Source organism: Vicia villosa, linkage group LG6 (genome assembly GCF_029867415.1).
Source record: "Vicia villosa cultivar HV-30 ecotype Madison, WI linkage group LG6, Vvil1.0, whole genome shotgun sequence".
Lineage (NCBI taxonomy): Eukaryota > Viridiplantae > Streptophyta > Magnoliopsida > Fabales > Fabaceae > Vicia > Vicia villosa.
In genome coordinates this window covers 95,738,669-95,810,757 of record NC_081185.1, presented here as the reverse complement: position 1 = coordinate 95,810,757, position 72,089 = coordinate 95,738,669, and the positions used below count along the sequence as shown (strand labels likewise).

Here is a 72,089-nt window from a genome sequence, read left to right as displayed (position 1 = left end):
TTATGTTCATTGATACTTCACTCATTTGTCTTAAGCAACTAAAAAAGGAGAATGATGAAAAATCAAAAACACATGAACTACTAACTGTATGCTTTTGGAACAAGATCCTGCTGAGGATGTACAGGCATTGTTTCAATTCCTAAACACCGGAGTTATAAGGGAGTGAAACCTTCGTAAACCCCTTTGAGCCTATGGAGTAGTAGTTTCTTTTCAAAAAATGCAAAACCCTCAATATTTACCAGGGGCAGGGTAGTATTCAGTTAGTGCGACCGAGCGCTCAACTTTCAGGTATTCCATCAGAGGATCAATTACATCTCATCTCTCGCAACAAAAAAGGAAGAATACAATCCACAATGGATGTCTCCCATTCACAAAGAAGAAGGCAGTCACAACCTTTTCTTCAATTCAATCACAAAAATCATACAACTTGTTCCCAAACGAGGCAAAAAAAAAAAAGAGTGAAAAGAAAGTATTGAATCATGATCAAAAAAAAAAAGAAAGAGACAATAGCCCGCTAAGTCAAAAAGAAAGGAAAAGCTTTGAAGCAAATGACTTAGGCAAAAATTAGGGCATATCCCGCTGGACAACGAAAACCAAATTCAAAAGAAACTTTTTGTCCAGGCAAAAGTTAGGGATAGCAAAAGGCAAATGCAAAAGAAAAATCCTCCGAGGGACAAGTTGTTGTGACCATCAACGAAAGCACCAAAGGGTGACTGCCACCTCCATCGAAGTCATAAAAGATCCTCATCCATCACAATCCTTCCTGAAAGGTGAATACTCGTGTCAAACTAACTAAACGTAGGATTGGAGAACATCACGAAGAAGGGGTGGGTTAAGTAGAATTTGAGCCTTTATCCTTTGTTTCTTAAACCATGAACCCGGCCACGTTACAACCCTCAAAAGTCCTAATTGAAGCAGGGTTCGTTCCGAAAGCATACAAACTGTAAAATCATGTCAAACTGACTCCTAATGTTGCTGTGTCACTTGTGTTAGTATCAGTATAACATTTTGACAAATAAAACTTTTCTCTTGAGATTAACATGTGCATTGCATTCTCATTATCTTTTTCAAAACAGAATTGTCTCTAATATGAAATTAAGTACTTGATACCAAGGAAAGTTCAACATTGAAATTCCATCGAGTAATCTTACAAAGGCAAAGGTTGGTCATCCACTAAGCAAATATCTGAAACATCCATTAGGTGGAATAGTTCCTTTCAATCTGGGGCATCCATTCCTTGATCAACACTGGGGCAGACCATTGCAATCTCCATGAGTCGAGCTTTATCAAAGTTCTATTTCAAAAGATCATACAAGCTGGGGCAGGCCAATAACAGTTCATTTCCTCACCTTCAATCAAGTGTCAGATATCGAGACAAGTGTCGAGGAGTCAAGCCAAACACCTCACCTTCACAAATTCTATCCTTCAAGCAACAACCTTTCTGCAAGGAACCCTCCATTCACTCCTAGTATCATGGAGACAATCATTCCATTCATAATCATACATACATCATACATATCATTGCATTTTCATTATCATTTCTCCCGTATGATCCAATCATCAACAAATCAGGGGCATCCACCCCACCTTGATTCTCAAGAAGAGTTTCTGAACTCCATCCAATTTATTCCATACAAAGCAGAAACCCTGACAGATCAATCAGTACACTGCATATAGAGTTCATTGCATCGCATCTCCAGAAGTGCATAGAATAAATAAAACATTGCATATGAAGCATAAGCCAAGTTATTCATCAAATGAGGTCTCTACAAACATTCAATCCAAATTCCACTGGATCACTCAGAGTTACCATTGTGGTGTCATCTCCCAGAGTCAATCATGTATATCTTTCTTCAACCCAGAGTTGATGTTTTGTGTTCAACCCAGAGTTGATCTTCCTTTCATCTTTTAACTCCGAGTTAATTATCTTTTTCCCACTCAACCCAGAGTTGACGGTTATCCTTTGTTCAACCCAGAATTGATTTTCCTTTTCCCACTCAACCCAGAGTTGACGGTCATCATTTTTCTTCTCCCTCTCACCCAGAGTTGACGGACATCTTTTATTCAATCCAGAATTGATTTCTTCTTTTCCCACTCAACCCAGAGTTGACGGTTATCTTTTGTCTTTCCCACTCAACCCAGAGTTGACGGTTATCTTTTGTCTTTTCCCAATCAACCCAGAGTTGACGGTTACTTCTTTCTCAACCCAGAGTTGACGGTTATCTTTTATTCAACCCAGAGTTGATCTCTTTCCCACTCAACCCAGAGTTGACGGTTATCTTTTGTCTTTTCCCACTCAACCCAGAGTTGACGGTTATCTTTTATTCAACCCAGAGTTGATCTCTTTCCCACTCAACCCAGAGTTGACGGTTATCCCTTGTCTTTCCCACTCAACCCAGAGTTGACGGTTATCATTTACCTTTTCCCTCTCAACCCAGAGTTGACGGTTATCTTCTTTCTTTCCCACTCAACCCAGAGTTGACGGTTATTCCTAATCGTTCATCTTTCCTCTTTCAACCCAGAGTTGAATTACCTTCTCTCAACCTAGAGTTGATGTCCATCTCTTGTTTTTCAACCCAGAGTTGATGTTCTTACTTTCCGTTCTCGACCCAGAGTTGATATTTATCTCTTATCCAACCCCGAGTGACTTCCCTTTATTCCTCAACCCAGAGTTGACCCACTTTTCTTTTAACCCAGAGTTGATGTTCATTTCATTTCTAACCCAGAGTTAATATGATCAATCCAGAGTTGATACAATCTTCCCTAATGGAATTGACACCATTTCTTCCCTAGTGAATCCTTTCTCATCAGGCAAATTTTCAGGCTCTCTTAATATTTAATCTTCTTATACCTTGAATGATCGAAAGGCTAGCGCCAATCTCACCTTCAGATCTAAGATGATTAAATAGGGGCAGCTGTTGCACCCCAAAATTTGCCCACATAATTTTACATCCATCTGGCTTAGGCCTCTCGCTCATTTGCAATTTCATTCATTAGGTCATCTAGCACTTCATGCATCATTAATCAATAACTTGAAATTGGGATCAAGGATCTTAAAAGGATAAGGTTAATATATACTTTGAAGCATGCAATTGGCCCTTATTTCAAAAAAACTTGGGTAGAGATGCGATGAGTATTCTAAGATTCATTGTCATTGAGATTTCTCAGGATTAATCAAAATGAGCGCGGACGTAAGAGAATCAATTGGGAAGAGAAGATTAATTTGGATCCCAGCAACAATAATGTGACAGTGATTCATTTAGAGTTCAAGTTTCGACTATATTTAATATTTAAGAAGAAACCATTTGTAAAGTTCATTCAAGTGAGCATCATGACTCATTACAAGCTTCATTCAGGGTTTTCCACAACAAATTTACAAGCTTAAAGTCCAATTTCACTATGAAGGATCATTACAAAAGGTTCAAATTTACATGTTTACAATTACAATCATTCTTATTTATCCAAGTCTCAAATTACAATTTCCATTACAAGAACTCAAAAAAATCAGTTACACATCCTAACTACCTATAACCAACCTTCTAACAGTCTGCAACAGAAGAATGAGAAACTAACAGAATTATTTAACTGAGATTTAACAGAAAAGTGAGAGGGGAATTCAAACCTGAAATTCTATATATAGAGCTTCATCACTGATTCAGTGCTCTCTGGATTCATTCTTCAAATCCCTTCGATTCTTCACTTTTTCGCCCATTCTCCACCATTTTTCCCATCTTCCTTCACTCTTCTTCATTCACCATTTTCAGTCTCAACCGCAATCCACACACTTCTCACAATTCAACGTCATTCCCTCCATTCTCTCATCTTACCCAGAATCAACTTCATCTTCATCATTTTCTCCTCCGCTCTGCGACTTCTTCATCACCTTCCAATTACCCTTTGAACCATCCACACCATCTTCAATCATTCAGTTTCTTCTTCATCTTCTCCTCTGCAAGTCCATCATCACGCTCATCATCATCATCGTGACAAAACACGCAAGAAGCGAAACAAGAAGAAGAATTCAAAGCGGAAGATACAAGCTTACCTGAACCAAAGTCTCGGATCCCGCTCCACGCTTTATTTCGCAGCTACGATGTATTGAAACGTTTGAAGCTCTCATCGAACCACGACTCTCTTCACCATCAACAAACATTCCACGCGCCTATCTTTACGGTTCACACTTCAAATCAAAGGAATCCACCGTGATTGGCAAAGTTAATCGGAGGAGAGAGCGTTTGAGAACGATCGAAGAAAAGATAGGTGAAAGAGTGAGTCGTTGGAAGTGATCCAGTCTACGGTGGCGCTCCAAGAGTCGAGTATACCAGAAGCTCCGCCGCGCCGTCGTTGAAGAAGAAAGAGTCTGAAAACGAAAGGGGAATTTGAGGAAGCTGATTCGTCACGATAACAAGTAACCCTAAATCCCTTTCTCTTCTGAATCAATTTTATTTCATTTTAATTCCTTTTTTATTTTCAATTCATTTTTGGATTAATCAGAATATGGATCCGTAACAATATCACTTGGGCCAGTATTGCTATCACATCCCCTATTTGGCCCGTTCACCACTTTTTTGGTGTGCGGAAGAAGATAACAAAAACCTGTTGGACCTGATTCAGATGGGCCACACGCCCTCACCACTATCTGCACCATAAAATTAACACTGCACCCCCCTGTTCTATTGTTTTCAATTTAATTTTAGTTAAGTTTTTGCTATTTTCTTTTTAGTAATTAAACTAATTCTTTTTTCTAATTGTTAGACTTTAATCCATGATTTTTGACATATAAAAATGTATATAAAAAATAATAGTTTTAGGCTTTTATTTCATTTCTTTTTGCTTGATTAAAATCACGTACTTTGTCATAAAAAATTTAACAAGATAATAGTCCTTTAAAATTCGATTTTTGGTACTATTTTGCATCGTTCACTTTCATGTCTTGTACCATATTTTCAAGTGTTTATGTTAGCCATTTTACACTAATTTTTGTATCGTTATTTACTTGTATTTTTACTTGTAATTTCGATCTCCGCTTATGCTCATATTTTCATGCCGCTTTTTTCTCCTAACCTTTAGGTAGAAACCATGACAAGTTTAGGAATTAGAGGTTCCCATCACATTAGGCTAGTTTTTCATTCTAGGATAGTTTTCCATTCCTTTTTCTTTTCAACTTTAAAACATTAATAAAGGACGACGCGAATCATGCTAATGCCTTTTTTTTTAGTGTGAAAGAAATGATTGGGGTGTAGGCCCCGATGTATGTTCTTTCCCACTTAGCGGAAGAGAAATGATTGAGGCGTAGGCCTCGGTGTATTTCTTAACCGTTATTTAGAGAAACGATTGTGGCGTAGGCCTCGATGTGCATTCTCTAAATATCCAAAACTTTGTATTTCTTAACCATTTAGAGAAACGATTGTGGCGTAGGCCTCGATGTGCATTCTCTAAATACTAAAAAAAAAACTTTTTAAGGCATGATTCAAGTCACAAATTAATTTCCCTTAAAAGACACTTAACCAAAAACATTTCAAAATATCTAATAAAGGCTCAGAGCTAAGCAAAGTAAGGAAGTGATGCGAAGCCTTGTAGTGGGTTTTCGTCCATCATGGAATTACACCTAAAAGACACAAACCAATTTTCTCTCTTCTCCCTCTTGCCTCCGAGGCATTCTTTCTCTTGCCTTCAGGGCATTCTTTCTCCTAATCGGACACGTTATTTCCGCTCCATTCCCAGCTTAAGACTCCAGAGGTCGAGCAGCGGAGTGCGAATGTAACTGTTCAACTAAAAAACACAAAAACAAACAAAAACTAAAGAGCCGAACTACGGCGCTCTGATTCCTGAAAAGGATACGTAGGCATTAGGTCGCGGGGCCTAAGCGAGCACAACTATTTATAAACCTTATTTTCCCCGTGTTTCTTTTCTTTCATTTGCATGCATTCCCTTAGTAATTAAGCTTTAGATTTATACACCCTTTAGATAGAAACAAACATAGGTGGATACCATCGAGTACGATGGGCGTGAGGGGTGCTAGTACCTTCCCCTTGCGTAACCGACTCCCGTACCTTGATTCTCTGGTCGCAAGACCCTGTTCCTTCACCTTAGGTTTCCTGATATTCCTTTCCCTCTTTGGGATAAATATATTGGTGGCGACTCTGTTCATTTTCGCGAGCGTGCGACACCTTGCAATCTAGCTCACATAATGATGTTGATGTCGTTGTTGTATTTTTACTCATTTGATAGATTGCAAGTGCATAAAATCAATCTTGCTTCAAAAATTTGTTGTACATTTACAACCAAATAAATAGTATGACATTTCTTCTGTACTCCTCTCTCTTCAAACAAACAAAATGCTAAAAAATGGTGAATTTGAATCTAAAGTTTTGACATTCAAGCATCTTTCTTTTAGAAGGGAGCTTCAACTGACACAAAGAAGTGAGCTTAACCTTGGAAAAGATTTGTTGCAAACAATTTATCTCAATATTATATGTAAACAATATAATATTAAAAAAACGAATTATTCACCTCGGTTTTAATCCAAAACTGAGGTGATAGTTTAAAGGAGATGATAATTTGCCTCAATATTTTTTTATTAAGGGGGATAATAATCATATTTTACTATAAAAACACTCGTTAAATAGATTTTACTCTAATGCTTAATAATATGAAGCCGCCCCAAAAAGAGGAAATATTTACCACCTTTACAACATATCTCTGGGATGGATTGCAAGTGCAGAAAATAAAAATTCTCATTGGCCCTGGAAACAGATATCTAGCATCTTGCATGAGACCTTTAGTATATAAATTTTAATATCATCGAAGATTTGTTGCATATAATATATTTTTAATATTCTGTGAAAACATTGTAATTAAAAAAATGTGCATTCACCTCGGTGTTTTTTCATGACCGAGGTGATAGTTAATTATTTTTTTATACTATATACACCGGCCTTAAGACTTAAATGGTCAAATAAGGAGAAGAACAAGAAGAGTTAGAAGACTCAAATTCTTGGCAAAGTACTGAAAATATATCAAAGTTTGGCCAAAGAAATGGAGAAAATCACCCTAAAAGATGACGATGCTTATGATAATGATTGATTTCATTTATGTGTTAAATCTTTTCTTATTTTTATTTTTCGCACTATTTCAATTCTTCAAATTTTCTCTTTTGTACTTTCAATTCCTAGAAATTTAAATTAATAATATGGCTTTTATTTTTACAAAATGCTTAGTTGACTATGTTTGCATATTTAAATGATTGCAATGCATTTTTTATCCGCTTTTTTGTTTTCCACAGAGGGGGAGAATCGTACTCTCAGGGAGAGTAAAGTATACTCTCTACTTAATTGAGGAGAGTTTGATTACTCCAAATACTTTTATCTGTTTCTTTTACAATCTCCATGAGAGATGCGTTGTCATTATAAAAAAAAGGAGAGAATATGGAACCTTGTTTTGTAGGTTACTTGTAGGTGACGAGTCCTCAATAAGGATAACAAATTTTGATGATGACAACTGTCTAATGACGACAACTAGTTCTTAATGACAATAGTTAAAGTCAATCATAAATCAATTAAAGATGTAAATCAAATTATAAGGGTTTGATGGACGTAACTCTATGATGATGGCAACCAAGTGTAACCAACTCAAGCCTCTTCTCAAATTAACTCAGGAAAGTGTCAACAATACAGAAACATCTGACAAGACTAGAAGTGTGTGAAAGCATGCCTCAACATGTTTGAGTGAACATATTTTAAAAGCATAAGAGCTTTCTCGTAAAAGTGCATGGCTAATCACACACACATAAACAAGTTTTCAAACTTAACTTTCTCAAGAATTTTTTTTTTCCAAAAATGCCTTGAAGTCGTGCCACATGAGTTGGGAGCTGTCATAAAAGATATGAGTAAATTTTTGCTCTTGCCAAATTGATTGACATTGACACTTCTTTCAATCAATTGGAACAATTAAAAAATGCACCCTAAGCTATTAGGACAGAACCTTAATGATGGGAAATGACTAAATATTTTTCCTTTCCTTTTTGAGCTTATTAATCAATTAATTTAGGCCTACCAATTGATTGATGCATATTGCAAATAGATTGGCCAATCATAAATGGCGCCAAACGTTTCTCCTTTTTTGTGCCAACCTCTAGCCTATAAATAGACGTCCTGTCCCACATATTTTCACATCCATAAAATATTATTTCATTTCTAACCCCTCTCTCTCTCTCTCTCTCTCTCTCTCTTTCTCTAAAATTCTCTTTGTTTACTTTCTATCACTAAAAATTTAGCTATAGTACTTTTTTGAGAAAGTCATTTTGCGGAAGTTGTAATTCTGGAAGAGTATATTTGTAAAGTTTACCAAGAAATTTTATATATTATCTTAGTTAAACAGCTTACCCATTTAGGAATTGTTTGTTTTGGTTTGAAGTTAAACACGTAAAAAAGCTTTGGTTTGGGGATTATGTGATCATGTCTCTGTTTAGGTTCGAAAGTTCAGCCCGTTCAAAAACTTTAAAATGTTCGAGATTAGGTTGTGCTAAAATCTCATAGTTTCTTGGTTATCTATTAATAAAACCAAGATTCGATTAAATCTAAGCCCATGATAAACGATTGTTTTGGTTCCTGATTAGCCCGTGATAAAATCTCTCAAGTTCTTGGTTAGCCCGATATAAAACCAAGGTTAAGTTTGTGAGCACATTCTAGTTTTAAAAGCTCTACAACATTCAAGATCAGCATGTGGTAAAATCTTAATTTGGAATCTTGAAGACTAATCACTATAAGATTCTTGTGTAAAGGAGATTAACCGCTTCAATCAATCATTTGGAAGGAAGACTCATTGCTTCACTCCTCATTTTGTTGTTTGGTTGAAAGTTAGTCCTAAATTTTATTTTCCTTGTATAAGATGGTATGAAATTTCATCCTACCAAAAGCTCTTAAGTTTCTTGGATACTCTCAAGATCAAATCTTGAGGACATGACTAAGTCATTTTTTACTAAACCAGTATAATTCCTTGGTGTCTTTTCTCTTCCCTCAACTCAATTTTCCGCACTTAATCTTCTGCAACTTTATTTTTCCGTTGATTTATTATAAAAATTTTCTAAAAATATTTTCAAACTCTAATTTTGAAGTGAAAAGTTTTAAAACTCAAATTTTTCTAAAACATACAATTCAACCCCCTCTTTTGTGTGAAGTTACATGTCCAAGATTCTCAAGAATACCTTATTTTTCATCCATTGAATCTCTTTTTCTTTCACCTTAAATAGGGATTAACCGTTTATTTTTCTTCTTTTTCTTTTAACTTAAAATGCATAAATAGGGATTAACCGTTTATTTTTATTCTTTTCCCCTTCTTGCCCATACTTACTCCTACTATTTGTCTTCGTCTTTCTCTTAAAGGGAACCTTTGTTGTTTCTTTGGTTTTCATCGAAACTCATTCTTTCTCAGCATCCATAACCAATATCTTTTACTTTTGGTATGTTCTTCCTGCTTTATATATTATTTTCTTCTATTATTCTACTTCTTCCATGTCCCGACTAGAAATGGAAAACCACCATCACTTCATTAATGGTGCTTGGGTGTTGTTGTAGCACTTAGCTCCCTGAGTTGTCTTACTTTAACCCCCATTTTTGTTATATGTCGATTATAGGGAGTATGAATTAGATACCTTGTAAAATGCTTTAGAGGATCAACAATGTTGGAAAATTCTAGTGTTCATTCCTTTCATGCAAAGTGGAAGGTAAGGTTCCCATTCTCTAACTCACGTTTTCTCTTTATGTGATTAGGTGTAATGGGTAGAATGACCAAATATCCTACTTCAAGGTCACTGATCGACCATGCTACAGTTGAAAATTTTATGTGGGATTACATTTAGTATATTTTGATCCAAATGAGTTAGGATTATATTAAATGATTGTGCTTATTGGGGCACCTCAGGGTTACTAGATTGTCAAAGCCTCGTCTCCTTTCGAATGTATGATGCACTCTTTCAAGAAACAAGATTTTAAACGACATATATTGTGATACATCAGGGTAGAGTTGTTGTAGTTAAACCCTAACTATTAGGTGTTCCTTTGAGCTTTCCCTATTGTGTGCCGCTATTTGGATATTCAAGAGTTAACCAAAACCTTAATTCTCTTATTTCATATTGCCGGGTTCCTCCTCATTACCCAAGAGCTACTTTCATTCAAAGAGCCCCCCATTAACTTTGAAGTGTTTATTGAATCTCTAAATAATTTCAAATTATGATTCCTAATTGTGTAGACCTAAAATGATGATGTTAATCAGATCATATGTAAAGCAAATCAAGGAATAGTTTCTAGTGTTGATGTGTGTATTTTATGAGACATTGTATCCTTACTGTTGGGGCCAATCCTACTTTGAGACACCTACGGATGAGTTACTACCTAATTATGTTGAATTCAATGAACTTGAGAGAACTTGTTTATTATGGGATTCGAAAATCCGTCAGTGGTTTTGATAAAACCGCATTAGTTGAAAGGAAAACAAAAGAGGTTAAAACAAAGGTTTGGTACATATACACCTGATATCTACTGACAATTCAAAGTCAAGAGAAAATAATTGAAATCTTTTGTTTGTTTTGTACTTAGGAAAGAAATTTATTTCTAATCTTTTTTTTGCTAATTGTTTTGTTTTTTTCCGTGCAGATACCATGACTAAGAATAGTTAGTACAAAGCTTACGATAAAAATAAAGTTGTTCCTGAGAATGAGGATGAAGACATTGAAGTTCATGCTAAACAAAAATTTTGTTTGTTGCAATCGAAGTTAGAAAATGAGCTAGGATACCATGTCTCCCAAGTTTTTTTTCAAGGCCAAAGGAACACATTTATTAATCATAAGGCATAAGGCATAAGGGGAGCCACATAACCAATTACATCAGAATCTAAATTAAAAAACACCATACAATTGCCTACAAAGCAGTAAAGAAAACTCACTCCTATAAGCTTGCAACAACAATCCAAACCACAGCCAAAACAACAACTATAGCCAGGAAGAAAAAAAACTAAAAAGTGCTTGCCATACACCAATACAAATAACTCACTACATAAATACATGAAACAAACTTGCTAAAGTAGAACTGCATTATGCAAACAGTAGCCTAGATAGGCAAAATCACGCCAAATCAATGAATCAGAAGTCACAAAATCTCGGCCTTACAAAAGACCCACCTATGCAGAGACAAGAGAGAAACATAATCTCAGAACATGAAATAAAAATTGGATTATATTAATCCATCCAACAGCAGTACTCTGAATACTTCCCTCCACCCTAACTTCTGTCCAGCCTGAAACCCGCATCCAGAGCATTTGAGATTCCTTCTGATGTGGAGATTGTGTTTACTTCAGTTAGCCATGCTTGAGACAGCCTAGTACCCAACAACACAAAATTAATAAGTGTACAAACATCAACCTAAAGCTTCCAAACACTAGCAGAAAAAATGATGCCCAGAAGAATGGAAACAAATTTACAAAACAAACACATAGCAACCAACACACCCAATACTAAATTCTGCAGAAGCAACCAAAAAACACCAGAACCACATTGCGCTAATTACTAGACTCCGAGCCAAGAAACAAATACAAATGGAGGAATCACAGCTACCCCGCAGACCACTCAGACGCGTTTACTCTGCACCTATACTTCAATTCTGGACCTCTTTAATGGAGACATGATAAGACCTCCACAGATAGGAATATACCACAAACCAGATTAAAAGTATCACGCTCCTGGCCACCAATTCTGGCACAAGCAGTCTTTCCAATGAAATCAAGAACCGACAGTAGAAACTGTTGAATCATAACCCACGACACCGCCCTTACTCAAAACCAAAATTCAATTCACTCTTGAGAAATCCAACATATGCACTCCTTTGGATTTTAAATCCATTGGTTAAGTGCATAGTTAAATCCTACCACCTTCACCCTTAGCCACTTCCAAGACAACACCTGTATTTCTTCGATACATATGCTTCGACATAGCTCTTTGGTTCTGAAAAACCTCATCGTTTATTCTTTGCAAATCATCCATACACACGCGAATCAGATGACAAAAAATATTTCTCTAAGTACCCTACCTTCATTGCTTAGTCCAGCAAAATGAGAAAAATTCTACACAACAGAGTTATGAGAAACAAATGTGAAACCTATCTATCTTAGGACTTCTCTCCATGCAACCAAGGCTGACGGACATTTGAAGAAAATGTGTTTGACATTTTCCTCACTCCTACAGCCATAAGGGCATGAATTTTGAGATTCAACTAAGATTTCTCTCTTAACTAGATTATCTCTACTTGGAATTTTATTTTTCCATAATCTCCACACCAACACCGATACTTTTACCAGAATAATTTTGTTCCATACAGCTGCTAGCTTCTTATTTTCTCCAATATGATTCAACCGCCCCTCCATGATCACATGATACGCTTATTTAACTGAATACACACTCTTATACCAACCCCACTTGTATTTGACGTTGTTCCTTAGAGAAATTCTACGGACCATATATTTGATATCCTCCCCATTCTTAGCATTTTCCCGTTTGGATTACTTTTCCAATCACCATTCCATTTCGTTCTCCCGATCTCGCTCCTAATTGCCTCTCTTGCTAAAATTTCCTTTTCTTTACTCAACATAAACAGATGTGGAAATTTATTCTTTAAGCTCCCACCTTCCAACCAATGGTCCTCTCAAAATGAATTTTTTTGCTCTATCACCAAGAACCTTATATAAATTATTTTCATATCAACGTTTCCTAAATCCTCCTCCTCTTTAACTAACAGTTGAAGATATCTCCACCACAAGGAGCAAAATTTATCAGTATTAGCTCCCCCTCCCATTCCCCCCATATTTTGGCTCCAATATTCTAACCCACAACTGTAACACCCGAGGTCAAAGAAGGCGAGGAGTGGTTGCACCGCATCTAACACCTGAGGCCAATGAGGGCTATGGTGGTCGCCACATTGGAATGAGAGGGATCCTGAGGCCGTGCAGGTATGAGACTGCATGGTTGAAGGAAAGCTTATAAGGATTGATAGATACTACCTATACCAACAAGATGCATCTTCTTTTCGGTAGCCCGTTTCATAAGAACTCCACAGTTAAGCGTGCTTGACTTGGAGCAATTCTGGGATGGGTGACCTTCTGGGAAGTTTACCAGAAATCATACGAGTGAGGTCAAAGCATGCTGAAAAGACTCGTGTTGGTTTGTGGGGTCAGTCGATCATTCTGAAAGCATTCTGGGGCGTTACAACAACAAATTCTTCTCTGTAAGTAACCTCCACTTTCCTACTAAAGCTAATTTGAAGGCCTTTAGGTTTTTTATTCCCAGACCTCCTTCTTTATTATCCCAGTAAATCTTATCCCATTGGACCTAGTTCACTTTCCTCCGCTTTAGACCCCTACCCCACCGAAAGTTCTTAAATAGTGATTCCAATTTTAGAATAATACCTGATGGAGCCTTAAAGATAGAGAGATAATATACGCCCACCAATCGGTAGATGTTTATCATTCCATGATGCAAATCTACTTCTCAGAATGTTTAGTACTAGTTTCCACACAGCTTCCCTTCGATGGTTGCCTCCCGCGGAGATCCCTAAGTATTTGAAAGGCGTTCCTCCTATCTTACAATTGAGAACCGACGCTGCTTCCTCCAGCCACACTGATGAAGTGTTAATACCAATTAATAATCTCTTGTGGAAATTAGCTTTTAAACCTGACACCAATTCAAACATTTGTAAGGTTGCTTTGATTGCCTAAACATTCTTCCAACTCCTTTTGCCTACTATGATGGTATCGTCTGCATATTGAATGTCTGATACTTTCAGGTCTCCATTTCTGAATTCATACCCCTCAAATAAGTTCCTGTGCACACTTTTAACCATCATAAGATTGAGACCTTCTGCCGCAATAAGGAATAAAAAATGGGACAGAGGATCCCTTTGTGTCAATCCTCTCCCCCAATTATCCTTGTCTTCATAGTAGACACTCACACTGATGCTGTTATTTTTGTGTTTCCCTAACTTATTGAAGCTAAGTCTCTATGTGAAAAAACTCTCCCTCAAGATATTTAACATTGTTGTGTGTTTATGGTTGCATTCGAACCTTGGACTTCTCGTTAAATTGAAAGAGACCCCGTCATCTTATCTAAGTGCTCTTTGTAACACCCCAAATTCTACCCAAAAATATCATGCGAGAAATCAGAGTATTTTAAAAACTATCAATAATGCATTTGGGATATCACATTTACTTCCTATAAACAACTCATAAACAGATACATAGCACTTTAATCTCAGAGAAGCACAAAATAACCTATAACAGCTCTTAGACAAACCAACTTCATTTTAACATGCAGCGGAATCATAACATTCGAATTTATAAACAAATCATCTTATTTAATCGGAAACAACTTCAAACATCATAGTACTTCTCATTATCCAATTTGGAACTCAACAACTAAAACATGAACAACATAGAAACAACAATATAGACAACCCCCGAGTGCTACGTATCAGAGCGACACACCAACCAGACACGGTGAATCTACAAACTTCCACAGCTATACTTGAGTACCTGCCCATTTCCCATGGTAGGGGAAACATCAGCAGAAGGGGTGAGATATCAAACATTATAAAGGAAAGTATGATAATACATATAGCAAAGATAAAATCATACACAATTCACCACTTCTCAATATAAGCAATTTGCATCACAACAATAATGTTAACTATCAACTATAACAATGTATTCAAGTTTACAAGTATGTCATTCAAGCACATAATAACATATACTTCATAATCACAACGTAAATTAATACAACTATCAACAATGGCAAAACATGGTTCATATATTCCACATATATACATATATCATTAATACATATATATATTTGCATTCTCATCATATACGTTTCATTTACATATATCACCAAAATCATGTATCAAACATCACCAAATTTAATTATCACATCTCATGCACACATAACAATCACCTAATCACATAATTACATATATTCAAACATCACATAACTCCAATGTAACTCAATGCAAGACATGTGACTCTATGCATGTGGTACCCAATATGGACCCAAAGTTCCACCGCTTCCGATTCATATAGAATCTAGCCACGCTTCAGATCCGGACAAGACCAAAGCCACCAAATGTAAACATATAGTTTACCGCTTTCCGATTCATTCTAGAATCCAAGCCACGCTTGTGTTTCAAAGCAATTCCACCTATGTTTCAAGGCACACTATGATATGAATGTATGTACAATCTCACAAATATATGCAATTAAGATCATCTCTACCATCTTAACTTTCCACATATCACAACAATTCAACTCTATGAATTATCCACCAATTGTGCACAACATTCACAACACACACACATCATTCACATATGAGAGGCCAATTAATCAATTACAATTCACACAATCCAATTAACACTAGTAATCATACTATCTCATGTTAATTCTCATTTTTGTCAATTATACATGAACACACATTTTCAACATCAAGCAATTAGTCATTAGAATTAATGCTAACCAACTAACCATAAAGAATCAATATCAAAACAACATCATTGGCATGACAATATATATTTCTCAACATACATATTCAAGCCAAAACACAATTACAAACAATTTCTCAAAATACCGTAATTTACCGATAAACCGAATAATTGGTCCAAGTTCAAGTATATTCCAATCACATAGACTTATTGGAATCAATTCAACTAATAATTTAACTATCCAATTAATAATTAAACTATATTAATTTCAATTCAACTATTATATTTCTATTCCATTATTTTCCAATTCTATAACAAAACCCATTATTTCACTATCAATGGTTTACTCACAACAAACATAACAATCTAATACACATAGATTATCAATTGCACACAATTTATCACATTTATATCATCACATTCCAACAATCATCAAATACCCAAAATTGCAACATAGAAGAACATGGATATCAAAGTATAGAATTAAACCCACTATAACATACTATCATACAACCCTTTAGCATGAAATAACCCCTCCCTTACCTTGGCAAATATGAAATCTTTCACCATAGCTCTAAGCTTTTCTCCAAAATAAATCTTTCAAACATAATTTGGAGACACACCTAAAAATCAGTTCGGAAATCAGCTTATCCGACGAACTTAAAATCCTCAAAATCAAAATCGCTCCGGTCAGAACTTACCTCTATGAGTCAGGAACGTTGTGTCAAAACCACGCGACGATCCAACGGTTGGATTGAGAGATACATCCGTTTTGCTAAGGTGGCTCAATGCTGAAACTTGCTGTGAAAATGAGGTTTCTTCTAGCTTTTCTCTTCCACCATTGTTCTCTTCCCTTTTGCCTCTTTTCTCTTCTTCCTATCTTTTCCCCCAAATGAAAATAGTAACCTCTAAAACCCTAACCTTCTCTTACTATCTCACTTATGTCAATTGGGCTTAACCCACCAATCCATCCATTATGTTTCTATCACTTAGGCCCATTTAGTTATATCTCTCTAATAACTCAATTAAGTCAAACAACACAAACACTCACATAATTAAATACTTAAATAATTATTATATCACATAATAACTAAATAAGTAAGTTATTATTAAAAACACCAAACAATATAATTACTAATATAATTAATAAAAATATTAATAAAAATCGGGATGTTACACTCTTAGGTTACTAAATTCTATTTTTATTCTATTCAATCTTTCTTTTTTAAATATTATACATTAATATAATAAAATAAATATTCAATTATTTTGTGTTTTACTTTATAATTTCTGCATATTCTATTAGTTTCTCTTAGGTTAAAAATTTAATTGTTATTATATACAATTTAAACATGTATTGTAATTAAAAATATATTATAATATTCATAAAAAAATACTTTATGAATATTATAATATATTTTTTAAGGGTGCGATTCCTTTTGCTTTTATTTTTGGACTATATGCTTGTTGTTGGAGGCTTTTTTGAATTTCATTTGTCTTTTTGCACCAATCCCCCTTCCCCTCCAAAAGCCAAACACATTTCTAAATGATTAATAGTTTAATAATATTTAATGTTTATTTTATAATAAAAGAGTTGCTGTCTATAAATTTATACCCTCGATGGTCATGTACCTGAGAGAGAAAAAATGAATTTAGTACATTTATCATGTTAAAATATCTTTTGACACCGAATTATATTCAAGTAAATCGAAGCGTTTGAGATCAAAAGCGGAAGGAAAAATTTATTGAGAAAAACTTACATGGATACGAACATAAATCATGAGTGTTAGGAACAACCAATAAGAAAAGAAAAAAATTTAAATTTATTTAAAATTTAATTTCTTTTTTAATTGGATTCATGGGGTGGTTGTGATTGAGTAGGAAAGAGAAAAAAATATTTTTATTTTTTAATTAATAAAAAATTATGATTGGTTGTTTGTATAGTCATCTATTATGTTTGTGTTCATGCAAGTATTTTTCAAACTTACTATAGTCTTTGTTTAATTTGTTCCTGAGAATATTTTTGCAAATAAATTATTAACTTGAACATAGTCAAATAGAAATATATAAAGTGATTTTACAACTTTCCACTCATTTTCTTCACGTGAAAGTGACTTAAAGACTTGATTTTAATATTTGAAACATTTTCATTAATGTCACTTTACAAAATAACATCATTCAAGACGGTCTTAAAAGGATTAGAGACCATAATGCACTACTTTACATCGTGAAATTAACAAGGACATTGTGACCTATTAGAGTGAAAATATATTTTTCACTAGAGTTATATATACTTATTTATAGTGAATTTTCATCACTTAACAATTATTCTCTTCGGCCTTATTTATAAGCAAACGTCTTCTAAAATTTCCGGCCTTAAATATAAGTAAATGTCAACAATTGTACTTAAAGAACTACTTCTCGACTAAATGTCTTAACATTTAAACTTTGAATACCTCTACCATCATAAAATCCATCATGACGAGACTCGGGAACTCCTATAAAATTCGCATTTAACAAATAGTTTATGTAAAACTCAATAGCTTCTTCTGTGATGCACCTTTCTACGATCGAAACTTCTGGGAGATTCTTTGTATACCCTTTAAAAATCTTCATGTAACGATCTACCTGATACATCCACCGCTAATAAATTGGACCATAAATTCTAATTTCCCTTACTAGATGAACAACTAAGTGAACCATAATTTCAAAGAATGATGGAGAGAAAACATCTTTAATTGACACAAGAAATGTGATTCTTCTACGATTTCGAACTTCAATCAGTGTGAATTTGAGGAACGAAATTGATGACACATCTCGTACACTCGTATTTTCTTAAACCAGAATCGGAGCTCTAGATACCAATTTCTTGGAGTTCACAGTCACACACACATTTCATTGATGCACAAGAGGAAGAAGATGAAGATAAATGAAGAGAGAGAGAGAGAGAGAGAGAGAGAGAGAGAGAGAGAGAGTGTGTGTGTAACAAACTTTGTAACTGAATTTCAGTCTCTAACAAACTCTCAAAAGTGTATTGAATGCTCAACAATCGAATCACGTTCAGTTTATATACAAAAGCAAGTTTCAAATGCAACTTAAATGAAAACTAAACGAAACTTAAATGCAACTAACTACTTAAATTTGAATTACTACTAAAACTACTGATGAAGCTTCTCCCACTCTAGAAAATCTATTTTTACATTAAAAGGGGTTGTTGTCTCACCTCAATGTCCTCCAGCTACTTCACGTTCAGTTGCTAGTCTTCCTTCTTTGGAGAAAAAACTCGCATCCCTATCAAACTTCTTCAATTTCTATGTCACGACCTTCCTATCCTCATATCTCTCCTTTTTAGAATCGTTAAGGGAAATAATATGGACAATAAATAATTCTTGAAAAGATTTTAAATGTCGTTGCAAGTGGTTTTTCTTGAACCAAAATCTCTCCTCCCCAAGTAACAATTCTCTATTTGGAGTAAACATCGATCTGGTCAAAGTCACAAACTTTTCCATACAATTTGTGCACTAAATAAGGTCCTACACAAACACATTGTCCCCATATAAATTATTTAGTTAATTCCATCTTTAAAGACGAAGGCATAATGTTCCCTAGGAGAGATTGGGAAACAGTTTGTTACAACCATCAATAATTTGGATTTTTATGAAGATTTATGTCGAAGCTTGAAATAAGATATTTCCTCTAGTTAGGAGTAACCCACCCCAGAGACTTAACTTCAATAAGTGGGGGTAACATACAAGTCCTTTCAAGGTCATTAAATTTATCCTCATCACGAAGCAATTCCACTTTATGTCTCTCTAAGTAAGACTGACCCCAACAGTAAGGAAACAATGCCTCATAAAATAGACATATCAACACGGGGAGGTATTCCTTGAATCTCTATGCATATGATCGTGTGAGTGTCATTAGTTTAGGACTACATAAGTAAGAATCATAATTTGAAATTATTTATTGATTAAATAAACACTTCAAAGGTCTTCGGGGACTTTTTGAATGAAATTAACTCTTAAGATTTTGGTTGACTATTAAATATTCAAATAGCGGTACACAATGTGGAATGTGCAAATGAACGCACAATAGTTAGGTTGTAAGCGCAACGATGCTACCTCGACGTATCAAAAAATATGTTGCTCAAACTCCCATTTCCCGAAAGAGCGCATCATACATTCCAAAGGAGATGAAGCTTCGATAATCTAGTCAGATCAGAGTCTCCCAATATGCATAGTCATTTCATATGATTCTAACTCTTTTGAATTAAATTCCAATATTATAACTTTTAATTAATTTCAATATTTTCCTTTTAATAAAATATTAATTTAAAATGTCATTTATATAAAAAAAAATAGACTTAAAAAAATGATTTTTAAATCTGTGAAACAAGCGAGATGAATCTAACGAGATGAACCTAACGAGTTGAATCGATTTGTTTGTGAACTTAAAGTGAGTCGAGTTTGAACTTAAAAAAAAAGTTTGGGTTGAACTCGAGTTACGTTTCAAGTTGAACCATTTTTTATCGAGCTGAGTTGAGGTAAGTTCGACTCAACTCATTTCCAGCCCCAAGCATAGCATGGTCCATCAGCTATCTTAAAGTATAGGTTATTTGATCATTCTACACATAACACTAATCACACAAAGAGAAAATGAGAGTTCGAGGAAGGGAACCCCTCTTACCCTTCCTTCCACTTTGCGTGAAAGGGATGAACACTAGAATTTTCCAACAATATAGATCCCCTAAAGGCAATTTACCATGGATCTAATGCAAACTCCCTACAATAGACCAATAACAGAAGAGGGGGTGAAGTAAGGAAACTCGTGGAGCTAACTTCTACAAAAACTCCCAAGCCCTACGGGGAGCTAACTTCTTTTTGGCACTAAGGACATTTTAGCAAAGAATGAGAAAATAAAGAATAAGAGAGTAAAAAAAGGAGATAATATGGTTTTAATTTAAAAAACATGAATCTAATAGAATCACGAAAAATTAGGTAAAAAATGAAAATGATTCATGGGCATTTTTAAATGTTCTAATGGATTAACTCTAGAAGTTAATCGATTAGACAAGTCAGATAGAAAAGGTTTTTAAATTACATGACTAACATAAATCGATTAAAGGCTTCCTTAATCAATATGGAGGCGTTACAGATGAGTTAATTGATTAATTCTAATATGCTAAACGATCAACCAGTGTTAAAAACTCTTCATTGATTAATCACGTCACTAATCAATTAAGGATGTGTGTGAAAATGTTTTTAGGTGTTTTATAAAATAAGAGAGACTTTAAAATACTTGTGTGTGTGTGAAAAAGAATAGGAAAAAAATAAAGATACTAAAAGTTAAGGCAAACTTAAATGTAAAGTCTTCCCTCCAAAAAGATTTAAATTTAAGAATGTGAAATTTATTCAGATATGCATCTCCGGATACTAAAGACATTTGTGAAATTTTATGTTTGTGTGAAAAAACACATAAGAATGGAATGGATATTCCCCCTTTTTTTTTTTAAATATTATAATTTTAACCAATTGATTAGGTTCAATAGTTATTGAGCTGCACTTAAACACCAAATAGAACTCTGATTTAAATTTTAAATATAATTTTCAATCAAACTTTACTTACTTTTTCGATTTAATTTTAGATTATCAAAACCCTCCTTTTTAAAGAGTGAAAAGATTAATGCCAAAAAAAATGCAATTCAGTTTTAATAAAGAAAGTATTAATTCTAATATAATTTATAAAAAAATTACAGAAACACCAAGAGAACAAAGAAAACATCATTGCAGATAAAAAGAAATTAATTTTACATTTAAAATTAAATTAAAATGCAAATTACATGTAAATAAATTAATTTAATAGTTTAATTTTGAATAAATTATTTTGCAAAAGAAATAGTGTATGTTTTAAATCCATAATAAAATATAGGGTGTTAACTCAATAAAATAACTGAAAAAATAAAAAGTAAAATAAAAAAAATAAAAAACACACTAATTAAATTGAATATCATATACAATATAAACAAAATCACATCATTAAAGTTGTTGCGAAAGACATGGATACTTGTCAATGACATTGCGTTTCTCCATAATTTTCTTCCTCAAAGACATGTTTCTCATATGATGATGAATCTTGTTCATGATTCTTTCCTTAAGTGCCCACTCTCTCTTCAGTGATCTCCATTTGTACTCAAAAGTACGACTAAAATTCCTTGCAATTCTATAAACACGATCTCTTGAAGAGTGCAACTTTATTGCATTAGAAAATACCAATCTCATGTCATTAGCAAATTCATCAGGGCTTGAATACAATCTCAACTTAGCTTCAATATCTTTCAAACCAATTGAATTAGTCATCTTTTTATCATTCAAATCACATCCATCTCTTCCTTCTATCATCTTCTTTAAAATCGCCCAACATTGCTTTCTCTTGTAATCTTCCATTGGCTTCTGTTTCTTCTCTTCCTTCACGAGAATGGAATAACAAAGAATGAAAATTTCAATATGGTGTTTGGTCAAGGTTTATGAGAGTGTGGTTGTCTTTTTATAGATGAAAAAATCAAATCAAATTTTCACAGCTAAATCTTTTTAAATCTTCATTTAATAATAACGATATTTTTTAAGTTAAATCGTATTGCTATAATATAGGATATTATTACGGGACCGTATCTATAAGTTAGTTTTACGGGTGTATGAGTATATGAGTATATCTAAGGGAGTTTTAAGATCATACTTTAAAAACTAAGTCTTTTTTAATCATCCATTTATAACACCTATTTAAATTAAGGGAGCTTCTAGGGTGAAATCTCACAGTTAACTTCTTTAGTGATGTCGCTTTAATTAAATTGTATATCAATTCTTCATTAATTTAATAATAATTTACAAATTAAAAATAATTTTTATTTGAATTTAAATAAGATAATAATTTATAATGATTTTTACTTGACAAAATTAATTTTACAATTTAAATAATAATTTTATTTAACTAATTTATTTTTAATCATAACTAAATAAATTTAATAATTTTATCAACCGAAAAACAAAGTATATGAATATGATTTTGATTTATATGTGAGAGTTTATTTTGTATTTTGATCAAACACACATGTTTTAATTCATAGGAGAGAAAAATTCTCATTTAAATTCATGATGATGATGTTTTTTTAATAGAAAGATGACGTTGTTTTAATAGATTTTTACAATAATAATTAAAATTAAAATATAATATAAAATTTGAGATAATTTTTTCACTTTTAATTTGTTAGAGACTTAATTGTAATATTATTAGATATGAAGATACATAATAAGTGTTATAATAAGTGTTATGTATCATATAATCCTAATAAATGTTATGTATCATTTAATATTAATAAATATTATGTATCATATAATCCTATATGGCACTCAACATTATTTTTTAATTGATCAGAATATTGACTTCACCAAAAAAAATTAATTGTGTGAAGTAGCATTTTCCTTAAACTAAAGCTGTATAACTATAATGTAGGATGTATTTTTATGCATTTTTTTTAATTAGCAACTCTTATATAAATAAGAGGAGTACTAGGGGTACTCCAACCCAAACAAGAAAACAAACATTAACCTCACACTACAATTGATCAAAAACAAAAGAAAGGATATTTAAACCACTCATAGAAGTTACAGTTAATTTTCTCCTTAGCAACAATTGCTAGCCACCACCAAGAATGTCAAAGGATCGTGTAGAATAGTTCATCGATATCTAGTATTGCGGCATTAAAGATTATGTCGTTCCTCTGCTTCCAAATGCACCAACATGTAGTCAGCCAAATTGCTCCTATCCTGTTAACTTCCATCTTCCCCTTCAAAGATTCTACCAAATTCAATAAGTGGCTGCCACAATCTTCAGCAATAGGTAGTTGAACATTCAGCCACAGGCTTATTTTGCTTCATAAATCCGTTCAGCTTGGAGCAATGGAGAAACAAATGATTAGTGTCCTCCACTTGTAAATTACAGCAAACACACAAAGCCTCGTGATCTTGATTGAGTATGTTTTGCCATAATAGTTGCTTTCGTGACGGTGAGCTATCAAGCAAGAGCCTCAACCCAAATATCTTCAATTTCGACGGGACAACAGCTCCCCAAATGATGCTCAATCCTTCTTTCCTTCCAGCCTCCAACACTCTTGTAGCATGAGTCTGTCTAAAATTCATGACCTAACCGTAAAATTCTTGGATTTATCAAAGGGCCATATCACCATCTCTGCAGAATTAGCACAAGGGTTGCAACCATACAGCAGCTCCATCAATTCTCCATACTTCGCAGACGCCTCCAGCCCCAAGACTTCTTCACCTATTATGAGTTTCCACCTCCAAATGTTTTCGCACCAAAATCCCATTGTGTTAATTACAACTTCTTTATATACAACTTCCAGATAGAGATGAGGAAAATGGCCGTCCATACTGCCCCACCCCAACCAACTAGATTTCCATAAAAAAGATGATTTTGAAGGATAGAAAAACACTTAGAAAGGGGGGGGGTTTGAATAAGTGTAGCTTTAAAAACTTGACAGATAAAAATAAATTGCACAGTTATTTTTATCCTGGTTCGTTGTTAACTAAACTACTCCAGTCCACCCCCGCAGAGATGATTTATCTCAACTGAGGATTTAATCCACTAATCGCACGGATTACAATGGTTCTCCACTTAGTCAGCAACTAAGTCTTCTAGAGTCTTCTGATCACACACTGATCACTCCAGGAACAACTGCTTAGATACCCTCTAAGACTTTCTAGAGTATTCTGATCCACACGATCACTCTAGTTACAACCTGCTTAGATAACCTCTAAGACTTCCTAGAGTATTCTGATCCACACGATCACTCTAGTTCCTTACAACTTAATGTAATCAATTCTAAGAGTATTACAATTGCTTCTTAAAAGCTATAATCACAAACTGTGATATTTCTCTTAACGTTTAAGCTTAATCTCACTAATATTTTACAACAGCAATGTAGTGAGCTTTGATGAAGATGAAGATTCTGAGCTTTGAGTAGAACAGAGTTTCAGCAAGTTAATATGAGTTGTTTTTGTTCAGAATCGTTAACCTTGCTTCTCATCAGAACTTCATATTTATAGGCGTTGGAGAAGATGACCGTTGAGTGCATTTAATGCTTTGCGTGTTCCGTACAGCATCGCATTTAATGTTATACGCTTTTGTCAACTACCTCGAGCCTTGTTCACGCTGTGTCTACTGACGTTGCCTTTAGTAGCTTTTAACGTTCCTTTTGTCAGTCAGCGTAGCTTGCCACTTGTACTTCCTTCTGATCTGATGTTTGTGAATACAACGTTTGAATATCATCAGAGTCAAACAGCTTGGTGCAAAGCATCTTCTGATCTTCTGACCTTGAAGTGCTTCTGAGCGTGATACCATCAGAACTTCAGTGCTTCTGATCTCATGTTCTTCTGATGCTTCCATAGACCCATGTTCTGATTCTGCTTCGACCATCTTCTGATGTCTTGCCAGACCATGTTCTGATGTTGCATGCTGAACCCTTTGAGACAAAGCTTCTGAGCGCTGAATTATGCGTACTCTTTATATATTTCCTGAAAAGGAAATTGCATTGGATTAGAGTACCATATTATCTTAAGCAAAATTCATATTATTGTTATCATCAAAACTAAGATAATTGATCAGAACAAATCTTGTTCTAACAATCTCCCCCTTTTTGATGATGACAAAAACATATATAAATGATATGAATTTGCGATCAGAAAGAGCAGACGGCAAAAGACAAATTACACAGCTATAGCATAAGCATATGAATATGTCTCCCCCTGAGATTAACAATCTCCCCCTGAGATAAATAATCTCCCCCTGAAATAAATACTCGAAGAACTTTAATAAAAGACTTCCCTGATTATTTCGGTAGAGACGATCACATAAGCTTCTGTCTTCAGAGAATTCATAGCTTCTGACTTCTGCTTCCATTGGACAGCTTCAGAACTAGAATTTTTCTAGATCCCTAGAACACTCACAGCTTCTGATTCCTGCTTCCATCTAGGACAGCTTCAGAACTTGAATTTCTTTGATCTTCAGAACATTCACAGCTTCTGATTTCTGCTTCCATTTAGGACAGCTTCAGAACTTGAATTTCTTTGATCTTCAGAACATTCACAGCTTCTGATTTCTGCTTCCATTTAGGACAGCTTCAGAACTTGAGTTTTCTGGATCTTTAGAACATTCACAGCTTCTGATTTCTGCTTCCCTCGGATAGCTTCAGAGCTTTGATTTTCTACCAACATCACTTCATGCTAGATTTGTATCAGAACATTGTTGAATGTACCAGAGCATCATCAGAGCATCTCTACATCCTGAAATGTTACAGAACAAAAACTAAACGACAAAAGTCAGCATGAACGAGTCAGAACATAAAATGTATATTAGAACACATTATATGTATCAGAGCCATATAGGCTGAAATAATGTATCAGAGCAAATAGAATTTTGTCAGAGCAAATAGACAAATATGGATCAAATTCTATTATCAGTGCTTCTGATTCATTCTTCTTTCTTGCTTCTAATTTCTGAAGCTTGACAGCACTCAGCTTGCTTCAGTTTCCATGAGCTTATTCTTTTTACAGAATAACACTTCTTATGGTTTTGCTTCTTGTGTTTGCTTTGAAGATTCTCTTCACTTCTTTATACCTGCAAAACACTTAAACCATATAGAACTTGCAGTTCTTGTTAGTAAAAGCAACTGATTAAATCAAATCATTTATCACATATTTCTCCCCCTTTTTGTCATATCATCAAAAAACAAAAAAGATTCAGAGACAAACAAAACGAAACACACGGAGGAAGAAGATGATTTCATTGAAGTTCAAACAGCAGGTACAGAAGTACATGAAGATAAGTAGGATCAGATGCACAAAAACAGATGCAACGAAAAAGAAACAACACAGACTCAATCTAAGATGGCCCTAGCCTTGACAAGATCTTGGCCAGCATCTCTTGAACCTCATTGTTGTGTCCATCTTGCCTCACCATGAAAGCTCTATACTCAGCATTGAGTGAGCTTTGCTCATCCTGTCTCTTTTGAATTTCTTCCAGAGTCCTTGCAAGACGAGAAGATTCATCAGAAAAAGCTTCACCGCTTTCAACCACAGGAATAGCAACTTGATCTGTAGCTTCCATGGATAGATCATTTGCAGGGATTTCCTCAACAGGATCTGATTCAGCAACATGATCTTCAGCATCTGCTTCTTGCATAGAAGCATCTCCATATTCTGCAGCAGGAATTTCCGAGTCTCCATTCTCAAGTGCCTGAAGAATGGCAGCTAGATTCCTGGGAGCAGAAGGACCTTCAACTTCTGGTGGGTCAACAACTTCTGGAATGACCAAGCTTGGGTCTTTCTCAGAAGGGTTTTCCCTCAGATAGTCAAAGAGAGTTTTGAAATCTCCGAGCAGAATAGGATAATCAGGAATAAAGATAATGATATCCCTGCATGGATTTGCTTCCATTTCAGCAGCCAGTCTTAATTGTTCCATCTCATCCAAGAAGGGCTTCTCTTCCAACAGATGTCTTCCTTTGAGACTAGCAAACCAGAAGTCTTCATAATTCCTCAGAATTCCACGAGGCCGTGGGGCAGCAGCTACACAGGCTTCCTGAAGTTCTAAAAACAGAGCATCTGATTCTCTGCGAAAGATCCTCCAGTAGTTCCGCATAGCAACATCATTCAATCCAGAACTTTCAGCAATTCTGAGAGTATCAAAGATACTTCTGAGATTCCTCTTTATGTTTTCAAAAACTACACCAATAGGGTATACAGGGCGGAATTTTATTTGGGTTTTTGAAAAGACAGGGTTGGAAGTGAAGTACGGATGAGGTTCTCTATCCAACCTATAAGAAGATTCTGCTTCAGTATCAGAATCTAACACTACCACTTCAGCTTCAGGACGAGGCTTGGGAGTGTAGTTGCAATCACGGAGCAGCTGCTCATGTGATGCAGAGGTTGGAAGAGGAGAATCACAAAGATTGTTTTGAGAGGTGGAGGGAGTATGTTCAAAGGTGGCATTGAGAGAAGGTTGAGATGGAAAGAGAGTTTGAAGGGGTGGTATATCCAGAACAGGATTTATGGTAGGTGGAGAGGAAGGAAAGGTTATAGGAGAAGATGGAGGTGTAAGAACATGGACAAAGACAGGTGATTCTGATGTGGCTTTTTCTGGTTCAGGTGTAGGGACAACCTTTATTGGTGCAACTTCTGAACGAACAGCAGGAACAGAACCAGGTTCAGAAATGCATATACCTTTGGAACCTCTCAGAAAAGCTTTGGCCACATCCTCAGTCTTCTTCTGCTTCTTACTCTTCGGCTCTTCAATAATCTTTGCTTTGCCGCTAGAGATTTCTTTCCTTCTGACATATGCCAGAACTTCTGGTTGATTCTCAGCCTCTTGAGAAAGATTTTCTTCATCAGACTCTTGAAGAATCATCTTCCTTTTTCTTGTTTTCTACTTCTCAACAGCTTCTTTCCCTTTCTTCTCAAACTCATCAGAGACAGACTTAGCAACCTTTGCAATGACCTCTTTAGAAACATCTTGTTTCTTAGAGACAGCAGAAGGATAATCATGCTTTCTTTTAGTCCTTTCTTCCTTCTTCTTATTTATTTTCATTGGAGCACCCTTCTCTTGATTTTTGAGATATTTATTTTCTTCTTGTGATAACAGATACCTAGTTTTGACTACAGGTACCTCACAGTTGAAGAAGGTTTCAAACTCAGCAAGAACAGGTGCTCTTCTGATTCTTGTGTCAGTAAGAGGTTGAGGAGTCTTACTGATAGTTTTAATTACTTTCATCTTCTTCAAAGTGAATGCATTCAGACAAGCCCCAGATGTGACAGCAAGGTCTTTCACAATACCTTCAGATTCCAAGCTTTCAACAATCTTTGAATGCACCAAAAGATTTGAAATAATCCTTCCAAAAGGAATGATTGTTCCACCTTTTTCTCTGAAAGCGTTTCTGGAATCCTTTACTGCTTTCCACAAATGGTTGAAGATGATGTAGATCGCATCAACCTTCTTCCTAGTGGCAATGCAATAAAGAATATACCTTTGCTCATTACTGATGAAATCCGAGGCATGTGTTCCTTTCCTATGGTAGAAACACCCAAGAATGATCTTTGTCCAGATTTTGTAGATATCTCTCAAATCCTTGACGTGTTTTGTTTTCTTGACATTTGGATAGAGAGTGGATAGAACATCTTCCCAAACTGCCCTTTGATCAATCTCAAAAGCCCCTTCAGGGTTTTTCAGATCAAACATCACTCTTAGGATGTTTTCAGTAATAACAACAAACTTTCCATGGACGAAAGAAAGTATTGATTTTGGAGCAACCACAGCATGTGCCCAGAATTCCTTGACAAGATCCGGATAAACTGGGCCAACGAACTCAGCGAACAACGAGGTCCATCCTTGAAAGATGATGTCTTCTTTAAGATGAAATCCATGTTCTTCAAGGTTGTCAAAATCAACAATAAGTTCACATATAACTTCTAATTTGTCCTTGGGAATAGAGCATGCAACAACAGGAGTAAGTTGCAAAATTTCTTCTTGGAGATGGTGAGGAACAGATGTACCAACATTTTGGGATGAGAAGGCAGCCATGGATGCAGAATGAACAAAAACGAACAGGAGAAGAGAACTGGGTTTTTAATTAGGGTTTTAGAAAATGGCTAAGAACTTTTCAAACGAGAGAATGCAAGAAGAAAGAGAGACAAGGGAGCGAAAAAGATGTATGATATGATTTGAAAAGAATATAAGGAGACGAATATAAAATAGAAAATGAAAAAGAATAAATAAACAAAATGAATAGTTTCAGAATCAAAAGAAATCATTTTCATTAAATGACGAGTGACGTGAGGAGAGAGATCGTGGTAAAAGAAATGATTTAAAACAGTTACCTAGGTCGGCGTCTTTTCAACTGCACGCTTCGTACTGACCGTAGAGACACGTGTTCATCATCAGATAATGGATGACAGGTGTGAAATATTCAATAGGCTTTACGCCTTCTGATTCTGATCACTGCTTCTAAATTGATCAAATTTCTCTTCTGGAAACACTCCTTCTGAAGTGTGCTGATATAAATCTGAATGATCTTCTGATCCATTACTTCTGATATACACAGCTTCTGGAGATTCACTTCTTTGTTCTGCAGCTTCTGATAAGACAAAACTGTATCTGCAGAGATTCTTAAGCTGCTTTGTTTCATCAGAAACAAGTTTATCATCAAACCAGATATTTATTGATTCGTCCACAATCAATGTTTCAATATTGTATATTCTGTAGCATTTAGAGCCTTCAGAATAATCAAGAACGAAACATCATTGCTTTAGAAACAAACAAAACAGATGGTTCCCAGACTAATAAACTTTCTTTTCTGATCTCCTACGAACATAGTTTCTTCAACAGATTTAAGTACCAGAACTTGGAAGACAGTCCTTCTTCCCTTCAAGTGTTGAGACCAACTTGAGTCCAGGTGACATGACATGTTGACTTTTATCTTCTCTGTCGCAAAGAGAATCTGCAAAAGAAATAGTCTTTTTCTTTGGTACCCACATCTTCTTGGGTCCTTTCTTGTTAGTTCTCCTCAAGTTCTGATTGACTTTAGGTTTAACATTGTAAGCAGAAGGAGGAACAGCATGATAATTCTTAATGTGAGTTTCATGATATTTCCTAGGTTGTGTCACATGCTTTTTGGTGTGTGTTATGTGAAAACTTTGAGCATGTGAAGTGTGCCTAATATCATGGGAGTGGCCATACTTGAACTGATCATACAATGGCTTGTATGTGAATTTCATTTCATCAACAGGTTCAAGTTTGTATGGGGTTTCACCCTCAAAACCAATGCCGACTCTTTTGTTTCCAGACACAGCATATATCATAGAAGCTAGCTGACTTCTGCCAATACTTCTAGATAAGAACTTCCTGAAACTTAAATCATATTCTTTCAGAATATGGTTTAGACTAGGAATGGATTTTTCTGAATCAGAAGGAGATCCAACATTATTGGATAATTTTAAAAGTTTTTCTTTTAATTCAGAATTCTCCAACTCAAGCTTCTTTGTTTCAAATTCAAATAGCTTTTTCAGCTTTTTGTATTTGAGACTAATCTGAGACTTGAATTCCAGAAGTTCAGTTAGACCGGAAACTAACTCATCTCTAGTAAGTTCAGAAAATACCTCTTCAGAATCTGATTCTGATGTAGATTCTGATTCGTCATCTTCTGTCGCCATCAGCGCACAGTTAGCCTGCTCATCTTCAGAGTCTGAATCATCTTCTGACTCATCCCAGGTTGCCATAAGACCTTTCTTCTTATGAACCTTCTTCTTGGGATTTTCCTTCTGAAGTTTTGGACAATCATTCTTGAAGTGTCCAGGCTCATTGCATTCATAGCACATGACCTTCTTCTTGTCAAATCTTCTGTCATCAGAAGATTCTCCACGTTCAAATTTCTTTGAACTTCTGACGCCTCTGAACTTCCTTTGCTTGTTCTTCCAGAGTTGATTTAGCCTTCTGGAGATCAAGGACAGTTCATCTTCTTCTTCAGATTCTGATTCTTCAGGATCTTCTTCTCTAGCCTGAAAAGCGTTAGTGCATTTCTTGATATTGGATTTTAATGCAATAGACTTACCTTTCTTTTGAGGCTCATTTGCGTCCAGCTCTATTTCATGACTCCTCAAGGCACTGATAAGCTCTTCCAGAGAAACTTCATTCAGATTCTTTGCAATCTTGAATGCAGTCACCATAGGACCCCATCTTCTGGGTAAGCTTCTGATGATCTTCTTTACGTGATCAGCCTTGGTGTATCCCTTGTCAAGAACTCTCAATCCAGCAGTAAGAGTTTGAAATCTTGAAAACATCTTTTCAATGTCTTCATCATCCTTCATCTTGAAGGCTTCATACTTCTGGATTAAAGCGAGAGCTTTAGTCTCCTTGACTTGAGCATTTCCTTCATGAGTCATTTTCAAAGACTCATATATGTCATAGGCCGTTTCCCTGTTAGATATCTTCTCATACTCAACATGAGAGATAGCATTCAGCAAAACAGTTCTGCATTTATGATGATTCCTGAAAAGCTTCTTCTGATCATCGTTCATTTCTTGCCTTGTCAGCTTTACGCCACTGGCATTTACTGGATGTTTGTAACCATCCATCAGAAGATCCCATAGATCACCATCTAGACCAAGAAAGTAACTTTCCAGTTTATCTTTCCAGTATTCAAAGTTTTCACCATCAAATACCGGCGGTCTAGTATAACCATTGTTACCGTTGTGTTGCTCAGCAGAGCCAGATGTAGATGTAGACTTTGCAGTTTCATCAGCCATCTTTTACTGAAGCGTTTTTCTCTTCCTGAATCTTTTCTAAACACGGTTAAGTGCTTGCACCTTAGAACCGGCGCTCTGATGCCAATTGAAGGATAGACAAACACTTAGAAAGGGGGGGGGGGGGGGGTTTGAATAAGTGTAGCTTTAAAAACTTGACAGATAAAAATAAATTGCACAGTTATTTTTATCCTGGTTCGTTGTTAACTAAACTACTCCAGTCCACCCCCGCAGAGATGATTTACCTCAACTGAGGATTTAATCCACTAATCGCACGGATTACAATGGTTCTCCACTTAGTCAGCAACTAAGTCTTCCAGAGTCTTCTGATCACACACTGATCACTCCAGGAACAACTGCTTAGATACCCTCTAAGACTTTCTAGAGTATTCTGATCCACACGATCACTCTAGTTACAACCTGCTTAGATAACCTCTAAGACTTCCTAGAGTATTCTGATCCACACGATCACTCTAGTTCCTTACAACTTAATGTAATCAATTCTAAGAGTATTACAATTGCTTCTTAAAAGCTATAATCACAAACTGTGATATTTCTCTTAACGTTTAAGCTTAATCTCACTAATATTTTACAACAGCAATGTAGTGAGCTTTGATGAAGATGAAGATTCTGAGCTTTGAGTAGAACAGAGTTTCAGCAAGTTAATATGAGTTGTTTTTGTTCAGAATCGTTAACCTTGCTTCTCATCAGAACTTCATATTTATAGGCGTTGGAGAAGATGACCGTTGAGTGCATTTAATGCTTTGCGTGTTCCGTACAGCATCGCATTTAATGTTATACGCTTTTGTCAACTACCTCGAGCCTTGTTCACGCTGTGTCTACTGACGTTGCCTTTAGTAGCTTTTAACGTTCCTTTTGTCAGTCAGCGTAGCTTGCCACTTGTACTTCCTTCTGATCTGATGTTTGTGAATACAACGTTTGAATATCATCAGAGTCAAACAGCTTGGTGCAAAGCATCTTCTGATCTTCTGACCTTGAAGTGCTTCTGAGCGTGATACCATCAGAACTTCAGTGCTTCTGATCTCATGTTCTTCTGATGCTTCCATAGACCCATGTTCTGATTCTGCTTCGACCATCTTCTGATGTCTTGCCAGACCATGTTCTGATGTTGCATGCTGAACCCTTTGAGACAAAGCTTCTGAGCGCTGAATTATGCGTACTCTTTATATATTTCCTGAAAAGGAAATTGCATTGGATTAGAGTACCATATTATCTTAAGCAAAATTCATATTATTGTTATCATCAAAACTAAGATAATTGATCAGAACAAATCTTGTTCTAACAGATTTTCCATCTCCTAGCTTATACGTGACTTTCTTCAAGATATCTTGAGGTTCTTCACGCAGCAACATGAGATCCTTCCACCATAGTGACTCTTTAGTTGTAGAATATGTGTCATCCTGAAACCACATCCTTTTCCTTACGTCTCCATATCTAGCTTCCAACACGCCACTCCAAATTGCATCTTCTGAAGATGAAGAAAACACTAGAAATAGGGGGTTTGAATAGGGTTTTCACTCTTTGAATGTTTCTCGCTTCTTAAAATTATTATGCTAATTAATGCTTTATAAAGACAATGCAGAAGCTAGAACAGTAAAGCAAGAGATTAAAGAACACACGATATATCCTGGTTCACTTGTGAAACCCTCAAGCTAATCCAGTACACCCTTCCGAGGTGATTTCGCCTTAAACAAGATCTTAATCCATTATAACCAAACCAATTACAATCACACAGGCCAATAGTCGGTGACTAACATTTGCACATACCACTGCTTGTGACTAACCAATAATAAAATGTTCAGTGATTTGAGTTAACAGATATAACATTCATTGACCCCTTTAGACTTCTTACCTTCACTCTATCTTCCAAGAGGATTTCCCACAATGACCACAACCACTGTCTTCTTGAGCTTCTGACCTTCACTTGGTCTCTCAAGGTATAATCAAACAACAATTTGAAGGAATATTTGTTTACAATAAAGTGCTTCTCCACAAGAAATAGTAAACTCAATTAAGTATATCAGAAGACCCTAATACACACTAAGAATATTACATTGTATTGTATCTTGATGTGTGGTCTTCTGTTCTTCAAGTAACTTCTTACAGACAACAACCTAAAGCTCTTGAATTTATAACGTCTTCTTCTTCATAAGCTTCTGATAGCTTGGTTGAACTTGATGAACATCATAAGGAAGAACGTCTTCATATTGGATCTTCTGAGAACATATCGGACAACAGTCAATGTTCTCTTTTCTGCAAAGATCATTTTGTAAATAAAAACATGATGCAAAAGCCATAGGGAGACAGTTGTTCTTGTTGTTGTTATAGGTTGATGGTTTGGTTGTGTTCCAATGATGGCAGCACTAATACCAACATCAATAACATTTCTCTTCAGAACATCTTCATCTTAAATATCCAAGGGAAATAGAACCATTGAAGAAATAGTCATTGAGAAACAGCTAGCTATGGATGAAGAGTCGTTATACAGTGATATTGAGAAGTACAACCACGTTTGTCCTTTTCCATAAAGCACGCTTAAGGAGAGATAATGGTATAAAACGTTTATGTACTTTGTATTTTATCATTGCTAATGGTAACATTTGCCTTCTCAACTTCAGAGGCTTCTGATGGTATTTTATTTGAAGCATGAGTAGAGGAGTGAAACCATCTTCTGATCAGGTCTTCAGTCTTCGAAATTTATCAAATTCGGAACCTTGTCTTTGAAACTGCAGCCTTTATCTTGAGAACTCATTCTTCAGAACTTTTAGTCTTTAGAGTCTTCAGAATCATGTCTTCAGAGTCTTTAGCACTTGGTCTTTAAAATTCCTTTGTCTTCAGGAGCCAAATCTTCAAAACTTCAATCTTCAGAACCTTCAGTCTTCAGAATCTTCACCACTTGTTCCTTTAGAACCTTCAGTCTTCAGAATCTTTGGCACTTAGTTCTTCAGAGGATCACTCGATCAGAATCTTTGCTGGATTCGGAATCAGAATCACTTCTCAGAAGAGAATCCATAGGATCATTGCAATAGCAATATCATATATCCTTAGAATTTTTCAACTGTGATCAGATACAGAAGCACATCTTGTAGTGTGTGTTTGATCCGAGAATTCTGATAAACATAATCTTGCAAAGAAACAAACATCATAACATAAAATAGTTCTTTCATAAATACTTCATTGATATTATCAAAACTCGGAGATATATTATAGAACCAAATCTTGTTCTTACAATACGTAAACTTGGATCAAGTGCCTACCACTGCGCTAAAAGCAATTGCTTGTAGCTAAGGTGCAACTCTATTTCCTTATACTGAATCTAACAAGGTGGCCTCCTTCTGACCCACCTAACACACCTGTGTAGGCGCTCCCATGCCCATGGGAGGATGTTAAGCCTTTTATTCGAATCCCTAAGGTTGACGCTGGATATTTTAATTCATTTAGACATTAAAGCTTTATTAAAGCTTCCAAAACCTTTGACTCCTAATCCCCCTTCTGGTTTAGGCTTACATATGACTTCCTAACTAACCCACGCTATACCTTTCTTTTCCACCTATCCATGCCATAAGAAAATTCCTTTGAATTTCTATTATTTCCTTAGCCACATTGAGTGGAGCTTTATAGAATGATAATTGATAGCTAGGCATATTAGAGGGGACGATGTTTAACAAAGTAACTCTTCCACCAATGGATAACAATCTCCCTTTCCATGAGGATAATTTGGCTTTCAAGGAATTTATCACCGGCTTCCAGAATAAAGCCTAAGAACTTAAAGGGAATTTTATCAACTTTGCATCCCAAAAACAGTGAGCTAGCTGATAGGATGAGAGAGGGGTTGCCTAGGCCATAAAGTTTGCTTTTGCTCAGGTTTATTCTTAGCCCAGAAATCATTTCAAATCCCCTTAGAAATGCCTTCAATATCCACAAATTAGACCAAGATCCATCCCCAAAAAGTATCATATCATTTGCAAATTGCAATAGATTGTACTCCCTTGTGTTTGACTATTTAAAACCATTATACAGCCCACATAACTCTTCCTGCCTCACCATACCTTCCAACCCTTCTCCAACAATTATGAATAAAAAAGGGGATAGTGGATCTCTCTATCTTAACCCTCGCGAGATCTGAAACTCTTATGTGGGATTGCCATTCACCAATATTGACATGAAACTCGTGAATATCGTGGCTTCCATCCACTTCAACCATCTAGAGCCAAACCCCATACTTTTTAACATGAATCTCAAGTAGCTTCAATCCACACAATCATATACTTGAGCAAAATTTACTTTGAAGACCGTACACGTCCTCTTGTACCTCTTTGCATAATCTAAATTTGTGTTTGTGACGAGCACACCATCAAGAATTTGTCTTCCTAGTATAAACACGGTCTGATTGCTTGATATCAATAATCCCATGAACTTCCTCAATCTAGAAGCTAGTACTTTTGTTATAATTTTAAGTGATCCATCAATCCGGCATGTAGGTCTTTACTCATCTAGATTTTGAGGATCTTCACACTTTGGAATCAGAGCTAAAAAAGAAGCGATTACAGATTTCGATAACTTACCTCCTTTCTAGAAGTCTTGAATGAATGCCACAATATCATCCCCAACAATGTCCCAGCAAGTCTTCATAAAATCCATATTGAACCCGTCGGGTTCTAGACTCTTGTCTCCATCCCCCGCAGATACCGCCTCCTTAACTTCTTCCCAGGTAAATGCAACAATTGAATTCCTTCTTTGTGTTGCCTTCATCGTCGCATGGAAAAATTTGGTGTTGTTGTCTCCCTCTTTCACCCACCTATGTCTTGACTTTAGCTTTAAAATACTTTCTTTAACATGAACATTTCTCCAAAATGACTCTTGATACCTTCTCCTGGCAGCAATCTCTTCCTCTAATACGCTCGCATTGGGCTAGAACAAATTATTTTCCAGATTATTCAGCGCTTCAACATCCTCCTCAATTTGTAAGTCCACCCACCCGAACACATTCACATTCCACCACCGAAGCCTGCCTCTTAATAGTTTAAATTATTCCTTTAGAACAAAATCTTTTCTACCTTGACAGTGAAAGAGTTCCATTTCTTACGCACCAATGACTTTGTTAGAACAAGATTGAGAATCTATGTTCAGAATCTGGTTTTGATGATAACAAGCATATATTTTGTGAGTAACAATTTTATTACTAATGATTTCTTTGAGTGTGCAGATATTATGTTGAAAGCCTTATACAACATTCACAATGACAGTATCAGAAAATAATATCAGATACATGAGTTTTCAGTAAAAGATCATCAGAAGTTCTAAAGGTGCACGCAGAAGACAGATAAAAGCAACAAACAACAAAGTCACATGAGAATCTTGAAAGAAGATACAACTTCAGTCTACGAAACGAATAAAAGACCAAAAGCTTTCAGAGTCAAAGGAAAAATCCGTTAAAAACATAATCATTAGCCAAACAACTACAACACTTCAATGAAACAACTCCTGAGGTTGATTGAAGAAAACAACCCACATGCATCTTGTTGGAGAAAACAAAAGTAAAAAGAAACACACAAGTATTTAATGTGCTCTCCAAAGATCAAGATAACGGATACAATCTAAAGGGGTACAAATAGAAGAAAGATTTATCATGGAAAGGGTGGGTTCAAGAACATGTAATGCTCAAAACTGAAAAATCACTAAAGTGATTAAAAGCTTAAACAGAAGCAATCGAAAACACTATTTTTGTAGAAACTATCAAACAGCTGTCTTAATCTACTTGAAGAGAAGAATAGTAGATCAAAACAGTTGTTTTTAATCTACTTGAAGAGAAGAATAGAAGATCAAAACAAGAAGTGACATTGAATAAGAACTGTTGTTCTTAATCTACTCGAACAGAAGAATAGTAGATCAAAATAAAAAGCAACTATGAATAGATACTATGTTCACAATTTGCCTTCAAAAAAGAATTAAAGATGAAGATCAACTTGAATAAGCTCTCAACAACTGAAGCTAACGTTATTACTCTGCCTACTCATACCAAGCAAGGATCTCATCAGAAGATGCAGACAAGAATACCCCTACGATTATTCACTTAAAAGTGATTACTTGTCATGTTGTTTGTAACTACAATATTTGCTTATTAAGAAGCATTGTATTAAAACCAATTTAATTTGGTGATGAGGCCTTGAGCGACCAAGTAAAGGTCAGAAGCTTGAGAAAACAATGATGGTGGTCATTGTGGAAATTCTCTTGGAGACCAAGTGAAGGTCAGAAGTCCAGGAGTCAATGGATGTTATATCTGTGGATCAGATCACTGAACAGACCATTGCAGTTAGTCACGAGCAGTTGGCTTGTGCAGGGTTACTAGGTTGATGAACATTATATCTCATTGATATCACTGAACGGTTCAGTCATATAGGGGTTAGTCACTCGCGGGTAGCTTGTGCAAGGTTAGTCACAACAGTTGGCTGTGCAGGTTGTTAGTCACGACGGATGATCGTGCAGGTGTAATCAAGTTTGATTATAGTGGATTAAGTCCTCTGTTGAGAGGAAAATCACCTGAGGAGGGTGGACTGGATGTAGCCTTATTCAGAAGGTGAGCCAGGATAAAAATAAACGTGTCTTTTACTTTCTGCACAATTCATTTAACTCAGAACATTCACGCAGAATATCCTTAGAACTGTACTGAGACAAGTCAAAAGTTTTGATGATATAAAGAAGTTAAATTGAATATCTCATTGTTTATGCAACTCCATTTCAAGCATTACGCAACATTAAAGCATATCCGGAAGATGAGATACTAAGAGAAAGAAAAGAATTTGGAGAAAGGGTATTTTAATTTATAAAGAACACAATTCAACCCCCCCCCCCTTTCTTGTGTTTTTCTCCACCTTCAGAAGATGGTAATCAATAAGAAGATGGTAATTTTAAAATGGATGTACAAGATGTGCTGAGGTTTCGCGGTAGAATCTGTATTCCAGATGATGACGAGATGAAAAAGATGATCCTTGAAGAATGACACCGAAGCAGTTTGAGTATTCATCCTGGAACTACTAAAATGTATCAAGATTTGAAGAAATTATTCTGGTGGCCTGTGTTGAAATGTGATGTAGCACATTTTAGGTACACGTGTTTCACTTGTCAAAAGTAGAAGGTCGAACATCAAAGACCTGCAGAATTGATGCAACCAGCTCATTTTATTCCGATTAATATCAGTTTTGGTGTATTGAAGTTGGCAGAGATTTATATCTGTGTGATTGTGAAACTTCGTGGTGTTGCGTCAAGTATTATATCGGATAGAGATCCGAGGTTTACTTCTGAGTTTTATGAAAGTTTGCAAGATGCATTGAGTTTTAAGCTGAGATTGATTTCGGCATATCACCCGCAGAAGGATGGTCAGACGGAGAGGACTATTCAGTCATTAGAGGACTTGTTGAGAGCTTGTGTTCTTGAGCAGGGAAGTTCATCGGATACTTACCTTCCAGTGATAGAATTCACTTATAATAACATTTTCCATTCTAGTATTGGAATTGCTCCTTTTGAAGCTTTTTACGCTCGAAGGTGTAGGACTCTGTTGTGTTGGTATGAATCTGGTGAGAGTGTAGTTCTTGGACCTGAAATTGTTCGATAGACTACCGAAAAGGTGAAAATAATCCAGGAGAAGATGAAGTCTTCCCATATCAGACAAAGAGTTACCATGATAAGAAGAGGAAAGATCTTGAATTTTAAGCAGGATACCATGTGTTTTTTAGAGTCACTTCGGTGACAGGTGTGGGTCGTGCCTTGAAGTCGAGGAAGCTGACGCCTCGGTTTATTAGTCCATATCATATTTATGAAAAAGTAGGTGTTGTTGCGTATAGAGTAGATTTGCCACCTAATCTTTAGAATTTGCATGATGTGTTTCATGTTTCACAACTCCGAAAGTATATTTCAGATCCTTCTCATGTGATTCCGATGGACGACGTGCAAGTGAGAGATAACCTTACAGTTGAGACGCTAATTATACGGATCGAGGATCGTGAGGTAAAGAAGCTGAGGGGCAAGGAAATTGTTGTAGTAAAGGTCGTTTGGGGGGGAGCTGCTGGAGAGAATGCGACGTGGGAATTATAAAGTAAGATGTGAGAGTCGTATCCCGAGATGTTTGCATCAGGTAAATTTTTTAGGACCAAAATCTTTTAAGCGGGGGAGATTTGTAACGCCCGTTTATTTTATTTAATTAATTTTTTGTGAATTATTTGATAGAATCATGATTTATTTGTGGAATTGTGTTGTTGGAGGGGTGTATGCCTAAAAGTGTAGAAACATGAGGGTGTGGCTAGACATTACTGTTTATGCTATTTTATTATAAGGTTGAATAATAATAATAATAATAATAATAATAATAATAATAATAATAATAATAATAATAATAATAATAATAATAATAATAATAATAATAATAATAATAATAATAATAATAATAATAACAGAATAATTGAGTAAATAGTTAGTTGGGCTTATGTTGTGTTAGCATAAGAATTAGTGGGGGGGTGTGTTGTTAAGCCCATTAGTGAAAGAGAAGTTAGTAAGGGGTTAACTAAAAATAAGAGAGAAAAAGAGAATTAGGAAATAGAGAAGTGAGAGAACGTGAAATAGGAGAAGAGGTATAAAGAGGCTAGGGCAAAGAATTCATTAAAGGAGTGAAGAATCACCAATCCAAAATAAGGGTGAGGTTCTAACTCTATAAGGTTGGGTATGATGAATGGTATGTAGGAATGGGATTTTGGGTTCATGTTGATAATCTTAGGATGCAGATGGAAAAAGGAGTTGAGGCAGTAGATGGCCGTAACAGAATTTTTCTGCATAATCGCAGGTTCGCTTAGTGAACTGAGATCCTCGCTTAGCGAGCTCTAGTATATAAAGTTTTATTTTTTGAAAAACTGAATTGGATCTTAAACAATAGTGATTTATCAAGAATTTTAGGGAATTTTCCAGAATTTACTGGAATCGTTTGAATGGCCTTTAAGCAGAGTTTTGATGAAAACTGAATACTTGAATTTTCTATGTTCATGCATTGCAATGGATGATTATTTGAGAAAGATTTTTTTATCTTGTTTGCTAACTGTTGTTTATGAGTGTTTTTTGTGGCTTTCCAATGACAATGAGGTGATGGCCTAGGTTGGCATTTGTTGAAAGCTTATGCCTTGTGGTTGCATTATTCTATTGTTGCATGTCGGTGTCGCATACATTACATTGTTGAGGGCTTATGCTCTGTTGATGGTCTGGATTGACGAATTATTGAAGGCTTTAAGCCTTGTTATTGCCTATATTTATTGGCATTGCGAAGGGGACTTATGCCCTGTTGGTACCACATGCATTATAGTCGGTGTCGGTCCCATTGCATTTTATAACTAATGATGTGATGATGAATTGTTTGATGTTGAATACGTGTGTATTACTCGTTGATGGATGATGATGATGATTTTGTGAAGTTGGTGAAATGTGTATGACTTTATTCTTCATATACTTGTTATCATATGCTTCTTATATTATTATGATATCTCACCTCTTCTGTTTGAATGTTACCCTTATGTTGGTAACGTGAAGGTGAGTAGGAGTGAAGGATGTTACCTTCCGTTAGTTCGAGTCGGCGTCGTTGCTCTGATACGTATCATTAGGGGGATGAACGCTATTTGTTTTCTTTGTTGGATTTAATTTGATTGTTAAAGTATTTATGAATAATGATGTTGACAAATATTGAACTACGTTGTTGGTTAGTTTTAAATTGATTTATGAATATTTTCCGCTGCATAATAAAAGATGCTTTGAAGACTATGTTGTTTTGATCGGTTCATCTGACTTAATTGTGTTATGTATCCGTTAATAATTGCGAGTAAATGTTTGTGTTATGAAGAAATGTGACATCCTGGTTTGAGATGAATTGTTTTAAATTAAATTTTGTACTCTGGTTTTATTATTATTCGCCGGGGTAAATTGGGATGTGGCGTCCTCTTGGAGCCGAAACTCTACAGGAGGTTTCACCCCGTTGAAGTACACTTCTGCCTTAAACAAAAACCGAGGCATCTTAAGATGTTTTTCTTAACAACACATACCCCTATTTATACAACTTTGTATATATTATGGACCATACAAAACGGCGGGTGCAATCACAGCCATACAAAACTCTCAGCAAAATCTCAACCTTTCAATTTAGACAATCGGATTTTTTTACAGATCCACTAAAAATTTGGTAAGTGAAGGTTATTTTAAAAAAATTGGTACTTTTAAAAGTATCGGATTTTTCATTGTTATTTTTAAAAACTAGTATATAACTTCACACACCGGTTTTTTGAACTATCAAATGTACCGGATTTTTTATATACACTATCGAATTTTTTGGTTTTTTATCAAAAAAAATTATTTGTTCTACTGGAATTTTTACTTCGGACTATTTGATAAAATTTTGACAAGCATGATATGGATATTATGAAAATATGTGAGGATGTCAAATTAATCTAGGATAGCGGGATAAAATATACTTGGGTTCAACTGTCACACTTACTTCACCCTTCATGAACTTTCACTATCAATTAAGTTGTTCATGAAAATATAGAAAGTGTTCAGCTCGTTTTTACACATTCAATTAATCAAAATGTTTAAATAAAAACTTGATTTTGCGAAATTCACATCTCTCATATATTTTATTTTCCCAAAGAAATGTTCCAAAAATAAAATAAAATCTCATTGGTCAAAAACACAAAAGGTAAACCTTAATTTGTTATATATTGTAATAACAAAAAAAGGTAAAACCTTAATTAAAACTTGAAAGACTATAATACAATGTCTCTAACTCTCTCCATAAATTGCAGAAGATAAAACTATATGATATTATCTCCACTTACATACACTGTTCCCAGATTCTTTTTTTCTCTCTTCCATGTATGATTTTTTGTTTGGTTACTTTCTTGAATTAAATTCATTTTATTGAATTATGAATTAGAATTAGGGTTTTTGTTTTGTACGTAAATAATTTCTGTATTAGGGTTTTAAAAAAGTTCTCTAGTGCAATTTCTGGATTACTCTCTTTGTTGTTTAGTCTTTTTATTACTATGATGATAACGTGGAGTGTGAATTACCAATATAAGGACATTTATTGTTTCTGTTAAGGGTTGTTATCGACTTATCTCAATGTTGGCTTGTATTTTACGTGCCTAAAAATATTTGCTATGATATATACCATTAAGTGCATTCAGCAACAAAGATAAAAAACAATTTTGAATTTAACATATCTCAATTTTCAACATACTGATGGTAGTTGATACTTGTAGGTAATTGAGGTAATTGAGTCTTGGAAGGTAATAAAGAGAAACTGAATTGGCGAATAAGCGATCTGCATTGATACTATGGCGGAAGATGGTGACATTTATACACAAGATGGAACCATTAATATCAAAAGAAAACCTGCCATCAAAAACAAGACTGGAAATTGGAAAGCTTGCTGGTTCATTCTTGGTACAGTACATGATTATTATTTTTTGTTTTTTTTGTTTCGCGGAAATAGAAATATTGTTGTGTGAATTTGCATAATGTATATGAATGTTTGTATATCAGTGGTCAATCGCATATCAAGGAAAATAGCGGTTAGTTCAAAGATCGGCTATGCTATAGAGCTATAGTAGTATCAGCGTATTGCAGAACAATAGCAATTTTTGCAAATACCGCTACTCTATAGCCGCTATTTGATATTGTTATTGTTTTATATGTGCTTGTGGATGGTAATTTGAAGATTTTAAGATGCTGAATGTTGAAAAAACTTGTAACAGGAAATGAATGTTGTGAAAGATTGGCATACTATGGAATGAGTACGAATTTGGTGAACTATCTTGGAGAGCGTTTCAATCAGGGAAACGCGGCCGCTGCTAAAAGTGTCACAACTTGGTCAGGTACATGCTACATCACGCCATTGCTCGGAGCCTTTTTAGCCGATTCGTACTTGGGAAGATATTGGACAATTGCTAGTTTCTCTGTTGTCTATGTCACTGTAAGTCAAGAACAAACCAAAACATAGTTTCATTGCTAATCGCGCAATTTTAATTTCAACTTTTTGTTGTACATCTGCATTTCCGAGCCTTTTACGAGGAATAAATAAATGCGGATTTTCTCTGCAGGGAATGATACTTCTAACATTATCTGCGTCTGCCCCGGGACTTAAGCCGTCGTGTGATTCTAACGGTTGCCATCCAACATCAGTGCAAACTGCGGCAATGTACATAGGGCTATACTTGATAGCTCTTGGAACTGGCGGTATCAAACCATGTGTTTCATCTTTCGGTGCAGACCAATTTGACGAAACTGATGAGAACGAGAGAAAAAAGAAGAGCTCTTTCTTCAACTGGTTTTATTTCTCAATTAATATTGGCGCACTCATCGCTTCATCGGTATTAGTTTGGATACAGATGAACGTGGGTTGGGGATGGGGTTTCGGAGTTCCTGCGGTTGCCATGGTCCTCGCACTTATATTTTTCTTTGCTGGTAGCTATCTCTATAGACTTCAAATACCAGGAGGAAGCCCTCTTACGAGGATTTGCCAAGTGTTAGTTGCGGCCTCTAGGAAACTAAGGCTTCAAGTTCCAGATGATAAGTCTCTTCTTCATGAGACTATCGATGTCGAATCTGTCATCAAAGGAAGCCGAAAACTTGATCATACAAACAACTTAAGGTGAGTTATTTTAGGCACATCTACATCATATATGCCCTTCTACAATTAACATCCACAACGAAAATAAAATTGCATATGTTATCCTACTTCTAATGTAAGTGTAGGATAAAGATATTATTAGTCAACAAAAAGTATTTTTAGTGATTGTGTTATTGCTTATGATAATAAACTGAGAACTTATATTGGATACTGTTTCGTTTGGGAACCATAATTGGTGATGAATTCATGAGGTGGTTTCTTTGCACGGTGGTGTGGTATCCAATGCGCCAGTGTAGGAGGGAGATCTATAAAGTTAGCACTCTAACGCACGCGCAAGTCAGTTATCGAATCATGAAAAGGGGTAGAATGAGTTTCTTGAAAATCATACCTTTTTCGCCGTGTGATGATTTACCTATATATATGGTGGGTGGCTAGATGGCCTCAAAATGGCAGTTTGGGCCCTTCCTTTATTGGGTCTTGTGGGCAGCCCAGAACAGATACAAAGATAAAATGTGCATTAGGCCATTAGAAATAAACTGTCAAACTCGCCTCATGGTTAAACATCTCTTATTGATACTTTTACTCGAAAGTTTGATTGATATCATAGTTCTCTGATTAAAAAAGTGTTAAATCCGTGCAGGTGTTTGGATAAGGCAGCGATAGAGACCCAATCAGACCGCGCGAAACGTTTGACAAATCCGTGGAGGCTTTGTACCGTAACACAAGTCGAGGAACTCAAATCCATAATCTGTTTACTCCCAGTTTGGGCAACTTTAATAGCCTTTGCAACTGTCTACAGTCAAATGAACACCATGTTTGTTTTACAAGGAAACACAATGGACCAACACATCGGCCCTCACTTCGAAATCCCATCAGCTTCCCTCTCCCTTTTCGACACCCTAAGTGTCATCTTCTGGGCTCCGGTTTACGACCGCGTCATCGTCCCGTTTGCCAGAAAGTTCACCGGCCACGAGCAAGGCTTCACACAGCTCCAACGAATGGGAATCGGTCTTATCATTTCAATTTTCTCAATGATCATCGCCGGAATTCTAGAGGTCGCTCGCCTCAACGTGATCAAGAACAACAACTACTACGATCTCAAGACTATCCCTATGTCGATTTTCTGGCAAGTACCGCAATATTTTCTAGTTGGATGTGCAGAAGTCTTTACCAACATTGGTCAGCTGGAGTTCTTTTATGGTCAAGCACCTGATGCTATGAGAAGCTTAGGTGTTGCTCTTTCACTCACAACTAATGCATTGGGAAACTACATTAGTACTTTGCTTGTTACTATTGTAACAAAAGTTACCACAAGACATGGTAAGATTGGTTGGATACCAGATAATCTGAATAGAGGTCATCTTGATTATTTTTACTGGCTTTTGTCTGCTCTTAGCTTTCTCAACTTCCTTGTTTATCTATGGATTGCAAAGAGGTACAAGTATAAGAAGGTGGCTGGAAATGCTCCCTGAGATAAAGCGTAGTTCTATTAGTTCAAGAATTTAGTTTTTTATTTGATTAGTTCTTATTGCCCTGATATTTGGATGATTTTCTTATACATTTACTTGTATATAGATGTTATTTTGAGTTCATAGCAAATTAAATGACTATTATCGTTGATTTTTTGGAAGATTCTTAGCTTAATGTTCTTAGTTATGATTTAGACTAGTTTTGTAATACACAAATGAGATAGGCCTTGCAGTTGTGTTATACACAAATCATTGGATAAATAAATCTCACTATTAGAAAAGGGAATTCCTTTTCGCACCCCTTACCTTCTATTAGGCCCCTGGCGAAATGTTAAATATGTCGTCTATTTTCATAGATACATCCAAACAATTTCTTAATTTTATCTAAATTAAATTCGGAGTTGCATCTGCGAAGGTCTATTTCGAAGATGTATATTCGAAAATGCCTCAAACTAAAATAACAAACATAAAATTAGAAAGTATGACCAAAATGAAAACCAAACCAACAACAACACCAACTTACATTAAATTAAACACTTAACATTATATAGATAATCATTAAAATAAATTCAACATTACATATTGTTATGAACGGGGAGTTGCAACATAATGATTATATCCTCGACGGATTTTTGAATCATTGCATCTACTTCAATCGGGCTCTTTGATTCATAACAGTGAAAAACACTCCATGTAATCTTAAATCTTCATCTGTCTTCAGTTCAAAGTTGGTAAAATGTATCTTCCCTTCGCTATCAAATAAGGGTGAACGATACTCGAGCTTGACAACTCTCGGTTTTTTGAAAAGCGCGGGAGATTATTCAGTTTGGATATCAGATATGCGATGGATGTTTCCTCGGTGATCCTAAATGAAAGTGGCGGCTTCTCTCCATTGAAATACACAAATGCAAGGTTTATGCATTCATTATCTGGTTTTGGTGTTTTGTGTAGCAAAAATGGATTGAAAGACACCTTATTTATACAAGTATTAGGTCATTTTTTAATCTCAAGAGTCTTATCACGTCACCAGGTTACTTTTCGGATATGTATCTCCGATTAAACCCCAACTTTTTTACTAAAAGGGTGACTTCGAAGATGAATATCCGAAAAACATATTTGATTGGTTTTTTTAAAATATGTGAAGTTTATTCAAATATGTATATCTGAAAACTTACCTAAACCATAAACATAGTATAGAAGCACATACAATATAAATCATAAAAATTTTAATCAAGAATTACACCATCATTGCTAGAGTTATATATTACTTATGTATTAAATTGTATCAAGATTACATCCTTGGCGATAATACATTCTAAAAAAAGTGTATCAATTACAATTTAAAATGCATCAAAAGATCCATCACCGCATAAATCTACTATTGGTTCCGCTTACGAATTTTTCTGATTTGATTCTCTTTCAAGCTCGCTTAATTTGGTGAACTCTTTCATCCTCTCTAGAAATTGACTCGGCCAAGTTTCTGCCTCTTTTGTTGAATATATCGTCCACTCCAATGATATACTTGATATTGGGCACTTCGTTTTCAAATAAACCTCAACAAAATATAATAATTTTAAACGCCACTCTATGCACATGATGCGAAGTTTTGCTATTTGCTATTTAAAAAGAAGAAGAAATTAATTAAATTTTAAAAACTATTAGTAACTAGCATCCATAACTAAACAACACATGCAATAACATTTTGCCGATGGTAGAGTAGTGTCCAATTAGTGTCTATATAATAATAATGTGGAATGAGTATCCCTACTTTAAAAATGTGTGAATTTATATCTTTTATTTACAAGTAGAAACATTAGAGAGAAATACTTGGCAACCCTGTCCAATGAAGGGTAGGTTGGATTCCTCCAATTAATATCTTATTTATAAATGTAAGGTTGTCATGATGGCAACCCTAACCATGTGTAATCATGATAACAATTCTTGGTAACCTTTCACACATGTCACTCTAATATTAATCTTAATTTTACTTTTTTTTAAATTAATTTTACATTAATAATTATTAATAAAAATTCTAATTATAAACACAAACTCTAATTATACAAACTCTATATTAAGATAAATAATTATTATTATTATTATTATAATATTTATAATAATATAATAATAATAATATAATATTTAGCTAATAATAATAATAATAATAATAATAATACAATATCCAGCTACCACTATTATAAAAATTATAACTATATATTTTGTTTTGTTATTATATTACTCTTATTATTTAATTATGACAAAAATAAATGTAGTTAATGAAATAAATGTATTAATATATTAAATAAATATTGGAGTTACATCTTTTTATGTTCTGTAACTTCTGTTATTTAATTATGGTAATTCATTCACTTATCATATTGATATAAATTTTAATTAATAATTTAATTGGTTATTATTTTCGTTATTTATTATTGTTCTATTCATATTCACATGTATGTGTATATATATGTCATATTGATTTATCATTGTATTTTGCAGACAAATCATTGGTAGTGCTCTTCCTATTTTATAAAATTATTATTTCAATTTACATATGTGTCTTGCTATTTGTTTTGTGACATAATAGAAACTCGAGTTATTTTATTTCAAATATTTAAACTTTCGTTTACATTGATATAACTTTTGTTAGTCTCATATGCTAACTATTTTTATAGTATTTTATTAGTCGAGGTGAATATGCCTTTTATCCATGTAAATCAGAAGAACATGATAATAAAATTGTATTACATTATTGTTGTATGGAAAGTCTAATATTCATTTAGGTTAGTACATGTCTATAGCCATATATTTGAATAATTGAAAACTCTTTTTTTAATGATTTTTTTGTTAGTTCGTTATTCTACTTTTCTTTCTCATTTTTGTATTGAATAACATAAATATAACTATTTTTTCACTTGAATCAGGAGTACAAGATATCATGGCTGCTCTGGAAGTCTATGACATTTTTTTTTTTACATAAATACATATATTTTTAATCCTAATATATTCTCATTTCTAAGATATTATTAATGATATTATTACATTCATTTGTACGAAATTTATTTTTTTTAAAATAATTTCATTACAGATATGATACTCAATATAATATTCACTTAATAATGATAATATTAATATTAAATTTTATTTATATATTTATATAAATATATATATATAATTTTATAAATTGAAACTATATTAATAATTATTAAAAATATATGAAAAATATATAACATTCATCTAACAAAATAACAAAAAATATATATTTAAGAATTGAAGTAGCAAAAATATTATAAAAATAATAATTTTAAAATAGAACTATAGATTAACTGATATGACAGTTTAAACTTTACCAACATTTTATTTTAATACTTTAATAACATAAAATAAAAACATTTTTTAATTTTTATATAATATTTTTTAATTTTTTAATTCTTATATAATCTACTAACCTTATTAATCATCCAAAACTCATATTATTAGGTTTATTTAACAATAATATTATAGCAATAACTATCATATTACTATGTCTTTCATATTGTAGTTATCTACAATATAAGAAAGTTCAATGCTCTGGAAAATACCAATTTGCCTCTTTGCTTTCTTAGTGAGCCACGTGGCTGTCTTATTTGCTCTCCTTTACTACTTCCTTTTCCTATGCTACGTGTGTTTCACTTTCTCTGCTTTTTTGAACAAACCCAAAACTTTTCCAGTTTCTCTCTTTCTTGAAAACACAAATATATTGTTTCCTCTACTCAACAAGTCTTTTCATTTCACTACCTCAAATCTCAAACAACTCTCTTTCCTATCTAAGTCTCCCATCTTTCTTATTTCTCTAACCCATCTTCATCTTCCACCTTCCTCTGTCTTCAATTTCTGCTTTAGATCGGTTAAATCATTGATTTTTTTTAGATCTGTGACAACTATCGGTGATGTTTTTTTAGATCTATGATATCTAACAAGATCGATTTGGTTTTTAACTTTCCTATTTTTTTGTTTTTCAGGTTCTGTGTTCATCTTTCTAATTTGTGTTTGTGTTAATAGGATTTGATAGAAGGAAGGTGAGTTATTACTATGTATTTGAATTATGTTTTCAAAAAATGCTTTCTTCAAATCTTTCATTCTCTTTTCAATCTCTATTTTTTCATTCACTTTTATGATTTTTAAGTTATGTTTTCTGTTTTGTGTTCTTGCTTTAAAGATTCAACCATTATATTTATTACTTTTTTGAACAATTCTTTTTGTATTTCATTAATATTTTTTGTCTTAATTTTTGCAGATCTAAACTACAATGAGATGGAACAAAAAAATTCATATTTGAAATTAAAGGAAGGTGAGTTGTTGCTATGTGTTCATTTTTCTGATTCTGCTTTATGCTTGTGTTAGTAGGGTTTGATAGAAAAAATGTGAGTTGCAGACTCGAATAATGTTTCTGTTTTTTTTTCATTTATTTATGTAATGTTGTTTTTGCAGGACAAATATTTTATTTTCATATTGAAAACTCTTCCTACTTCACATGAGAGAATAGAGCAGATTTTTTCTACTGGCCAATGAAATGGGTTGATGGGTGGAATGAGATGCAGAATGGAAATGTTTCGAGCTTGATGTTCTAACACTATCCAACTTGTGTTTTGGCATATAATTTCCTCATTGATATATTCCTTTAATATATTTCAAAATATTAAATTTATATTACCACTTCTACTGTTCGTGTTCCTGTAAAAAAAGTACTGCAATAGCATTTAATTATTATTATTAGCTTTAGGGTCATGCTAACATGTGCCCTAAGGGCACATGTTAAGGATACTATAATTAGAAAAAGTTAAATATAATTAAATGCAATAAAGTCATATTTAAAGTTTCGATACATTAAATGCACAAGTTCCAAAAAAAAATTTCTATAAATATCTCATTAACTTGTGCCCTTGGGGCACATGTTAGCTTTTCCCTTAGCTTTACTATCTTTGCTCTTTGCAATAAAGTAACAATAAATAAGTTTGAATATATTGTCTCCTTGCATTTTTTGGCCGGTTAAAACGAAATATTATATGAAATCTTATATAAGTATATTTAAATAATAAAATATTTTAATAAATTTAAATTATTTTTAACTTTAGATATAATTTAATTTTTTTATTAATATAGAAACATTTACTTATACACCTAAAAAAATAAAAAAATATATATAGAAAAAATAAAACTTATATAAATCTAACTCAGATTTTATCTTTTAAAACTTATTTTTTTAATATTTATTCTATTGTTTAACTTTAATATATCATATAAGAAAATTTATTGTTCTTGAATTACCAATTTTTTAAATTACACCTTTTTGAACAGATTTCTTATTCTATTTTATTTCTTCTTATTCTACTTTCTTTCAGCTTTCTTTTCTCTTTGCCACTTTTTCGATTTTCACAATATATTTTGATATCCCATCAGCTCTGTTGCGACAGGCTATAATGTCTACTTTGCTTGCAAATGTGTATTTCCTTCTTTCCATACACACCACTTCTTTTAAAAACCATCATTTGTCTCTTCAACCTCCTTTCTCACACTAAACTAAGCACCAATTGTGAGATGTTTTGTCTTCTTCATAGAAACAATATTTCTAAAAACAACTATTAGAAAAATGTTTTGTAATGGATCAATGTTATTTTTTTTCAATCTATTTTAAAAAAATTACAATTATTCTACTTTCTAAAAACAACTATCTTTAAAATTTATTCTATTTCATGTACTAAAAAATCAATAAAATATAATAATTGATATTAAATTTTAGATTTATGGTATAATATTAATATTATTTTGTATTACGGTTATTATTAAACTAAGGTGAAATTAAAGAAAATAAAAGTAAACATACTTAAAATAATGTATAAATTTAAATGGCTTTGGCTTACAATTGGAATATTTGGATTATGTTGTTGTTCTTTTATGCTTAATGTATTAAAAAATAAAATAAATAATTTTAACAGGAGAACATTCATATCTTATTCATGTTGAACTATATATTATTCATATAAAACCATTTTGATAATAAATAGAAAATATCTTGATTTTAGTTTATAAATTCTAAGGCATGACATTATATGAAAAGAGAAAATATCTTGATCTAAATGTTTTTACGGGTACTAGACATTTTTGTATACATTTAATTATTATTTTTTAAGGTACCAGACATTTTTCTATGCATTCAATTATTATTTTTTTTACGGGTACCAGACATTTTTTTATACATTTAATTATTATTTTTTAAGGTACCAAACATTTTTCTATGCATTCAATTATTATTTTTTTTACGGGTACCAGACATTTTTCTATACATTTAATTATTATTTTTTCACGGATACCAGACACTTTTCTATACATTCAATTATTATTTTTTCACGGGTACTAGACATATTTCTATACATTCAATTATTATTTTTTAACGGGTATCAGATATTTTTCTAATAAAAAATGTATATCTGAAACAAATGCGCGTCACATACCAGAACCCGTGCACACGCACGGGTTAGTTACTAGTTTTTGGAAAAGTTATATCTCATGTGAAGTTATACCAAGCCATCAATATTTTATTTAAAGGAGTATTATTATTTTTTAGTAACGGTGAATTGGTCACTGCTTCATAAATGGTCTTTCTTAGTGCCTAAATAATTGGCATTCAATCCATTCATTATAATAATAAATAAATAATTAGAGTAATATTTTCATCTCCCCTAATCCATGATAAACTCCTTCATTTTTTTTATAAGTTATCACTATTCTTCGGATAAGCTCATTCTTTTATTTCATTCTAACCACACATCAATGTTAAAATTTTTGAGAAAATTTAATCATCTACTACAATATCGGATCAAAGGATTAGTCCCTGAAGTTAACTAATGTTTTTTCTATTATTATTTTTCAATAATTTATTTTACCATTTAGTTTTTATTTTTCGGTGATTACATTATTATTAAAAAATATAATTATTTATCACAGACTAATATGTACTATATATAATTAATCAATAATCATGTAATTTTTTTTTAATGTTCCACTACTATCCCACCTCTCCTATATATTTCTTCATGCTAGCATAAGAATTAAACTTTTAAATGTTAGGTTGAGACTATTTTAAGGTCATATCTTCCTCTTCATTTTCTCTTATATTTTGTTTTCATTTTATTAAAAAAATCACATTATATCATAATAAAACTTCGGTAATATTCTTTTCATCTTACTCGCACGCTTTTCCCATTTCAATCTATGTTTTACTTATTTTCTTACAATTGATATTTTTTTATATTAAAAATATGATTAATAAAATTAAGAGCAAATTATACAAACTTACCCGTGCATCGCACGGGCAAACTACTAGTTATCTAAACTAAAAGGGAGTGGATTCTTTCCAGCAAAAGACAAAAATGTCCCCATCTTTGATACAATGGATAACATAATGGGAGGTCCAAAATACTTGCTGTTAATAACACTTAAATTTGGTCTTGCTGCATTCTCTTTCTCCCTCAGTTCAATATATTTGTTTTTTCTTTGAACCCTTGAAGATACCTACTTCCACTGTTATGAGAAGATGATGATTGCTCTCAAATCCATAAATCCTTCCTTTAGACTTAATAACATCAAGTGTAATATCTACAACAAAAGAAGTTCTACTTTGTGCCTCTGCAAATTCAATGAGTCTGATTCTCAAGCTCCTCAACCAGGAGATACAAAAAAACAAGAACTACTAGTCCAAATGGCCATGCTTCAAGCTCGAAAAATCCGTCTCACGGATTATCTAGATGAGAGATCAGCATACTTAACCCAATTTGGTGAAAAGGTTAACGCCGAGTTTGAAAAGATTGGAGAAGATGCCCTCAAAGGATTAGATGAAGCTGGTGCCAGAGTATGCCTTCACTTTTGAGCTAGCCATGTAAAATGTTACATCAATAATGAACTCTTATATTTACTTGTATTTAACAGATAATTGCAAACATGGAGAGCCAGATGCTAGAATTAGAAGAATCTGCAGAAATTAACAGACAAGAAATTCAAGAGTGTGAAAACGAGTTAGAGGAGTTTGAAGTTCAAATGGAAAACGGAAGAAATGAAGGGCTATTCTTTAAGAACCTCAGAAAGAAAGTACCTGTTGTTGATAAAGTAAAAGCCAAAGAGGAAGCAGAAAAAATTAAAGATGTAATCAGAGAAAAGGCTGGAAGCCGAATCAGGAAAAATGTTTACCTATTCTTCATTGGCCTGCTGACCTTTACAGTAGTTTATTCTATTGCCTCGCCATCATCTGATTGGAGAAAAGTGGCAGTTTTTGGAGCAATTCTCGTGGCTTTGATTTCTCAGTTCACCTATGAACAAAACATGTCAGTAGAAACTAAAACCACAAGAAAGATCAACAATGAAGAGGAAAATAAATGAGTTCAATTTTTAGTGTTATTTGCTGCAAGTTTCTGTGGTAAAAACCGCTTATTAATTGATATTGCATGATATAATAAACCCTAGTATAGTTTTACAACATGGGCCTGATATTATCATGCAGATTTGCTTTGGCATTGACAACCGAAGATATTTGGTGATATCGCTAAAATCACCAAAATCCAAGTAACTGGGTTATCATGTAATGCTTATTGAATTCTTTATAAATATGTCAATACAGAAAAAAACATATTTTCTCAAGCTTTAGAAATGTACCTTTAGAAGCTAAATTTAACTTTGGTGAAAACCGCTTATTAATTGATATTGCATGACATAATAAACCCAAGTATAGTTTTACAACTTGGGCCTGATATTATCATGCAGAATTGCTTTGGCATCAACAGAAAATATTTGGTGATATTACTAAAATCACCAAAATCCGAGTAACTCGGTTATCATGTGATGCTGATTAAATTTTTATAACCTATGTCAATATAGAAAAATATTTTTCTCAAGTTTTAGAAATGTACCTTTCCCAGCTAAATTTACCTTTGCATCTTCCATCATGTAAATAAGTACCCTGAGAAACTAATAACTATACAAGGTCATTCCTTCTGTGTAGCTTAAAAAATTAGTGTACCAAACACAGGAAAATAGTAGTAATTGCTGCGTGAAACTCCAAATGCCTTAAAGAAAACGACCAACTGATGTATGGCTTGAGGCAGATTAAAAAATTTCCCACAACAAAAACACAACGACTCTTTCTGTTCAGACAACTGCAAACTGCAGGCACTTCCTTAGGGCAGGTTTCAACCTGTATTGCACCCATTTACCCATACCAACAAATGCAGCTTAGGTTCAAACCTAAACATATCATTTATCCTATTTCAGGGGGGAAGCCAACAAAATGCTTGTATATCGATCGAATATGCCTGTAATTGATGAACTCAACAGGCATGAGGAAAAAGTGGGAACCAAACCAAGTTATTTTAAGTCAAGTTGATTCACCAAAAAATATCACAGCTCTAACTAGTATGTTCCATGTAATAACAGTTGGCATAACACCATGAGCCAAAGCTTCATTTAGATACCTAATTGCATCTGTTACTCTACCACAAGTGCAGAGTCCATTAAGAGTAATATTATAAGAGATGATGTCAGGTTTTAGCCCATCTCCTGAGATTTGAGCCCAAATATTTGATGCCTTTTCACAGTCCCCAACTTTGTAAAAACCCTCCATAATGGTATTATGTGTAACAAGATTAACACAGCTTCTCTTTCTCATCATCCAATATAGCTGCAAAGCATACTTCACTTTACCAGAAGAACAAAGTCTATGGATGACAATGTTATGCATTGTAATATCAGGCTTAAAGCCCTTTGCAAGAAACTGATAACACAGCCTAAGTGCCGTGTCATTCTCATTCATCTTTCCCTGACAAAGACCATCTATCAACATGCTGTATGTGATAACATCTGGCTTCCACCCTTTCTCCAACATTTCCTCAACACAATGGTATGCCTCGGGAAATCTTTCTGCTCTACAAAATCCATTTATAAGAATATTATAAGACACAACATTAGGTGAGCAACCTTTGGTGCTCATTTCCCTAAAGACTTGAATAGCACTATCAACTTTGTAATGTTTCATAAACCCATCAATGAGTGCATTGTAGACATGAGAGTTCAATCTACATCCACGCTTATGTGTCAAATTCAAAACTCCTGCCGCTTCATCTAATCTTCCCTCTCTGCACAAACCACTTATCATTGATGAGTACGCAAAGGCATCCACATCACCGCCTCGATTTTCAGCCTCTTCCAACACCCGCGAAGCCTTATTCACATACCCATTCTTACACAAACCATGAACCAATATTCCATAAGTAGCTGACTCTACACAACAATCCACCTCACACAAACCCCCCCACAGATTCATTGCTTCATCCACCTTCCCATTATCAAACAACCCTTTAAGAAACACATTATAGCTTACAACATTACGCGAACCACATTTCCCCATCTCCTCCCACAGTACAAAACCCTCTTCAACCTTCCCAGCTTTACACAACCCATTAAGCATTGCATTACAAGTAACAACATCAGCTTTAACCCCTCTCAAAACCATCTCCTTATAAACCCTTTTAGCTCCATCCAAATCCCCAGCCTCACACAACCCATGAATCAAAGCACTATAAGTAAAAACATCATGCTTCCAATCATTCATCTTCATCCTCTCCCATATCTCCAAACTCTCCTTAAACCTCCCACACCTACACAACCCACTAATCATAATATTATAACTAACAACATTCGGAAAAACATTTTCCACCCTCAACAACCTCTCCCACATCTCCTTCCCCTTCGAAAAATCACCCATTTTAAAAAACCCATCAATAATAATATTAAAACAAGTAACATCCGGCTCAACGCCTCGTTCAGACATTTCATCAAACACTTCCAATGCAGTATTCAAATCGCGACTTTTCACAAACACCCCAATCAAAGTTCCGTAAGTAAACCTATCAGGCTTCAAACCCACACTCCACATCCACGTTACCAACTTCCTCGCCTTCTGAAACTCACGCTTCTTACACAGAACCTTCATCAAGACATTATAAGTCTGCACATTAGGAGAAACCCCCGCAGTTTCAAAATAAGCAAAGAATTTCTCCACCCGGTCCCATTGATGAGACTCAGCAAAAGCATTCAGCAGTGTATTGAACGAACGAACACCAGGTTTACACCCGAAAACCCGACCCATGTTTTGAAAGAGTTTCAGCGCTTGATCTGGCATTGAGGTTTTAGCATAGGCTTTTAACAGAGTGAGAGGGATGTCTTCAGGGCAGTTGAAGTTTTGAGTTTTTTGGATGGTGTGGACGATGTGGGGGGCGTGGGAATGGAGGAGGGTGGGGTCGGGGGATATGCGATGGAGGATGTGGAGGAAGACGTCGGCGGAGTGGGTGTAGTTTGGGAGACGTGTGGCGGCGTGGAAGAGATGGAGGGCGGAGGTGTGGGTTTTTTGGGATTCGAGGAGTTTGAGGAGACGGTGGGGAGAGAGATATTTGGGAAGGTCCAGCATTTCGCGGCGAGGACCTAAACGAAGTTGGAGGATGCATTGCTTATTTGAAGTTTTCATTCCACAAACGTTATTTATCCCATCATTTTGAATTGAATTTTTTTTTTTTTTTTTGACAAAAGGGCATGTCCATCCTATTAAGACCACTTCATCAAATCTTAAAAGAATGAGACAAGATAAGGCGAACATAAATGAGGATGTGGATCTGAAAATTAAAAAATATAAATGTTAATCTACGCGCCTGCAAAATCCTAAAAAAAATGAGACGGGGTGGAGGCGGACACATTATAGGGTACAGGCAAAACTGGCATGTCAAACGGATCGGACACGTTTTGTCACCCCTGCTTTTTTCTAGTCATTTCTCAAAGCAAATTGAATAGGCAATTTATTATGTCAAAATTTAATCCAAAGATGTATCTTTGTAGGTATAAAAGGTGAGTTTGAATATGCATCTCCGTAAATACCATTAATTCAAAAATTAGTGGGTGGTCCAAAGATGCACCTCCAGACACTTTTGTTTCATATACTCACGTCAGACTCTTCCCTCTTTCTTCTTCTTCTCCTTCATTTTCCAAAAATACTCTAACAATACCATTTGAGCTCTCACATCCATTCAAGCTACTACCATTGGAGCTATTTATCATCCTTTTAAGCATCTCGTCTATTCACGTTTCTCTTTCTCATCCATTTGATTTGGTAAATTTTTCAAAATTCTTTCTCTTTTTTATATTTTGATTTATAGTTAGTTGTTTAAGCTACATCAATTGTTTAAGGTGTTGGACTTGATTCTTCACACACAAGAGGGAGGAGAATTGTGTGGTTTGGAAAAATATGGTTTTAAAACTTTTCGAGATTAAAATCAGAGTTTGAAAAACATTTCTATATCTAAGCAGCGAAAAATGAATATTTAATTAAAATGCGGAATTTAAAGAGTTTAAGGGAAGAAGAGGAACACCGAGAATTATAGAGGTTCGGTCAAATCAAAAGGACCTACTCTTCTCCCCAAGAATTGATCTTGAGATTTTTTAGTAGGGGAAGCTCACGAACCCCTTTATACAAGGAAATGGTGGTTGTCATACAACCATGATAATACAAGACAAAATATATGATCGTTTACGTCTTCTCCATTGAAATGTTAAGACTAAAGTGGCCAAGCTTCCTTCTCAATGGTAAATTGAAGTGGTAAGTCTTCTCTCCACAAAATATCTAAGCTCAATTTGATTTAACAGGATAACATATGACCTCTTGAGATTTTAAGCGGTTGATCTTCTCATCTATGTTTTTAAACGGGCTATCTATGAACCTAAGGCTAAGCTCATCAATATTGAAAAACTCCATCCTTCAAATGAATAAGGCTTTGTCACGGGGAAAGAGATATGGATTAGGGAGCCCCCTGTCGAGGGGAATTTGTGGGAGAAGGCTTTCCCACATGCTATAAACCTGAAGAGGAGAGCAAGCTTTCCTCCTGTTCTTAAAAGGTTTCATTTCTTCCGAAAAAATTGGCAGTTAGCCACAATTGCAGCAGCCAGAAAGGTCCATGTACAAGTACAGTCTTTTTCTTGGCGCCATTAGGATTGTATTTTCTGATCTGGTTGACCACTTCCGTCAGCAACTGTAATACGGTGAACTGACTTTTTATTTTTATAAGCAACAATGTTGCGGTGAGCAAGAGTCGCCACCGACTTTTATTTTATCCAATTAGGAAAGGTATAAAAGAACAGGAAAGACCTTTTTTGAAAAGAGATTGAGTTCGGGGGGTAGGTTATGAAAAGGGAAGGTGTAAGCATCCTTTTCATCCGTAGTTATCTACGGGCTCTTAGTTGCTCGGCTCACTTATGTTTAAAATGTTTAATTTGTTTGAAAGAGTAGTGTGCATTTAGAAAAAACACTTTTGTTTTGAAAATGTCTAAAAAGACAACGTTAGAAAAACGGGGTGCGAAAAGCATTTGGTTTGAATTATTGTGAGCAAGCACTTAAGAGCGACCTACCCTGAGTTCGAAGGGTCTTTCCTATTCTAAAGACTTTCCTTGAGCGATAGTACTATCCATACCATATGAGGGTAGGTAGTCCTATACATTGGATGTGCGGGTCATCGAAGGGTCATCGAATCTTCATAGGGACTATCCATACCATAAAGAGGGTAGGAAGTCCTATGAGATGTGAATAGTCATAAAGGCAACATGTAGGGATACCCTAGCGTTCAAAGGGACTTATCACCATTTAATCGAGGGACAAGATCATTTATACCGAAAGGCGACATCAAAGGGACTATGATCTTTAAATCGAAGGGACGTGGTGATTTTGAATCGAAGGCAGCATGTGCTAAGGCATCCCTACGCTTCGAGGGACGTGACTATTATTTTCCGAAAGGCAACTGAGAGGGGAAACCCTAAAGGTGAGTGTGTGAACAGTAAAGTGTGTTATGTTCAGAGATATTATCTTGAATTAAGGTTAGCTAGCGATTAATTTTATCTTGTCATACAATCCTATTAACCATACATCTAAGCAGTTAAATTTTGCGGAAATTAAAATGCGGAAGGTAAATGCAGAAAGTAAATCCTACGCTATTACAAGGCTTCGGGATTAGGGGGTACATAACCAAAATGGGGGGAGTGCGGAAATTAAAGCCCTAATTAAAACTATTACAACCCATATACAATTACATAATTGAAAAATGCGAGAATAATAAAGTATATGCAAATTAGAATGAATTATAAATGTCCACGAGAGATAGTCCCAATGCCTCAAGTGTAGTACATCACAACAAACAAAAGTGTTAGTCACATATTAAATATTCAAAAAAAGGAACATATTAAATTTTAAAATAAACTTAAAATATTTTTTTGTATTGATTTTATTGTTTAAATTTAAATATATTTAAAAAACTAACTAAGACTAAACCAAGTATTAAAAAAACATTATTTTAACTTTGTAAAAAATCTAAGTTAACTTAATTAAGACATAACTTGTTAAATTAAAACTAAAAAAAAATAAAATAATAAAGAATGAGTGGCTAGTGACGTGAGGGCTGAATCCTCTTATTATATTTTATAGTTTCATCATTTTATTTTATTTTTTAAAACAAAGAGATATGGTATCAGTTCTTCTTCCTCCCTGTTAATAAAACCCAGGAGATCCATTCCTTTTCAAATTTACACACAACAAAATATGAACACAAAATAGAAGAACAAGCACTTACCGGATCGAAAATGGTAACGGTGGCTAAATGAATCTCGCGGAAATCCGAAGGCTTTTGCGGTGTGGTTATAGTTGTCGAACGGTAGACTCGCGGTGGCTCTATATGAGGCGTGGTCGGCGTCGGTTCGAGTGGTAGTCGCAGCGGTGGTGCCCGGAGATTTGGGCATTCGTCGGTGGTGCTTGGACGCACGGTGGGTCTCCGACGACGGAGCTGTTGATGGCAACCGATTCGATACTCCTCTTTCAAAGTGGTTCTATGTCGTTTGCATCTCTGACTTCGTGTTCTTTTACTTTCTGTTCGATTTGCACTGTCATAAGAAAAAGAAGAAAAAAAGGAACAAACTATTGTTGTTAGTTGTATCTCCAGGTTGATGTTAATGTTGAGTTTGTTAGTATGCTTGTGAGTGAAGAGTTATGGTAGTGTTAGATGGTTCCTGTTGTTAACGAAAAGTGGTGACGGCGAGGTTATGGCAATGGTTATGTGGTTGATTTGAATTAATGATTTTTTTTGCTTTGCAGGTTTTGTGATATTGGTGTGGTTTCAATTTTGTGTGTAGAATTATGTGTTGAGTGTGGATGAGAAAAAAAAATCTTTTTTACAGTTGAAACTGAGTTATGTACGAAAAGTTTGGAAGAGAGTTTGTATGGAAAAAATAATTGGTTTCAAGCCAAGACAAAAAAAATAAAGATTAGAGATTGTCTGTGTGAGTTGGAAAATAAGGGTTAGAAATAAGGGTTTTTGGGTGAAGAAGTCTGAAAAGTGTTGTTAGAAAATAGGGTTTGTGATTATGTACGTGAATGTCAGTCCCCCAAAATTAGGATTAGTGGTTCCTATTTATACATGAAAATTAGGTCTACTAATAATGGAAAATATAATTTAAAATCAATAAAATTAAAATCAGAGTTTAATCCGATTTGATTCTTGCTAGAAATACATTGATTCTAATCTTGCTGGAAAAGTAAGAGAATAAACTGCCATTAATATATTTTTTTTCTTATTTTTATGGTTTTTTTGATTTTTTTGTGCATAAAAGTAAAAAATTAAAATTTTAAAAAAGCTTAAATAATAAATACGAAAATAACATTTAAAAATAATTTTTTTTTGTGATTTTTTTTTAATAAAAAGTGAAATAAAGTTAGAATTAAATAAGTGAAAAATGTTAGAAGTGAGATTCGAACCTGGGACCTCTCCCTTTTGTACCTTTTACCCTCAAATCCTTACCAATTGTGCTATGTCACTTAATTGAAATAAAATGACATTTATATGAAGTCAAATTTTTGGGTACAACAGCAACGAATAGAGAGAAGCTAGAATAAGCTGCCCCAGAGCCACATGTTCGCCATGGTGCAGGTGACTTGCAAGGTGAGCCTACTGTTTGGCCACTTGCATTGACCTAGAGCAAAAAAAATACAATGTGACAACCAATACGTCAAAAAAGCAACATGTTCTTCATCAGTGATGTCGGTTGTGTCTTTGTGATGGTGAGTGTCATACCCCAAAATTTTCCTTCCATATTCCATTCACAATAACTCAAGCAATTCCAAGATCCACAGTCAACTGGATTAAACCTAAAGTCAGCCACAATCCAAGCATGGTCCAAACCTCTGATCATTGGTCAAACCTCAAGTATAGAGGTGTATATCAATCATTTGATCAAAGGTTGATCATGATTTATCAGTAGAAACTCAGAGATGAACAAATACAAAAGGTTCAAATTAGGGTTTCTCTAGGAGAAAGTCAACTCAACTTTGACTGACCATAACTTTCACATGGAACATCAAAAATTCCCCACTCAAAGCCTATTCTGAAGGAAATCGGATTCTCTACAACTTTGTATCTCACAAGCCAAGGCTAGAAATGCTTCATTTGAGAGGTATGATGCAAAAGATTACAGGTCCTTTTCAAGCATCATTCAAAAGCAGTTTTTTGTCAAAGAGGATATGATCAAGATAAAAGCTCCAAACTAAAAATATGTTCCAAAGTGGCTTATAGAGGACCTCTTGAGGTTTCCAAAAAGTCTTAGAACTCCTTCATAGCTTAAAAATTGAGTGAGATATGCTTGGTTAAAGTTGGATGATTTTGGAGGCAAAATATGAAACAAAGGAGGTTCAAATTGGGATTTTTTGTAAATGGGCCTATATTTTTATGATTCAACCTTGGTCCACAAGTCATTTATGTTACCCAAACCAAGTGCCACGAATTTTACCTTTTTATTTGATTTTATATGATTTTTATTTCATTTAAAAATGATTTAAAATAATATAATTGAAGGAAAAATCAAATATTGTGTTAAAATATTCACATGAGCCAATTCCAATCACATTTATGACATATTATCATATGATTTTCGTGGTATATTGATTGGGAAAAGATTGATATAAGATTTGGCCAAAATAGAAAGTTTTCATTCAAGATTTGAATCAACTTTACAAACTTTGCAAGATTGGATTTCAAGAGGCCTTGGGCTATAATTTGTGACCTAATCTGTTGCCTATAAATACCTAACACATGCCACATGAATAAGGGTTGGAAATTCTGCAGAGAAAGCATATTCATGCACAAGAAATTTTCCAAAAAATCTCACATTCGGTTTTTGCGAATTAGAAGGTTCCAACCATATTTAAAGGATGCAAAAGCTTCCTTGAGGGTCTCTGAAGGTGACTGGACATTGGTATAGCATCAACACCCCCAGATTGTTCTCCACCGAGCCAAGGTATGTGGTTTTAAAATTGTGGCCGATTAGAATAATTCATTTGCATCCATGGTAAATTGATCGTATGTTCTGATTGTTCTTGGTGCCCTGAACGTTTCTGTTTGATTTATTTAGGGTTTGTATGCTTGAAATGCAAATCACCATTGATAGGTGAATTAGGGTTCTTAATTTTAATTTGGGGGTTTTTGTTAGAGGAAAAATTAGGACAAAACAAGGGCGTCTTCAGGTTTGCATGCTTCAGACGAGGGTTTTTGATGGGTTGCGAAATATTTATATGTACATATGTGGTAATCGCTATTTTCCAGGTGTATATGCTACGAAACAATTCGTAGCAGATTCGTAGCAAAACTTCTTAGGAATTTGCAGGTTCTTTTGGGACGATGATGATGTGTCATCATGGCACTGGCTTATTTGAATTTTCGCGCGCGTTATTTCCATATTGTTTTGGTTTCTTACATATTTTATTGGATGCGTGGGGTAAGCAAACGAGTGCGTTTGGTGGGTTTGCAAGGTGAAAGAGCATTGAGTAAAGGGACGAGGGTTCGATCCCTCGCTCCCATGTTATTTTTATAAAAAGGTTTGTTCAGTTATCCCATGCGCTGCCAACCATATAGTCTACCGTACACCCTTAGTACCTGTCCATTGGATCAATAGCCATCTTAGATCTAACGCCCCAGGATAAGTACCCATACCATGAACCTCAAACCAACCATATTGAATCATGACCCTAATAAACTAAATAATTTTAATTAGTTTATTTGTTTTAATTAAACCTTTTTAATATATTTTTGTTAATAATTATTTTTATAGATAAATATATATAATATTCATATTAAAATACAATTTGTTGTTCGTTCCGATTAAATCGATTAATCGCTATGGTCAATAATAATTTTAATTAAAATGCCATTTAATTAAGATGTAATTAATTTCTATTTGGTTAAATGGTTTCAACTATTTCATTAGTTGCGATGATTAACTTTTCTATTTTTCCTTCCCTTCTAATTCGTTGTTCTTTTTAATCGAATCAATCGATTACGAGGGGTAACGATACAAATTAATTCATAAAATTATAAAAATACCATTATTCATTATTAGTGATAATTGAATCAATCAATTAGAATTGGTAATGATACAGCTATTAATCTGTTAACTATGGTAATTGAATCAATCGATTATCGCGGTTAATAGTACAAATTAAAATCAGGGTTGTACGCCCAAATTCTAAAACACACAAAACACTTCGAATCAAACTACAGATTTTCATCCTTATTCAAAACTGCGATAGGCCATTCAAAAAGCCCCTAAAACCATCTCAAATCAAATTTCAACTCTAAGGGCGTACAACCCTTCCCCGAACTACGTAGACTCTGATCCTCCATAAGGAGGTACGTAGGCACTTGGCAACAAGGCGAGTCCCCTTCCCCATAAATCTTGTTTTCTCCCGATTTTATTTCTTTAATCATAAATCTTTAATATTAATAATCTTGCCATTAACCCTATTGTCTGTCTGTAGCCTTTCTTTATCTTTTGCCACAAACCTTATCATCACAATGCAAACTTTAGGAAAGGGTTGAGGGTGCCTAACACCTTCCCTCGACCTGAATATAGTATCTTACCCTGATCTCTTAACTGCGCGATGTTTCCTATTCGCCTTGGTAGAATAGGTGGCGACTCTAATCATTAAATTTTTAGGCAGGTTGCTACAGTGAGATAGAAAGTTGTTGTAGGTAGGGTGTTTGGTCTCTCCGATATTGAACTGTATAGGCACCAGGTCGACATCTAGGTGGTTAAAGACGGTACCAGTAGGTTTTAACCCTGTGATAGTCGCAACATCCAGAAGTGTCGGAGTAATCATGCCACAGCTAGTGTAGAAAGTGTTCGTCGAACCTTCCCAGAAGTATAAAGTCGCCGTCAGCATGCTGTGAGAGTAAGGAATACCAGTACGAGAAAGGCATAACAAGTTGTAAATGCCTAAACTCTTCCATAACGCCCCTTTTGATGGTTATAAACGTGCCATCCAAGCGCCAAACTTAGGACAATCCAAAGGAGGGGCCGTTTTGAAGTTCCTGCCGAAATAACAGGGAGAGAGAGGGTTCATAGAAGAAAGTAAGGGTTTGGTTTCTTGACTAGTGGGAAAAAAGGCGCCTCCATCAGTAGTGTAAATCTCAGAAGGGTTATCAGCTGGTAAAGGACCTAAGTAAGAAACTGGTTTACCTTCAAGACGAAAGGGAATCATTACCTGAGATTGTCATATCTTGGTCTTTTCATCTACAAAGGGAGGCTCTGGCACGTAGGGTTTGCCGTCAACATGCCGAGGCTCATAGGTTGGGGCTGGAGAAGTTCTAACTTGGTTACTTTCCATTGATAATGGGAGAAATTGGATATGTGAAGAAGAAGATTTGCAGAAGTTTAAGGTTATTCAAACTGTGAGAAGAGGGTTTCGCAGAAAACGGGAAGAAAAGGAAAAAAAGAAGCGAAGAGGCTATTTATAGCCGAAACAATTTGAAGAAAGAAGTGGAGAAGTTTGTGATCGTGGCAATGTATAGGACACGTGTGGTATATTTGAAGAATAACGTGAATCGAGCCAGCCGTCAGAGAATGCCATCATGGCGCATTTAATGAACCCACGTCTCGAGGCAGAAAAGCGTGATCCAAAGTCATGATTGTGTGACGTCACGGAAAAGACGGAACAGTAACGCCACTTTATAGGTAGTGGAAACGATGAGGTCGAAGGAAGATTTGCGGATTCATAGACGCCATTATCTCATAGGTCGACAAGTACAAATGTCGAAAATGGCATCTCTAGGGGGGGCATTTTGTTACCCTAAGATTTTTATGGACAGAAAATAAAAAGGATACCCAGCTGGTGACTTTAGAAGTTAAGGGAGTAGGCTTGCGAATGGAGGCGTTTTCAAGAAATTAAGGCTCACATGGAAAATATACGGAAGAGATGTCGAAGACACATGCAGGTCGAATCGACTAAAGTAGATATCATATAAAATAGTCAAAAGAGGCCCTGTCGGCCACAGAGTTTTCTATTTTACTTAGCAGAAAATTTATACGTTTGCATCCCTGACAAGCGCCAGCGTCGAAACCAAGAGCGGTTGAGCCTTGAAGAAACTGGCGGGAAGTTTCAAAATTCAAAAGCTAAGGGTGGTTATTTCAAGGAATCGTGCCATGCAGGCGCCAAAGACATGGAAAAATCTCAGCAGTTGCCATTTTGCTTCATTATCAGCCGTAGATTAATTTAGGCAGTTATCTTATGTACTACTATAAATAAGTCATTTTTGTGTAAAATTGGGTGTGTTCGATGGTATACTCAAAACACTCGCTGATACTCTGCCCAATTTCCGACTATAGGAAAGAAAGAGTTGCTGAGTGCTTGATGTACGTGAATCACCACTATTATTTCAATGCATAACTTTTATCTTTCAGTCATTCATCTTGATATTTTTACTTATGTTTTACTTGTTGGTCAACATTCATTCTACATTTTCACGTTCATAAAAGAGTCATTCGCACTTTATCTCGTTTAGATAAAATTCTGGATCCAACACTTCCTGTCGGTCACGAGTCACCACAGTAAGTCAGGATCTCAACATCTAGATTCATTTGTATTGTTAAACATAGGTTTTTCCTCGTCGGTCACGAGTTACCTGGAAGTCGAACCTAACATTGTGTGAAAAACCGTTGCATTGGTCTCAGCCTTAGAAAACCGTTTCTCAGGCCGTTCCCTCGACAAAGCTAGTGCAACCCCAAAATCTTAGCACTTGTCCTAAGATCAACTGGTCGATTTTGCGAGTAACCCTTAGTTTTAGGACTTTGGGAGGACCAACGGTTGTTTACCAATTTCCACAGTAAACAAAATGGCACGCCTAGTGGGACGAATGTGCTAAGTTTTTTTCATTGAGTGTATGAAACTGAGAAGTGGAAAATACACCAAAAAAGATAACAAATTTGTTAGGAGGCACAAACGCGAAATGTCCAATCCTCTTAGCCCAAAAAAGGTGGATGAAGTGTCATTGAATGCTATCCTTACCCAAGTTGAACCTTATCCTCCATTGTCAAATGTAGTCACGACGATACCATTCAGGCCAAATTTGCCTCGTTTTGGTACTGCAGACCCTCTTTATGGAATTTCGTATTCCTTAATGCCAGGGGTTCAATCAACATCGAATACGGAGTTAACTGCAGGAAATAATCAAAGTGTAAGTTTGGTTGTACAAGGGTCCGCACCTAACACAGGAAATAGAACAAATCAAAATAGAGCGATGCCTTTGTCAAATACGTCTGTGGCAGTGCTTCGACAATAGATGGATGACAACAACCATGAGTTAGTCAACATGTTAACTAATCAAATGGGCACTGTTTTCAATCCCATAATGCAAGAGTCCGCTGAGTCGAATAGGCAAGTTGTTGATCAATTGACGCGCCTATGTAATTTCTTCGGGACACCTCGAACACTTGGTCGACAGACTCCGCGAGCAAACAGGCGCGAAGACATACCTGTTCGAATGCGGGTGACCATGATGAGAATGAAACCGTTCAACAATGTTAAATTCCCAAACGCCAACCAGTAGTAGTGGTAGGCCGACAGCAAGACGCTAATCAAATTGTCGATCAATATAGACAAGAAGAAACAGCTATAGAAAACGACCTGACTACGATTGTCGAAAGAATCATGGCCAGGAACGGAATGAGCACTTCATTACAAAAGCCAACGTATTCATCTCCGCTAGCTGATTATATCGTACAGACAGAAAACCCTCGGGGGTGGAAAGTACCGAAGTATACGAAATTCGGAGGAGAAATTGGAGAGTCGACAGTCGAACACATTGTGAGATATTTGACTGAGTCAGAGGATATGGCAAACAACGAGAGCTTAAGGGTGAAGCATTTCCCTTCATCCCTCACTAAAGCAGCGTTCACATGGTTTACTACGCTACCCCACAACTCAATCGACTCATGGTCTAGATTAGAGAAGATTTTTCATAAGTAGTTTTATGAAGGACACTCAAAGATTAGCTTGGTCGAGTTGTCGAACATTAAAAGGAGGTTCGCTGAGACCATCGACGATTGCCTAAATAGGTTTAGATCTTTGAAGGCTCGTTGTTTCACACAAATACTTGAGCACGAGCTTGTTCAAAAGGCAGCTGGGGGTTTAGACTATTCTATTAGAAAGAAAATAGACCCCACATTTGTCAAAAGCATGTCGCAACTAGCCGATAGGGTTTGACACCTTGAACGACTGCGATTAGAAAAAGTTAGGCCCACTAAAGCTAAAACTAAGAAAGAGAAGGTAGCTTATGTCGACTACGACGACACTGACCCTATATACGAAGTCGACTATATCTCGCCGACTGAGGCAGAGATCGATTTGGCTGAAATGAAAGCAGAACCTGCGTACAAATGCAAAGTTCTTTTCCTGTCGAAAGGGAAAGGCACTGCAGAGCACAATGCAAAATTTCCCGCTAAGACTTATACTTTTGATGTTAGTAAATGCGAGGGAATTTTTGATGTGTTGGTCAAAGATGGTCAAATCTTAGTACCTCCAAATGTTAAGGTACCACCATTAGAACAGAGACAGAAGAGAGGTTTTTGTAAGTATCATAATTACCTTGGGCACTCAACTTCTCAATGTTTTCTTTTCAGGGATTTGGTTCAGAAATCGCTGCAGGAGGGTCGTTTGAAGTTTGCTGCAAGAAAAATGAAGATTGAATCTGACCATCTCAGGTAAGAAGAGGCTTTATTTGTTGAGCCTGACGACATTAATATGGTGGATATCAAAGAATTCCTTGACGACACCATGCTCAAAGAAAGTACTGGCGAAAGCCCACAAGTGAATATGGCTGATGCTTACCCCAGAGAAGATGAGGATTTGCTGGATTTCCTCTATCAATGCAAGAACAAGGATACTCAGGTCAGGTTATGTCCAATGTGCAGTGCCTTGACCGACAGGATTGCTGCTGAGAATTTCCAGAGACTACAGCTAGAGAGAGGAAGGGTCCAGTGGAGTAAGAGAGATCCGAGGAGGAATGTCCAAAATAAACATAAAAGCTATGTTCCTTCGGCTACTACTCCTAAAGGTACTTGGATCAAACCCCATACGGGTTTGGGGGCATCAAAAGCTCTTGAGAAAACAGGAGATTCGAAAGGGAAAGCAGTGATGAATTACCGACTAGAGTTTCACTCCGAGAAAAGAAGCCATGTATCTGAAAATTACATGGGAAAAATCCTATGAGTCAAACTCAATGGAGACGCTTCCAGAGGAAGAAGCAGGCTGAGAGACAGGCTGTAGCTACTGCAAGACAGGCTGCTAACCAGCAAGTTAGCAATGAAAGGCAGTACAAAGTAAAGGTTGATTCTACTGTCAAACAACAAATCAAAGATTTGGTGGGCAAACCTGTGGCAAGAGATTCTGAGGAAGCAACTGATGATTTTGCATCTGAATCAGAAGATATTCTTGACATATTGGTTAATGCGGTGTCTATCTTGCCTGAAGAATACAATAAGCAGACTGAAGTCAAAGAAACTGAGGAAGCTGATGCTGCCGAAATGGCTTTACACAAGCCAACTTGTTACTTTGTGATGAATAATGGTTCCATTGAGAACCAAGATGATTTCTTTTAAAGGCCTGACATGGCAATGAGAAACCATCTAAAACCCTTATTGATCAAAGCTAAGGTCGAAGATGTAGCTTTCAACAGGGTATTGGTCGACTGTGGCGCTACTGTCAATCTTATGCCCCCACCATACCTTGAAGAAAATAGGTATGTTTAACACTGATATCAGGTCACGCAACGTGGTTCTCTCTGACTATGAAGAAAACACCAAAAACACCATGGGAGTGATACAGGTGAATATCACTGTTGGCTCAGTGACTAGGCCGACAATATTTATGGTCATCAAGGGGAAACCCATCTACAACTTGTTAGTTGGCAGGGAATGGTTACATGGAGTTGGTGCTGTACCTTCTTCTATGCATCAGCGCTTGATAATTTGGAGGGAAGACGGTATTGTTGAGAATATTGAAGCGGATCAGAGCTATTTCATGGTTGATGTTAACAATGTCGGCCAAAAGAAGTTCGACATGAAGCTAACAAATATCGCTCCTTGCCAACCAGCTGAAAACGTGTATGAGAACCTGAGTGAGGTATTTGTCTCTTTGAAGCTGCATGAAACTCAAGGTTTTATATGGGATGTGGAACGCTTAGTCGATCCATATGCCACAGATCCCGCGCCGAAAGGCTGGGAGAACATCGATGATGACGATGTCTGAGCTAGAAGCTCTAAAAAAGATTTCGGCATATATTGCCAAAAATAAAATAAATACGGCTTTAGAGGCTGAAGCAAACATGGCAGAAGAAGCCGATGAATGAGAATTTCAGAAGAAATTAATTTGGCTGGTGAGCCAAAGCCGCCAGACAAAGAAGAAATAAAAAATGAAGTCGATACGCCACGTTTCGACTGTATATACGATGAGGAACCGTTGGGTTTCGAAAAGGATCCCGTGGCACCTGAAAAGATACAGCCATAGGATCCATTGGAGGAAGTCGATCTTGGTAAAGAGGGAGACAAACGACCCACTTACATCAACACCAATATCGACCAAGAGCTTAAATCGAAGGTAATATCTTTGTTAAAAGAATTTAAAGATTGTTTTGCTTGGGACTATACTGAAATGCCAGGTTTGAGCAGGGAGTTGGTAGAATTAAAATTACCAATCAAAGCTGGTAAAAGACCAGTAAAACAAACCCCTCGACGTTTTGCTCCGGCAATAATGTCGAAAATCAAGGAAGAAGTCGAACGACTCCTCAAAAGCAGATTTATCAGAACTGCGAGGTACGTCGAATGGCCAATATTGTGCCAGTCATGAAGAAAAATGGGAAGCTAAGGGTGTGCATAGATTTTAGAGATCTAAACGCTGCCACTCCCAAAGACGAGTATGCTATGCCAGTAGCAGAAATGCTAATTGATTCTGCTGCCGGTTTTGAATATTTAACCATGCTTGATGGTTATGCTGGATATAACCAAATTTTTATTGCAGATGAGGACGTGCCGAAGACGGTGTTTCGTTGCTCAGGGGAATTAGGGACCTATGAATGGGTAGTCATGCCATTCGGCTTAAAAGATGTCGGAGCAACATACCAAAGGGTAATGAATTCAATGTTCCGTGATTTTATTGAAGATTTTATGCAAGTTTATATCGACGATATAGTAATAAAATCGAACTGTGGAGAGTCACATTTAAAACATCTTCGAAGATCCTTCGAAAGAATGAGGAAATATGGATTGAAAATGAATCCATTAAAATATGCTTTTTGTGTGCAAGCAGGAGATTTTTCCTAGGGTTTTGTAGTGCATAAAAAGGGAATAGAAGTCAACCAAAGCAAGACCAAAGCTATTATGGACGTCAAGCCCCCAAGGACCAAAAAAGAGTTGCAATCTCTGTTAGGAAAGATAAATTTCTTGAGGAGGTTCATATCCAACCTAAGTGGAAAGACTGAGGCGTTCTCACCATTACTTCGACTGAAGAATGAAGACTTCATCTGGGAAAAAGAGCATCAGGAGGTTTTCGAAAAAATCAAAGAATTTTTAGTGAAGCCTCCCATACTGGCACCACCTGTTAGAAATAGGCCCATGAGGTTGTATATAGCAGCCTCAGAATTGA

The 72,089-nt window shown here is 35.2% G+C and overlaps 3 protein-coding genes and 1 long non-coding RNA gene across 5 annotated transcripts; 3 read left to right on the top strand and 1 right to left on the bottom strand.

The window, feature by feature from the left end:
- Positions 1–43,116: 43,116 nt before the first annotated feature.
- Positions 43,117–46,284, top strand: LOC131611911 (protein NRT1/ PTR FAMILY 8.1-like). The gene is made up of 4 exons (XM_058883740.1): positions 43,117–43,363; positions 43,675–43,892; positions 44,020–44,570; positions 45,190–46,284. Exons 1-4 carry the CDS (start codon positions 43,255–43,257, stop codon positions 46,019–46,021), a joined length of 1,710 nt encoding a protein of 569 aa, XP_058739723.1. The 5' UTR covers positions 43,117–43,254; the 3' UTR covers positions 46,022–46,284.
- A 3,398-nt stretch (positions 46,285–49,682) lies between these two features.
- On the top strand, positions 49,683–50,772 carry LOC131611910 (uncharacterized). Its single transcript, XR_009287231.1, has 3 exons — positions 49,683–50,073; positions 50,292–50,345; positions 50,486–50,772. It is a non-coding gene; the product is annotated as an uncharacterized LOC131611910 (long non-coding RNA).
- A 2,717-nt stretch (positions 50,773–53,489) lies between these two features.
- Positions 53,490–54,524, top strand: LOC131609358 (uncharacterized). Its single transcript, XM_058881040.1, has 2 exons — positions 53,490–53,903; positions 53,981–54,524. The coding sequence occupies exons 1-2, from the start codon at positions 53,589–53,591 to the stop codon at positions 54,425–54,427; spliced, it is 762 nt and encodes a 253-aa protein (XP_058737023.1). The 5' UTR covers positions 53,490–53,588; the 3' UTR covers positions 54,428–54,524.
- Positions 53,589–57,569, bottom strand: LOC131609357 (pentatricopeptide repeat-containing protein At3g09060). Of its 2 annotated transcripts, none has more exons than XM_058881038.1 (3): positions 54,955–57,569; positions 54,239–54,357; positions 53,589–54,023 (listed from the first exon to the last, which is right to left on the bottom strand). In XM_058881038.1, exon 1 carries the CDS (start codon positions 57,561–57,563, stop codon positions 55,419–55,421), a length of 2,145 nt encoding a protein of 714 aa, XP_058737021.1. In that variant the 5' UTR covers positions 57,564–57,569; the 3' UTR covers positions 53,589–54,023; positions 54,239–54,357; positions 54,955–55,418. The 2 variants fall into 2 exon arrangements, with proteins under 2 accessions (XP_058737021.1, XP_058737022.1); XM_058881039.1 differs by having other exon boundaries at positions 54,974–57,569.
- Between the last annotated feature and the right edge of the window lie 14,520 nt (positions 57,570–72,089).

Coding starts and splice junctions, on each gene's coding strand:
- LOC131611911 (XM_058883740.1), top strand. CDS start 43,255: ATGGCGGAAGATGGTGACATTTATACACAAGATGGAACCATTAATATC. Junction 43,893..44,019: donor TCTCTGTTGTCTATGTCACT/GTAAGTCAAGAA, acceptor TTTTCTCTGCAG/GGAATGATACTTCTAACATT. Junction 44,571..45,189: donor GATCATACAAACAACTTAAG/GTGAGTTATTTT, acceptor AAATCCGTGCAG/GTGTTTGGATAAGGCAGCGA.
- LOC131609358 (XM_058881040.1), top strand. CDS start 53,589: ATGATGATTGCTCTCAAATCCATAAATCCTTCCTTTAGACTTAATAAC. Junction 53,904..53,980: donor TAGATGAAGCTGGTGCCAGA/GTATGCCTTCAC, acceptor TGTATTTAACAG/ATAATTGCAAACATGGAGAG.
- LOC131609357 (XM_058881038.1), bottom strand. CDS start 57,563: ATGAAAACTTCAAATAAGCAATGCATCCTCCAACTTCGTTTAGGTCCT.